Below are 72,089 nucleotides of genomic sequence, written 5' to 3'. Positions count from 1 at the left end.
TACATCTGGGTATTAAAACAGAGTTGTGTTACTAAGCAGATTTGGGTAGGTTTGAAGCCAGGACAGACATAGGCCTGCTACCTACAAAATCTACGGAAGATGCCGCAGCAGTAGGGGCATTTTACAGGTCACCCAGGGTGTTCCTCTGCCTTCAGGAGAATTTTAGTTTTACTAATGCTTACTGCATTCCTTCGGGTGCCAGGAACTTGATAAATGCTCTAGTTGAGAAGATACAAAACAGTGGACAAAGCATGGTCTCTGTTTTCAGGGAGCTTACAGTCCAGAACAGGAAAGCTATGGGGACACCAATGTGGGTCATTGTTTTACTAGAAGGAATAACTAACTGCTTGAGAGGCCCAGGGAAGATGAAATCAGCTCTGGGCAAGGCATGCATATTGAGGTGGGAATGTAGGGGTTGAAATCTTTGTGGCAGACAGGCATTTGACATTGTAAATCGAGAAGGAGAGAATGTGATTCTAGGTGGAAGAAACAGCCTATACTCAAACATAGCTTTGAAAAGTGCAAGTCTTTTACAGAGAGCCTGTTTGGCTGAATTTAAAAGATCATAGGGCAGGCAGAGAGCAGTCAAAATAAGACTGAAAATATTTGTGGTCAGATTATTGCCTCAATGGCAAGCTTGGACTTTATTTTGAAAGCAATGTGGTTTTGAACAGGAACACAGTCAGCTCTGTGCATTATAAACAGTAGCCTGGCACTCGAGTATTGGGATGCCCTTGGGAAAGTCAATATGGGGAAGAAGGAAGGTGGGGTTGAGGCACCACCTGGGAAGCCTCTGTAATTGTCCAGGTAAGAGGCATAGGGCAACTGATATTGGAAAATGTAGACAGGTGGGAAGTCACCACAATGGGTAAAGTCAGCAGAACTTGGCAGCGAATTTTATATGGAGAAATTTATCAAGGGAGAACAATTTATAAAGTTTTGAGGCCTCAGCAATGAATAGCTTAGTGTTGTTGCCAGCAGAAATAGAGAGATCAGGACAAGGAGTAAGTATGAGATGAGGGATACGCACTAATTTTGTTAGCATAGCTAGTCACTTCTCCAGTGCAGAAGCAAATGCTAGAGAAAGTTGGCATTACTGTCTGACTACTGATTTATGCTATATTGTCTGAATTGTCAAATAATGCTGTCAAGGCTCACAGGTAAATTTTCCACTAAAATTATGAATTATTTTATAATTCATTTCATTCCATACACACATGCACACACACACAAAATTTCTGACACACATAAAATAATATATACACATGATATTGCTAATTTTTTGTGTAGAACAATAACAAATATTTTTATATTTTAATTTTTTTTAAATTATTTTTGTAGAGACAGGATCTCACTATGTTGCCAGCTGGTCTCGAGCTCCTGACTCAATGGATCCTCTTGCCTCAGTCCCTCAGAGTGCTGGAATTATAAGCATGAGTCATTGTGCCCAACCTAGAACATACATGTTTTAACTTGAGACTTCATTTGTACTGTTTGTGCAAAGAATACATGCATTATATGATCACTTTTAAACTTCTTGAGAACAAGAATGTAGCTGTGTATTTTTGTACAGTGTCTGGCAGAAAAAAAGTACTCCATAAATGTTTTCTGGTAATGAAAATGTTTTCTCCAGTGATCATTACTCCAAGGTACTAATTATGTAGAAGATACATGCAGAATGTTCCAACATCTTCACTTCACATATGGAGAAACAGTTTTGACCTTATTAAGAACTAATTCAATGTTGTCTCATGAGTTAATGCTTTTTAAAAAATAGCAATCCTAGCCCACTATGGGTTTCTTTAGAAATGTCATGTTTTGGGTCATGTGCAATGGAAGCAAGCCTTTATATTGAGGTGTACCATGATCACGTTGGTTGGGAAATTTTCCATAAATTCCTCAAGAATAGTATCAGGAATTTTGTATGCTTAGAAAGTCACTGCCAAATAAATCAATGAATAAATTGAAAAAAAATGACTCTACATTGAAACCAGTTGTAAACTTGAAAATGTAGATAGCAATTTAAATGGATTATTTTAAGGTACCCAGACATTTAGTGCTAAGTACATTAGTTATTCTTTATAAATGATGCATTATAATTTATAAATGAATAATAGTTGGAATAATTATTCAATTACAACTGGAAAATGATGGTGCTTGGGACTGGAACCAAAGTCTGATTGATGCCAAAGCGTATCCTCCTAATCCCTGTGGAATATTTTTCCTGTGTTCAGATGACGTGTACTTTCTGTATCTTGTAAGAAATACATCCTTACCCTCAAATAAACTCTTGGGTATTTTAATGATTGCTTTGCCAGAAGCGAAAACATGCCGTTCCCTTCCTACAGAACCTCTGTAGTGGTACGTTGGCTGAAAATAGAACCAACTCAAAAAACCTTTTGGAAGCATTTTTATCCACTTAAAGAGTTTTTAATGTCCACGACGTGTATGGGTAGTGGGAAATAGGACAATTTGCCCAGCTGAACCAAGTTCAAAATAGAACTGTTTATCTTATGAACTTATGGAACAATGTAGAGAACAAATCTTTTGCTCTCTTTCTTTAGATAAAAATTTTAAAGTCTTGTTTCGCAAAGGAGATAGTTCTTTGCTGTCTCCTTCTTGTTTACTTAAATAAGCTATACAGGAAGCAGGCATTATTGTCTTTGTAAAAGCAATATAAAACTTGGTAATACCAGTGATCCCCACAGAGTGCACAGCTACAGGATGAGATCATGACGATTCTTCCATCAGGGCACATGAAAGGTCATCAAGTCCACTGGTCGGTACATCTGCCATTGATAATTTTGGATGACTTCCAATATGATGGATTCAGTAGTCCTATGGGAATCCCATTCTCCTTATTTATTTCTTGCTACTTATTTTTTATGTTAAACTTAGTTTGGAAAACTCTACAGCAACGATAGAACTTGATTGTTTTTTCCTAGGGCCACAGCGTAAGGTTTTGGACCACTTTAACAACAAAATTAACATTTCTGACTCTCTGCTCTTATTGTGCAATATAGTTATGAACTGAAAGTCAGGGAACTTGGGTTTAAATCTTCTTTCCTCTAGTGGCCTTGAACAACTTCCCCAACTTCTGAGAGTCACGTGTGTCTGATCTCAGGGTTTTATCTGTAGATACTTTATTATTATCTTAAAAAAAAATTCTGCAACATGCTGGGACCTCGTCTCTACAATTTAAAAAAAAAATCAGCCAGGCATGATGGTGCGTACCTATAGTTCTAGCTACTTGGAAGGCTGAGGTGGAAGGATTGCCTGAGCCCAGCAAGTCAAGGCTGCAGTGGTCATGAGCATGCCACTGCACTCCAGCTTGGGGGAGGGTGAGACTCCAACTCCAAAAAGAAAAAAAAAAGAAAGAAAAGAAAAAACATTTAAAAATATCCTATTTGGACTCAGACTATCAGAGAACTGAGACAAGACAATTTGGGGAAACAGCTAACACTACTACCCAAGCTACCAGAACAGCTGTAGCAAGCCTCTTTTATAAAAAAAAATTCCCTGGTGTAACATCTGTCAGCAAAGCCACTGACCTCTTACTGTGGATGTTCATCTATTTCCATGTGAAGAGATTCACAGGAGTCAAGCCCAGGCACTAACTGCAGCAAGAAAGTTTTCTTCAGTTCTGATCAGAATTCTAGGTTTGCATACAAATTTCCACTCTTGCTTTACAGAACCAGTGCAGTCAGTAGAATAAACTGCAAACTGATTTGAAAGTAAAGCAACAGGGCCAGAACTCACACTTGTGGAGCCTCACCCTGCTGTGACTAACATGACGTAAACCCAGACCTCAGTTCACAGTTTTATGTGACAGGACACTGGAGAAGCCAACTTGAGGGAAGACTGATAGGAAAAGCCCAAGGGTGAATCTCTCTGGGAACAGGAAGCAGTTACTGCTGGACCAACAAGGCTTTTGGACAGAGGACTTTGACAGGTTTTGTGGAAGCAATTGGGTTCCCCAGTGGCTGCCAAGAGGGTGTGCTCTGTCACATGGAGCATGCATTTCCTTAGAACTTCTCCCTCCCAGTTCACAGAATCCAGAAAAGAGCAGCTGTGCTGTACTGTGACTTATATCAATGTGTGGATTTCTTGATAAGCATCCAGTTCAGATTCTTATATTAGTGTAGGAAAATGATAACTCTATCCATTCCTCTTTTCCCCAAATTTTCTTATTTTCATTTTGGCCGAATTATGCTCTTACCACTGTCAAATATATCCTGTACACCACCGAGGAGTAGTTGGACGATTTGCATCAGAATCACACAGGGTACTTGTAAAAAATACAGGCTTCTGGGCTCCACCCCAGATCTTTTGTATTGTAGCATAAGGATATTGGGGGTGTGGGAGGGACTGTTGAAAGGTCAGGAACTTACATTTTTTATCTGCATCCCAGATAAAGTTTGAGGTCCTCTGCTTAACATTAACACAGCAAACTGTCAAGTTTGTGAACCTGACTATACCACTCTTCTGTTTAAAATCCATCTATAGTTCCCCTTCATCTAAGGTCCAGGACTTCAGCCTGACACACAAGTCTGCCTGTAAGCTGGCCTCTCTCTTCTTTGCCAGCCTTAGCTCCAGCTGGGATCAAATTACAATCACAAACAATACACCATTTCAAGTTCCTTAGGTTTGGTTGGTTCCTACTCTTGAATATTCAAAATGATGTCCACTCATCTTTTCATGACTACTTCAAACATCACCTGCTTCTAGAAGCCTTCCCTGTTAAGTCCTCCTCTGTCTTCAGATGAGGTAGCTTGAGTTCCCTTCCCCTCTGTTCCTATGATGCTTTATGCCAGTGTTTCTTCACCTAAGCACTTTTGACATTTGGGACTAGATGATTGTTTGTTGTGCAGGGCTATCTTGTTCTTTGAAGAATGTTAAGCAGCATCTCTGGCCTCTACCCATGACACGCCAGCAGCAACCCCTCCCCTCCTGACCACTTGTGACAACCAAAAATATATTCAGAAATTGCCAAGTTGCCACTGGGGGAAAAATGCCCCTGCTTGAGAATACTGCCCTCTGCTTGCAAATATCATAGTCCTCGCCAAATAGTGTAGAAAATAGTTGTTTGCTTATTTCTCTCTTTTAATTTAAATGACTGAGAGTGTCTCAAGAGCAGAGAGTATACAAAATTAATTCTTGTGTACCCTGTGCTAAAGCATAGCACCTGATGATTAGGTGCATTTCTTAAGCAAATCTTATTAAACTAGTGGGTGTCAGAAATCCTTGTCAATTTTGGTTGGCTCTACTGCGCAAAATATTGTGACTGTGAACAAATCAGCTAACATCTATGTGCCTCAGCTTTCCTCATTTGGAAAAAGAAGCCTTACTTCTTTGAGTTGTTACGTGGATAGAATAAAAGCAGGTCTGTGAAAGTGGAAGAATTTTGGTTAATGCAACATGATCTAAGGGTTGCTCCTCTCATTTTTGTATTCACTGGGCACAAAGTCAGGGTAACATTGAAAGTTCAGGGCCACCCCCAAAATATCATCCTTTATAGCAATATCTGGAGGATTTATTTAATGCAGAACATTATAAATATAAGAAATCTTATTGAAAATGATTGACCCTCCAATTTGGAATGAGACTGATCCAACTACTAAACTTTAAGCATAGTGCTGTATGACACACTGAGGCTATCCTAAAGAGCAAATGCTCTCATCCCCATCTGTTAACGGCTTCTAAAAAGTTTCAGCCAGGCCTTCTTTGCTCTAGGCCTGTCTGATTTTCTAGGTCTTCCAAGGGTTGTCAGTTCCATTTTTTGTACCCTGTTCTCTTCTGGTCCCTTTCTGCTCTGTGCTGGGACAGCTGGCTGCTTCCTTGTTTTTTGACCTTTAGTATCAGTAATAGGAAATTAGCATGTTTTGCATTGGCAGCCTCTCAGAATTCACAGTGGTTAGTAGGGAATCCCATCCACTCTTCATAAAGGAGCTTGTTTCTATACGTTTCTTCTGTTATTTTTTACCTCCCAGAAGGGTCTTTTCTCTCTCTCTTCCCTCACTCCCACTCCCAATTTTATGACTTCCTTTTACACCCTGGGCATTCTATCTCTGTTGCCTCCATTTTATCTTAGCACTGTGGTAGGTTGATTTATATATAGCATCTCCCTCTCTCCTTTTACAGAAAGAATTAGCTTCCAGATTGAGTTCAGCTGAGAAGGACCCCTGTTGCATGGAAATGTGGACTGTGCTTCCCCAGCTCACCAGCATCAACCTCCCTCCCCACTCCCACCAACCTAGCTGCAACTGGCCAGGGTTTTCTCATTAACCATTTAATGCTCCAATCTCATAGACTACAGAAACACACAGAAGGATCTGTAAAATTCTATACAAATGAGTTAAAAATCCCAGACACATATACTTAGGGCTGCAAAAGGGCTTAGAAGTCATGTAATCTAGCTCTTTTATTTTAAATTTGGGAATATTGAAGTTTGACGAGATTAAGTGACTCACTCATTTCTATTTTCTTTGCAATTTCTAACCATCTTCAAAAGTTAGTCTGAATCATTCTGTTGTGTGTGTGTGTGTGTGTGTGTGTGTGTGTGTGTGTGTGTGTCACAGCTAATCTTTGTTTTTCAACCTTTCCTATTTTTTATGATTCCCTCTTAAAGCTTAAAATAATAAGTTCCTTTCAGTTCAGGGTTTGGGAATGATTCATTTAAAAGAGGTGAGAGATATTGTTTTTAAAATACTGAGTTCTGTGCATCTATTTTTATAGCAGCACGAGGTTTAGAGTGTTAAACAGGTTTTTATTTTTTGTTCATTTGCTTATTCTGTTTTGATTTTACTCCAAAAAGACAATTAAATGCTTTTTATTCTGGTTAGCTTTCTCAGGCTGAAGACAACTAAATTTTTTAAAAATTGAAAATAGCTTTATTCTGTTCTAAATTTTTTCTTGCATTAGAAAAGTATTATGCAGATTACCTAGATTTTTTTGTAAAAAGACTTCCATTAAGAAAAGTTGCACCTCTCATTAACTACTAAATTTTTTCTATTTGAGGATTTGGAGAACTTACAACATGGACACACTTGCCTATTATTAGTCTGTATTGATATAGACAGATATGCAAATATATGTCTATATTAGTTTACTTGAAGAGTTCATGAAGAATTTTTAACATTGATTATCTAGGGTCTCTATTTTATTCTTTTTGCCTTCTTCTGTTTCACTTCAACTATGAAGTTATTAGGACAGAACTAAGTAAAACAAGTTTTTTGAGTATTTCTGAGACATCTGGAAATAAATTAAAGACTAGTTACCATAAATTTTTTATATATTTAGCTACAGAAGAATATATATTTATGTTTGGATTTACTATGCTACATCTATTTGTTTATGTTATAATTTTAATCTAAGAACAGTTAACATGAGCTCTACTTACACACTTTCAAGTGTATACTACATTATTATTGACTATAGGTATATCAGAATTGAGTCAATTTCTCTTAATATTCTGTAAAGTGTGTTCACTTGGAAAAGATTTTTCAACGTGTATTTTGCTCTGTTTTTCAGAGAGACATATAAACTCTTGTTTGAGCATTTCATTTTTATCTCATAAACTTTCATAAATCATTTGTCATCCTTAAAAGAAATCATCCTCAAGGCTGTGCTAATCTGTTTATAACATCCAATTAAACGTATCAAAATAAATTTTACATAGGAGACTACAGTATATAAAATATATGTCAGCTCCTGGCATAAAATAGGCACTCGATTATTTTTAGTTCCCTATACTCACTAAAAATATATGTTTTGACTCTTCCTATAACATAATGCCAAACATTTTAAAATGTGATAGTCAAACTTCAATTATGCTGCTATAATCTTTTAGAAATTTTATTGGATAAATGAGCCAAAGGAAATAAACATAACCCTTAAGTGTTATGAAACTTTTCAGTCCTGCTACCCACAAGCTTTTCTAGCTCACTTCTTCTGTCTCTCTCCTGCACCCTCTACTGACTGCAAGTCTGTATTGAATTAGCAAGTTTAACTGTTTTGAACTAAAAGATCACAGTTCTCTCCAACCTAACTTAAAATCATAAGACACAAGATGCCACTTTAAAGAATCATGATGTCTTCCTTTTTTTTCTTTTTAATGGCACTAGGAAAACCTAGTCATAGTGTAAAAAATGAGATAAAATGGATATACATGAGAGTTAAAAATTACATGTTGACTCCACCTTCAACAGAATTATCAGCTTTGCTGTATCTTTACTCTATTTTTTCTATATAATATGCATGTTATTTTTCTTACAAAAGTAGGATCATGTTGTACATAATTTTTTTTGTGAGCTTGCTGTTTTTACACTAACCATACAAAGCAAATTCTTTCCATATCAAGAAATGAATCACCACAAATGACTACATGGTGTTCCATTGCAAAGATGTTCCATAATTTCTTTATGAGTGCACATTAGGTCTGCTTCCAGATTTTTTCAGTGCTTTTAAAAAAATTATCCTCTCATGTCCCCTCTTTTTCATGAGTATATGTTAGGAACTAGAGTCAATGCTGGTAATAGTCAATAATTAATCTTGGGAGCTAAAAATGATATACCACTACTCAGATATCAATATACATATTGTATTGTCAAATTGTTCTTCTGTCCCCTTCTCTTTTTTGAACTGCTTTTTTTCCCTACTAAATTGCATTAAAATATACAGTATTTATCATAAATAGTGAATAATTTTTAACGATTTAGATTTTTTTCCCCTCAAGATTCAAGAAGATATTTTACCTCCAAAATGAGAGTTGACAGTTATGAAGAAGGAAAAATCTGAATACATAAAAATGAGAGAAAAAGATAAAAAATAAGGAATCCTAATCCAAGGGATTTAGTCTATGTAAAGTATGAATTTCAGAGAAGGAAATGGAACCAAGAGGACACAAACAAAATTGAAAGCAACAGAAGAAAATTTTGAGCTGAAGCACTTGTTTGAGTTTGATGCTTTAAAAGAATCCCTAAAAAGAAATTTTAAAAATTCCTAGGTATATCTAAGCAAAATTCTTGAATATAAAAGGCAAATAGAGCTTTCTATAAGAATGAAGTTTTTTGTTTTTTTTTTTAAAGAAAACAAATCATGTATTCTACAGGGAAACAGAAGTCAAGTCATTCTCCCCAAAGCTAAATGCCAAGCAGTTGATGTTTACAGAAGTTTGAGCATGAAACCAAATTAAGAACTCATGAATAGTGAAGACATACTTTTTTTGTTTGTTTTTCTGTTTTTAAAATTTTATTATTACGGTTTTTTTCATTTTGAAGATGTGCAGTACTATTCCAGTTTAGGTATGCAAATAGTCATTGTACAGATAAAGTGTGGGCCTGACTTTGGTCCCCGCTTCACCTGGTTGAGATCAGGTACCCTTATTGATGAAGTGTTCCCCTCTCTCCCCTGGCAGTTTTCCACTATTGCCAATTCCTTTCTTATAATATTATGATAATTGTTCAGGGTCCTCTTATCAGTGAAAACATGTGGTATTCAGTTATTTGTTTCTGTGATAGATCACTGAGTATTATAGACTCTAGATTCATCCAAGTTGCTGTGAAGTTCATAATTTTGTCCTTCTTTATGGCTGCATAGTGTTCCACCATGTACATATACCACATTTTAAAAATCCAGTCCACTTTTGATGGGCAGCAAGGTTGAGTCTATGTTTTTGCTACTGTGAATAATGCTGCAATAAACATGTGTGTGCAGGTATCTTTTTAATAGAGTGATTTGAGTTCTTTCAGGTATATTCTCAGAAGAGGGGTTGCTGGGTCATATGGAAGGTAGATTTTTAGATCTTTTAGGAATTGTCACACTGTTTTCTACAGAGTTTGTACTAGCTTACACTCCTACCACCAGTGTAGTAGTGGTCCCTTTCCCTGCATCCTCTTGAGCATCTGTTGTTTTTTGAGTTATTGATGATGACTCTCCTGACAGGAGTTAGATTATATCTCAGTGCAGTTTTGATTTGCATTTCTTTGATGATTAGTGAGACTGAGCATTTTTCCATGTATTTGTTGGCTGCTCATATGTCTTCTTTTGAGAAGTGTCTATTCATATCTTTTGCCCACTTTTTAACAGGGCTATTTGTCTTTTCTTTTTGGCATGTTTGAGTTCCTTATAGATCCTAGATGTTAGGCCTTTGTCTGATATACAGTTGGTAAATATTTTTCCCATTCAGTGGGCTGTCTTCCAGCTCTCTGGTTTATTTTGCTTTGCAGAAGCTTTTCAGTTTGATGAGGTCCCAATTGTGTATCTTATCTCTTATGTATAGACATTTGGGATTTTGACCAGAAATTGGTTGCCAGTTCCAAATTCCATAAGGGTGTCTCCTGTATTTTCTAAGGTTCTTATAGTCTGAGGTTCTACGTTTACGTCTTTGATCCATTTAGATCTGGTTTTTGTGTATGGTGATAGGTAGGAGTCTTGTTTTAATCTTCTTCATGTGGTCAGTCAGTTTTCCCTGTACCGTTTACTGAATAGGTTCTCCTTTCACCAGTGGTTGTTGGTGAAGGTTTTGTCGAAGAAGAATTGGTTGAGAAATTGAGGTTTTGCTTCCTGAGTCTCTATCCTGTTCTATTGGTCTATATGCCTGATTCTTTACCAATACCAGACTGTTCTGATTATTGTAGCCTTATAGTCAAGTTTAAAGTCTGGAAGTGTGATACCTCCTGCTTTGTTTCTTTTGCTGAGGATTGTTCTGACTATTCATGGTCATTTATGTTTTCATATCAATTACTGCATTGTTTCCAGGTCAGAGAAGACTGATACTAGTAATTTAATGGGTGTTGCATTAAATCTGTAGATTGCCTTGGGAAGGATGGACATCTTAACAATGCTGATTCTTCCAATCCACAAGCATGGAATATTCATTGTGTCATATTTGATTTGTTTGAGCAATGTTTTGTAGTTCTCATTGTAAAGGTTTTTCACTTCTCTGATTAGGAAGATGCCGAGGTATTTCATTTTTTTGTGGCTATTGTGAATGTGATTGTGCTTTTATTTGGTTCTCTGCCTGTTTGTTGTTGGTGTATAAGAATGCAACTGTCTTTTGCATGTTGATTTTGTATCCTGAGAGTTTGCCAAAGTCCTTTATCAGGGAAAGAAGATTTTTAGCAGATTCTCTTGGGTTTTCGAGATACAGAATCTTATCATCAGCAAAGAGGAATAACTTGACTTCCTCTTTTCCTATTTGTATACCCCGGTTTTCCTTCTCTTGTCTGATTTCTCTAGCTAGGACTTTCAACACTATGTTGAATAGGAGGGGTGAAAGTGGGCAGTCTTGTCTTGTTCTGGTTTTCAGGGGAAATGCTTCCAATTTCTGTCCATTTAGCAATATATTGGCTGTGGGTTGGTTTATTGTAGACGGCTCTTATTATTTTGCTTACATTCCTTCCATGCTAGATGTTCAAGGGTTTTTATCAAGAAGGGAGGCCAGATTTTATTGAAAGTGTTTTCTACATCTAATGAGATAATCATGTGATTCTTATTTTTACATCTTCATGTATTTCATTACATTTATGGTCTTGCAGATGTTGAACCAGCCCTGCTTCCTGGGAATAAAGCCTACTTGGTCATGCTGGATGATTTTTGAGATCTGTTGTTGGATCCAATTTGCTAAAATCTTATTGAGTATTTTTGCATCTATGTTTATCAGGGATATTGGCCAGTAGTTCTCTTTCTTTGTTGGATCTTTACTCAGTTTGGGTATCAGTGTGATGTTCACTTCATAAAATGATTTGGGAAGAGTTTTGTCTTTCTTGATTGCTTGGAATACTTTCAATAGGAGTGGCATCAGCTCTTTGTATGTTTTGTAGAACTTAGCTGGAAAGTCATCTGGTTCAGGACTATTTTTTTTTTTTTTTTTTGTGGGTAGTTGCCTTTGATGGAGCTGATTTCCTAGGTTGTTATTGGTCTATGTAATTTCTTCTTGTTTCAACCTTGGGAGGTTGTGTGATATCACAAAGTTCTTCATTTCATTTAGGTTTTTGAGTTTGTTTCTATATAGGTATGCATAGTCATCTCTGATAATTTTTTTGTATTGAACTTTTGCATTTCTGATTGTGTTTATTTGGGCTTTTTCTCTGTTTTTCTTGGTCAGTCTGGCTAGGGGTTCATCAATCTTGTTTATCCTTTCAAAGAAACAGCTTTTTGTTTTGTTGACTTTTGAATAACTTTGTCTTCTATGTCCTGTATTTGGGCTTTTACTTTGGTGATCTGGATTTTTCTGCTGAAGTTAGAGCTTTGGTTAGAGTCTTGTCTTTTCCAGGACATTTAGGTGATTTGTTAGGCTGTTAACTTGTGATCTTTCCATTTTCTTGATATATGTTTGTAAAGAAATGAATTCACCTCTTAGTACTGTTTTCATGGCATCCCAGAGGTTTTGGTAATATATGCCTTTATTTTCATTTGTTTCCAGAAATCTTTTAATTTCTGCTTTGATTTCCATGTTGACCAGGAGTTGTTCAGCATCATGCTATTTCATGTCCATGTCTTTGTTGGTTTTGGGTTAGCTTTGTTGGTGATGCTTTTTATTTTTATTCCACTGTGGTCTGAGAAGGTGCATGGCATATTTCAATCTTCTGAAATTTGTTTATGTTTGCTTTATGGCTGAGGATGTGGTTGATCTTGGTGTGCATTCCTTGTGGTGATGAGTAGAATGTATCTTCCATGGTTGTTGAGTGGAGTATTTTGTAGGTATTTATTAAGTCCATTTGGTCAAGTGTCAGCGTGAGGTTCTGGAGCTGCTTGTTGATTTTTTTGCCACAATAATTTATCTAGGATTGTTAGTGGGGTATTTACTTTCCCAGCTATGATAGTGTTAGAGTTAATATCTTTTTTCAGTTTACTTAGAAGTTGCTTTATAAAGGTTGATGTTTCTATGTTGGGTGCATATATGTTTAGGATAAATATTTCTTGTTGATGGTTTGAACCTTTTATTATTATGTAGTGACCTTCTATATCTTTTTAAATTTTTGATAGCTTAAAGGATATTTTGTATGATAATAAAATTGCAACTCCTGCTTTCTTTTGTGTTCTACTTGCCTGAAAATTTTTTTTCCATTCTCTTACTTTGAGCCTGTGAATGTCCATTCTGATAAGATGAGCTCCTGGAGATAGCATATTGCTGAGTCATGTTTTTTTATCCAGTTTGCCATTCTGTGTCTTTTTGGTGGTGCATTTAGTCCATTCACAGTCAGGCTAATTATTGAGATGTGAAAGTTTATCCTTGTCATGAGGGTCATATAGGATTTGTTGTGTGTTTGTTTATTTGTTTGCCGGTTTCCTTTTGATTTTTGGGTTGACATATGTGTGTGTGTTCAATCTTTTTCCTGCATTCCTGGGAAGACCATGGTAATTCATTTTTTTCTTTCTTCTATGTTTAATACTTTCTTAAGTGCTTCTTATAGAGCTGGTCTGAGGCAGCATAAACTCTTAGGGATTTAATTCTCCATCACTGATGAAGCTTGGCTTAGCTGGGTAGGAAATTCTTGATTTGAATTGTTTATCTTTGAGAACTTTGAAGATTGGACTCCAGGTTCTTCTAGCCTATAGTGTTTCTATAGATAAGTCTACTGTTATTCTAATTGATCTTCCCCAGTAAGTAGTCTGACCTTTCTCTCTTGCTGCTTTTAGGATTTTTTCTTTTATACCTACTTTATGTAAATGAATTACTATGTGTCTAGGCGTTGGTCTTCTCATTTGATGTCTTGCAGGAGTTCTCTGAATCTCTTGTGTTTGAATGGTCATGTCTCTGCTGAGATGATAGAAGTTTTCTTGGACAATTTCATGAATTGTTTGCTCCAGGGTAGTCTCTGTTTCTCTATCTGCCTCAGGTATGCCAATTAATCATAGGTTTGGCCTCTTGATATAGTGATATATCTCTTGGAGGCTGTGTTTTGTCTTTTTAAGCTTTTTTTTTAATGTTTTTAACAGTTGGGTTAGTTCCATATTTTGGTACTCAAGCTCTGAGATTCTTTCTTCTGCTTTGTTAATTCTGCTTTCCATGTGTGCCAGTTTGTTATTCATTTCATTTACTATATTCTTTATTGCCATCATCTCAGTTATCAACTCCTTCATTCTTTCCTTGTGTCTTTTCTCATTTCTATTGATTCTCTCTATTAATATCTTGATATCTGGGTTTGTGGTTTGAAACAATTTGTTTTAGGGGCTCTTCATTGTTTGAGCTCTGAAGTCTGTATTCTCAAGTGCTGTTTTCCCAGGACTCTGGGTGGGACTTGTATTTTTCCTTTGATGCTTCTTCATTGTGTTGGTTTTCCTCATTACTTCCCCATCCCTCCCTCTTTAATTCCGCTGCTCAGTGATGGAGGAATAGCTTTCACTTCTGTTTGTTCAATCCCCTATTCTTCTTTATGTAGATCCTCTGGATTTGTTCAAATGTGAAGTCAGATGGGGGAGGGGGAGCAGTGCTTTTTGCAGTTCTGAGATTTGATTAAGGTGTGATGGGAGAAGCTGTGATTCAGAGCCTGTCTGCAGATCACAATATTCGCTGACAGGTGTATGGGCCCCCTGGAACCCACTTCTCACCACCTTAAAATTTGTCTATGCAGTGGGGGCTTCAGTATGTACCTTAAAAGCAAAATTAAATCAGAAAATGGAAAAGAACAGAAAAAGAAAGGAGATGAAAAGATGATGAAGAGAGAAGAGAAGGAGAAGGAAGCAGGCATACTAAGGAATAAACAAAGAAATAAACAAAAACAAATAAAACTAAAACATACAAAAAAACCCTCATGATGTATTCATCCTTTAAGATACCCATCACAAACAGAGAAACTAGAAAACACCAAAAAATAACAAAAACAAAACAGGTACTGAAACATTAACAAAAAACAGACCAAAAAAGAGATCCCTCTGTGGTGTTTCTGGAACTTCACGTTCCTTTTCCAAACACCAACACCATTTCTGGCCGCTGCTATAGTTGGGAACAGGCTCTAGTCTCTAACCCCTCCCATCTGCTCTCAGTGCAGACCAATTTGGTTGCTCTTAGCTAGGTCAGACACCCCATGGATGACTGTGGGAGGTGGGTGAATCAGATCCAGACTCATCCAATTCATCAGCTGCTGTTGCTGCCCAAGTCCTCCACTCAGATCAGATGTGTCCATGCCTGATCCAGCATGGGGGTGGGATGTCTGTCTCTCTGTGTGTGCTACTGAAGTTTCCTCTTTGGGTCAGTGATGATCGATCTCAGAGGGGTGCAGAAATCACCTCTGTGTCCCAGGTTGGAGGTTGAACAGAGCCAGATGGGTCAATGCAGGTCTCTGCCCAGTTCTGGGACAGAGAAAATGGCAGTGGTCAGTCGCTGTCTCCTGGTCTGTGGCAGAGCTCAGTTCCAGATTTCCAATCCACTCCCTCTCCATGGTTCCTTCTGCCAGCCTCCAGCCTGCTGCCGCAGGTGGTGGCATGGGCCAGGTGCCATGTGCTGAGGAGGAGCTGACCTCTGCTGCCTCCTCCCAAGAGACCCCTGAGAATGACTGATGATCCTCCATGCTGGGGGCTCTAATCTCAGGGCAGTGGTGTAAAGTAGTCACTTCTGGAGGGGAGCCCTAGGTGCTTGATCCTGAGTTTCCCCTCAGACGGACTTTCATTCATCCAGATGCACTAACCCACTCATGCAGATTGTCTTTATGGACAGTCGCCTTTGTAGAGACTTTCACACTCCCACCAGTTCCGTCATCATCTTGCCTTCTCAAGACATAGTTTAAAAGTACTTAACGTGAACCATAAAATCATTCTTGAACATTTTACAAAATGTAAAAATATACTTCTTTAAAGAAAAGATGCATGGTTGGTTTTTTTTTTTTTGAGTTGGAGTCTCACTCTGTCGCCCAGACTGGAGTGCAGTGGCCGCTCCCGGCCACCGCAGCCTCAACCTGCTGGGCTCCGGCGATCCTTCCGCCTCAGCCTCCCGAGTAGACGGAATTATGGGCACGTGCTACCATGCCCGGCTGATTTTTCGATTTATTGTAGAGATGAGGTCTCGCCTGCCCAGGCGGGTCTCGAGCCCGCGGGCTCAGGCAATCCACTCACCTCAGCCTCCCAAAGGCGCAGGATTACAGGCTGAGCCACCGAGCCCGGCTGAAGATGCATGTTTTAAACCACAATAATAATAATCCAGGTTTTTATTCTAAAATAATATAAGCAAATCTAATAAATAGCAGAAGTTGATGAGAGGAAGTATAAACTTACTATATTTTACACAGGAAAAGTAAATAATAATTTTAAAATAATTTATCTTCTACATTTCTACCTTTCCTTCTTTTGGAAGATAGGCACATAGGATGCATGCCTTCTATTTTAGCAATCTATTACTGTGTAATAAACCACTCTGAATCTTCGTGACTTAAAAGAGCAATCATTATTTATTTTGCTCAAGAATTTGTAATTTAGCCTAGGCTCAGTGGGGACAACTCATCTCTGCTCTAGACAATATTAGCTGGGGCAGCTCAACAGGATATGCAGGAGGTAGGTCAGAGGATTCACTTTCAGAATGACTCCCTTACATGACTGACAAGTTGGCGCTAACTGACGCTGGAGAGCTCAGCTGGGGCTGAGGGCCAGGAGCCTTAGACATTCTCTTCATAGGCTGCTTGGGCTTCCTCCTGTCATGGTGCTTAGTTCTGAGACAGAGTTCCAAGAGACTGTATCGTCTTTTATGAACTGGTCTGGGAATCATAGAACATCACTTCTGATATAGTCAGAAGCCCAACCCAATTCATGGTGAGGAGAGACAGATTCTGCGTCTTGGTGAGAGGATTGTCAAAGTCATGTCATAAGAGATTATGGGGGATGAGAACTATTGCTGTTGCCCTTCTTGGAAAATACAAGTCAACCTTCATATTACTAAAGGAAAAGAGTATTTTTAAGACCCCCAGATATATGCCCTTATTTTCTTAGTAGTCATGAGAAATGACTTAGATTTCAAAGATCTGGATTTGAATCCTACTTGTAATATTTGCTTTCTGTATATCCATAGACATGTAAATTAGGCTTTTTAATCCACCTGTAAAATGAAAATATTGATACATAACTCATAGGGTTTGTAGTGAGACAATGTACTTTTAGTACTGAGCATAGTCTCTGACACATATTACACAATTAAGAAATTGTAGTTTTTAAGAAGACAAGGATGACTATGATACCACTGTTTACATTGTTCCAGAAGTTCCAGCTCAGGGAATTTTAAAGTTTATTTTATCAATAGAATGCTCTACCCCTTATAAGCTTTTTTGTAGAGCCTGAACATAGAAAACCAACAAAAACCTGGCTCTCATTTTGAAGCAAAGATGGGGAGCCTGGAGCTCTACCTGCTAGTTTCCCCTTCTTCCCATGATCGCACCAGGGATATCTACTCAGACATTTTGGAAACAACTGTTTCCAGCCCATATAATGCTATGAGAAAGAAAAATAATTGGCACAGCTATTGGAAAAGCTATGGTAAATTATCTCTTTTTTTCCCCTGACAATATGACTATCTACCTGGAAAACTGAGGAAATCAACTTAAAACCTAATTGAACTAGCAAAAGAATTCAGGTGGCCAGTTCATTTACATATGTATATTACACACACACACACACACACACACACACACACACACACACACACACAGTCTATATCTATATTGACCTAGATCTAGATTTTTCTCTATCTCTGTGTACGTGTGTGTGTGTGTGTGTGTGTGTGTGTGTGTATCAACAAAATTCTTACGTGAATTCACCCAATAGGCAATGTTAGTGTCAGGAGTGTGCTAGCAAATGGGGAGGCAGTGGTTAGTGGGACAGCAGAACCCCCTGCTGTGGAACCTATGTTCTGATAAAAAAGACAGATGCTCAACTAATTACAGACCTAGGTCAGTGCTGAAAAGTGTTTAGCATTTACGAAGGGGGACCCAAAAAACTGGAATTATTTTTTGGAGGGCTGATCCCTTGTAGTACAGGCTTCCCCCACTAGGTAAGTGTTCTAGGAATGCACCATCATCAGTGTACTAGCTAGCATTGTTGTGAGAGGCTTCGTTCAGCTTCAATTATTATTATTATTTTTAGAAATTATTTTAAGGTGTTTGCCTATTTCACGACAGGTGAGTTACAAATGCTACTGCCCACACTGTGCTGGGTAGTCAGCAGTTTTTAACCCAAAACAGCAAGACCCTCGTTCTCCACTCTTCCTACTCACCAGATCTTGTCTGAGCAACTTTTGTTTGTTTGTTTCCCCAGATGAAAAAAGTATTCAAAGGGAAACATTTTGCTGATGCTGATGTGGAAGAGGTGAAATAAAAAATGGCAAAAGCACTAAAAGGCATAAAAATGGGCAAGTTCAAAAAATGTTTTGAGCAGTGGAAAAAGTGTCTCAATAGATGTATGCAACAAACAGAGAGTACTTTGAAGTTGACTGCAGTTTAAACATGTAAGACTTTTTTTTTTACACGATTTTCACTAAATAAATTCCATTTTGGAAGAATCTCCCCTCATATTTATTTACTTTTTATTATTTTTCTCCCATCCCTGCTGGGCAAAAATGGTAAAAATGGCGATCGATTTTATACAGGAAGAAAAAAGATTGAAATATCAAAAAAGAGGGAGGCTGGAGGAGGAGAGTCTATGGAAGGAGCTTCAAGCTGATACCCGAAGGGGGGGAGACGGGTGGAGGAAGTGCTGAGGAGGACAGGTGAGGCAGATATAACAGCCTGGAGAGGGGAGGGGTAGGAATGAGGACACAGGCCTTTGTAGGCCAGTTCTAAGAGTTTGAATTGAATTTAATGCACTATGAAACCATGGGAGGATCTTAGGAAGCATTTTAATGCAGCTCTCTCTGTCTCTGTGGAGTAGACTCCAGCAGGGAGATGTCAGAAGGTCACTGAGTCATTAGGGGAGCAGTAATGATGGTTTCAGCTGTGGTGGGCGGCCTGGATAGAAAAAAGTAAACAAATCCAAGCTATATGGGAAGGAAAAATAGAAAAAATTATTGATGAATCAGATATGGAGTGTGAAGAAAGAGGAGAATTATAGTTACAAAGTTTCCAAACATCCAGACAAGTTTGATATGTCCTCATAGACACAAAACCCTAGCGCAGTAGCAATAGAGGGGACCCACATGAATTATTCTCCCAGGTGGAAGTGGCCTATATTAATTCTGCTGAAGTCACCCAGAGCATAGTCAACTTTCCCAGAGGAAGACAGTCAGGCTTCTGACCAAAACTTGAGACTGCTACTATAAAGAGAGGATTCCAAGTGTTCAGGAAAAAAGGCACTGATATTTACACTAATTAACATGAAGTGCAGTTCTGCAGTCTGAAGATCACAGCCCATGTGAAACTCTAGACTTTTGGGCTGAGATGTTCCTGGTACTGTACTTGGAGCTCTCTCCCATGGTAATAAGTCAGGGAAGCAGAAGGGACTTCGTAATGCAGTACATCCAGCTTGTCTCTGGAATCCCATTACTGGAAGGAAATTGGATGATGACTTTATTTTCTGATCTATTCCAGGATTCAAACCAACCTAGTGTCCTAACTTTATTTAATATGTTTTACATACATTATTTGTCTGAACAGGCAAAACTGTAAACTCACCTTTCCTCACATTTGATTTGCGTGTTCTTATTTTATTTATATTAGCAGGCTGATTTACTGTGGACACTCAATCTTTATGGATTCATGACAGCATGGCTTGACTAACTGACATGAAGTTATTATCCAGGATATCCTTGTGCCTCAGTTTTCTCTTCTGTAAAATGAAGATGGTAGACTAGATAACACATAACATGTCCACGAAATAATTTGGCTAATTTTTTGTGTTTATGTGTTTCCATGGACTACTGGTTAAGAATAAGAATTTACATCTGATACTTTTTTGTACTCTAAAATAGCTGTGATGCCCATAAAACCATACAATTTTATGTTAAAAGAACATTCAGATATTGTCTTTAATATATTCTTTTAATATTAATGTACTCACTTATTTGACAAATAATAATAAAGTGTTAGTCAAATGAATGAGTATATAAATAAATAAGAGAATAAATGAAAGGTGATCTATAAATTCTTTTTCATTTTGAATTTTTATAATTTTATGGCTATAATTGTTCATAAAAAGTTTTTCAGGGATGAAAACCTTTATAAATATAATGGAGTCAGAAGCTATATTCACTGCTTCATGTCTGTAGAGCCTACATCCATAATAGGTGATCTAACATGAGTGAGTGAGCACTAGAGTCCCACAGAAATGACTTCAAACCCCAGATCTGCCTTTAACCCTCCTGTGAGACTTGGGACAAGTTACCAGATTTCCCTAAACTTCCGTTTCTTTATGTAAAATCAGGAGATAATAATAGAACTGACTTCACACTGGCATTGTAGGGATTAAATAAAAACACTTAGCATGGTTTCTGGTTTATAGTGAGTACTAGGCAGGCTTAAACAATTATTAACTAACTGTTTGCAAGTTATTTGTTAAGTTTTAAAGACCAGTAACAGCATCCTCACCCTCTATTGCTTCTTCGTTGCCCTAAGATGATAAAATGAGTGAATTTTAAATAGAAGTAGACATTCAATAGTACAGGTTGAATACTGGAACTAAATCAATTTGGATGGCAACTGAAACGTTAAAATCAGCTCTGCTACAGAAGTTGGAAATACCTATTAAGCATTCACTTTCACTTTTCAGAGGGCTTTTGTTTGTATTATTTGCTTAAGTGACCCAGCAAATCCTTGAGATAGGTATTATTATTTTTATATCACTATCATATAAAGGTTTAAGAAATTAAAGTGACTTGTCTAGTTCTTAAAGTGTAGGAATCAGATCTCTTGTTTATGAGGCCATCATGGTAATGCACATGTCCAATTAGTTCTGTATTGTGAACAACATCCCTAGGTAAAGTGGGAAGTGCTGATCTTCACCAGGTGTGTTCTCTGCGATGCCATATATCTCATTCACTTCTTAGCTGCTCGGTGCATAGTAGCTTTTACTAGTAAATTAGAACAGATACTGCAGTCCCACCAGTCTGCAATTTTGCTTTTTGTAGTTTCAGTTACTCATAGTCAACTGCAGTCTGAAAATATTCAATGGGAAATTCCAGAAATAAAAAAATAATAAGTTTAACATCGTTACTGTTCTGAGTAGCATGATGAAATCTCATACCATCTTGCTCTGTCTGGGCAGGGACATGAAGTATCTCTTTGTCCAGCATATCCAGGTTGTATCATCTTCCCACACTTTAGTCACTCAGGAGCTGCCTGGGTTGGCAGACTGTAGTGATGGTATTGCAGTGCTTGTGGTCAAGTAGCCCCTATTTTGCTTACTTGTTCCGTTTTATATAGTTGTTGTTAGTCTTACTGTGCCTAATTTGTAAGTTAAACTTTATCATAGGTATGTATGTATGGGAAAACCATAGTATATATAGGGTTCAGTACTATCTGTGGTTTCGGGCATCCACTGGAGGTCTTGGAATGTATCCCCTGTGAATAAGGGATGACTGCTGTAGCCTTTTAGTCTTTCAATTAAAAACAGAACGAAACAAAACAAAAAAACACTGATCAACAGGTAATCCATATGTTTTCTTTGTGAAAAATTAGGGATTTGTGAACATTCATTCATTTTTTCATAACATTCTGGAATGGTGTTTTTCTTTTTCTTCTGCTGTTGTTAATGACAAGCATTGTCATTGTATACCTTCATTATAATTTTTTTATTTGTTTAAATTATGCATGCTTCAAATATACTGAAAAGGGCAGAGGATAGTAAAACATTCACAAACCCACCTTCCTTCCAGCATATGCTTAATATTATGCTTTATTTATTTCGTGATTTTTAAAGAGATAAAATATCATAGCTATTCTTTAAAGAAACATGAGTCCTTCCCATTTTAATTTTATTAGTTTTGAGTTATATCAACAGTGCATAAAACTATAAAGTATCTGACTACATCCTTCTGCGACTTGTCTTTTTAATTCAAGAGTGTTTTCAAGTTTTATACATAATAGATAAGTAAATTTTTTACATTGCAAAGCTATGAGATTAACATATTGCAATTTGTTTATTTTGTAGTTGGTGGATATCTATGTTGTTACCAAGTTTTTGTCACTAAACAATGTCCATTCTTATGCAATTTTTTCAGTTCTCTCAGGAATACAGAGAAGCAGAACTGCTGAGTATTACAGTATGTATATAGATCTTATCAAATTGTTTTTCCAGCTACTATGTATATTTTAAACTGAAATGTTTTATGTCAGAGCTTTCTGAAAATTTACTAACACCTAAATCCAGATTTTTAAGTTTTTTGCTGATTTTATATTAGTGAAAGGGTATAATTTATGTTGCATTTTTCCAACTACTATGTAACTAGAAAAACTTTTCATTGTTTATATACTTTTTTAGTTTTTTCACTGTTCACATTTTCAATTCCATTATCGATTTTTTTTTACTAGTTTCTAAAATTTTTTGTTGGCTGTGTCAGTAACAACTACCAATCTATGTGCTGGATTTTAATTTATTTATGGAGTATAGAGTTGAACAGGGGCTCTTGCTTTTTAATGTAAGCAATAATTAATCTTTTATCATTTGTGCTGTTTTATGTCTCTAAGAAATCTTTACTTAAAAATTCTTAGGTCATAAAGGTTTACTCCTATTTTATTATCTAAAAGTTTCAACGTCTTGCCTTACACAGTTCTTTTATACATCTGGAATTTACATTTGTATATGATATGATATAGGAATCTAATTTTTAAATTATGGGTGGCCAATTGTTCCAACATCATTTTTTCAGATTGTCTATCATCCCTCACAAGCTGTGCTTCAATATGTATATGGATCTGATTCTGAATAGAAAGTTGTTTCATTGTTCTATTTTTTCCTAGCCCTAGGTCAATATCTCAACGTTTCTAAAATAATAAATCCTAATATCCTAAGGGGCAGATTTTCTTTCTTACCTCCCACTTAAAAAAATGCTCTTCTATGTTTTCAAATTGCTTGACCTTTAACTCTTTCCTATGAATATTAGATTGATGTGTCAAGTTCTTTAAACACCCTTTATGGATTTTTATTTAAATCTCATTGAATTCATAGCCTGGATAGATAGGAATAGTCTTTAAAATATTGAATACCTTAATCCATGAATATAGTATTAGTCAGAGGTCACTGCAGAAAACCAAAACTCTCTACATATCTAAGCAGAAAGGAATTTGATACAGGGAATTAATTGCTGTCTAGGCTCCTGGAATAAGTGTGTATTTGTTGTGTTTTCAAATATATGTGGGGCAGGGACTGGCTATTTTTGTTTGTTTCTTTTGTTGTTGTTGTTGCACTGTAATAAGAGAATGATATAAACTCTTTGGTATTTGTTGAAAGCATCTTTCATGACTTACATAATTTTAATGAACATTTTATAAATATTTATAAATAATATGTGCGTTCTATTTATTGGGTATGGGTTTCTATATATGCCCTTTAGATCAAATATATGAATTATATGCTTGATCCATATATTTGCCAATTTTTTTGTCTGCTTAGTTCATTTTCTAGAAAAGAGCTTTAAAATATTTCACTGTGCCTGTGAATTTGATGATTTATCCTTATATTAATGATAATTTTTGCCTTACATATTTGAGATTAAGTTGTAAAATGAATGAATACAATTTAAGCATTCAAAATATTTGCCAGCTGTATATCTGACAAAGGCCTAACATCTAGGATCTACAAGGAACTCAAACATGCCGAAAAGTAAAAAAACAAACAGCCCTATTAAAAAAAGGGCAAAATATATGAATAGACACTTCTCAAAAGAAGACGTATGGGCAACCAACAGATACAGGAAAAAATTCTCAGCCTCACTAATCATCAAAGAAATGCAAATAAAACCATACTGAGATACCACCTAACTCCAATCAGGATGACCATCATCAATAACTCAAAAAACAACAGATGCTGGAGAGGATGCAGGGAAAAGGGAACACTTGTACATTGTTGGTGGGAGTATAAGCTAGTACAACCTCTGTGAAAAACAGTGTGGCGATTCCTAAAAGATCTAAAAAACCGATCTTCCATATGACCCAGCAATCCTTCTGAGAATATACCCAGGAATTCAAATCACTCTTTGAAAAAAATACCTGCATATGCGTGTTTATTGCAGCATTATTCACAATAGAAAAAACATGAAATGAACCATGCTGCCCATCAAAAAGTGGACCTGATTTTTTAAAATGTGGTAACAAATACATGATGGAATATTACACAGCCATAAAGAAGGACAAAATTATGGTGGATTTAGAATCTATAATACTCAATGATCACAGAAACGAAGAACTGAATACCACATGTTCTCACTCACAAGTGAACCTTGAACAATTATCACAATACTATAAGGAAAGGGTTTGCAGTAAAGGGGAAACTGCTAGGGGAGAGAGGATGGAGCACACTTCATCAATAAGGGTACCTGATCTCAAACCGGGTGAAGTGGGTACCAAAGTGAGGTCCAAACTTTACCTGTACTATGACCATTTGTATACCTAATCCTGAATTGTACCCATCTTTAAAATTAAAATTTTAAAAAATAGTTAAATGCTTATAAGTAAATAAAACTTCTGTGACTATTTGTGTACAAGTGTATGTATGAACAATGCCTTATTTTTTTCCCTTGGTGAATACCTAAGAGTAGAGTGGCTGGATTGTACAGTAAATGTATGTTTAACCTTTTCAAAAATTGTCAGTTTTTCAAACTGTTTGTACCATCTATATTCCTACCAGCAATGTGTGAGAACTCTAGCTCCTTAGAATCCTTGCTAACACTTGCTTTGATTAATCTTTTTAATTTTAGCCATTCTAAAATACCATAGTGTAACCTCACTATGACTTCAATTTACATTATCCTTATGACTCACAATGTTGAGTGTCTTTTTATGTTCTTATTTGCCACAAGTATATAATACTTGGTGAAGTGTCTGTTTACATTTTTTGCCCATTTTTATTTATTGGTTAGGTTGCTTTCTTATGATTGAATTCTAAGAGTTTATATCCTTAAATTTTAATATGTACACTTACCAAACTACACTAAACAACACTAAAATTAATCACTATCTCTTAACTATCTTTTAAGCACAATTTGGACTTTGCCCTTCCCTGTTTTAGGTGTCTGCCATTTAGAATTTTACTTCCATTTTGTTTTTATATGTCCCTTTGTTTCCCCACCAATTCACCCCCATCTCTAATCGCTCTATTCCCCCCTTTTAGAACTCCAGTCAGAAATGTGTGGCCTTTTCAATGTGTCCTTCATATCTTTTAATTACTCATTTCTTTATATCTCTGTTCTGTTTTCTGGGGCACTTCCTTACATCTACTTTTTTATTCCCTGATCTTTCTTAAATTGTGGTAGGGAAACTATTTTACTTTCCTTTTAAGTTTTTAATATTAATGACTATATTTTTTATTTGTAGAAAATTTTTTGTCTATTTTTATTTATTTGTCTCTTCCTTAGTGTTCTGTTCTTTTATTATGTTTTCTAGATTTTATTTTACTTATTTGATTTACATACATATTAAATAATCACTTTTGTATTTGTAATTCTTTGGTTCAGATTTTCCTGTTTGTACATCTGCTAATTTTCTCACATAGAGAGTTATTTACCACAGTCTTTATAACTCATTTTTTTGCACACACATCTTCCGTGGCTGTTGCTTTCTCTGTGGTAATTCTATGTGTCTTGGTTGTAAAGATGTCTCTGGTTTTGATTCTGGCAGAGTCCCACGAGTCTTGGTGGTCCTGAGCCACCAGATTTGTGTTAGGATTTGGTTTCTCTCAGTTGCCCTTTTCCCTTTTTCCACCTAAAGACTTATAAAAATCATGAGTGTCTTTGAGGGTCTCATGGTCTATGGACTGGGGATATATTTTTTTAAAAAATTTATTTGAATGGAAGAAATAGCTCTTGGAGGATTCAGGTAAAAGAGTTTCTAGTGCAGCTTCCTCACCAGATATTGCTCAATGCCATGTTTTTAGCCCTTGTGGGAGTATTAGAGCCTCAATCCCAGCCCTCAGAACTTCTGTCAATTGGGATTTTAGGAAGTCCTAAATGAAATACTTTTCTTATCTTCACCTGTATCCTGAGTCAAATCAGAGATAGATACTAAAGTCAGACAATGGATCAGCACTTCACCTTATTATAATAGAGCTGTTGAGTTTTTGACAATAATAGGAATTACCACTTTGCCTATAACCAAATGCCCTCTGGGCACACAGACCATTAAAAAACTTATATTCTGATAGCAGAGCCTGTCCTCTTGAGTTTACCATATAAACTAGGGCAGATGAGAATGCATATTTTCTACAAGGAGACAGACACTAAAAAGGAAGAGCCTGAAGGGGTTGATCCAGACATGTCCAGTAGTCCTTTCTCCTAAACTTATAAACTACAGTCATGTGCCATATAATGACATTTTGGTCAATGATAGCCTATATATATGATGGTGGTACCATATGATTATAAACTTTATTTTTGCTATAACTTTTCTCTGTTTAATTTTTTTCCCCCCAAACAAGGTCTTACTCTGTCACTGAGGCTAGAGTGCACTGGACTCACTGCAGCCTTGACCTTTTGGGCTCAAGCGATCCCCCCACCTTAGCCTCCTGAGTAGCTGGGACTACAGGAATTACAGGCATGTGCCACCATGCACAGCTAATTTTTTTTTTTTTTTTTTAGAGATGAGGTCTTACTATGTTGCCCAGGCTCAAGTAATTCGCCCACGTTGGCCAAAGTGCTGGGATTACAAGTGTGAGCCACCATGCCTAACCTGTTTAGTAGGTTTCTTAAATTCTCACTCTTGTGCTACAGTTACCTACAGTGTTCAGAACAGTATAACCCAGTGTGTAGTTGTGTAGTAGGCTATACCATATAAGTTTGTGTAAGTGCACTACTTGATGTTTGCATTTAAAAAAACTGCCTTTAACAACACATTTTTCAGAACACATCACCATTATTAAGTGACACATGACTGTATATAAATCACCCTTTTACTTCCAAAAAGTTGAATGAATGAATGAGGTCAAAAGTATGAAGCTAATGGAAGTTCTTTCCACAGAGAAACATGGGGTGGGGAGGTGGGGATGAAGTTAGTCACCCATTCTAAGAATATCCAGGAACTTGTGTTGCTGACTTTCATTCTCTTCCCATTCTGAAATCTGGAGGTAACTTTAAAAAAAATTCTGCTAAGATATGCATTTAAAACTAATTTTGGTATGATTCATTCAGTAATTCCATGTTTGAGGCCAGGGACTTCAGCTGCCATTTTGCTGTCAGTTCCTCCAGAGAATGGTTTTCACAAAGGAAATAGGCTGTCCCATTAAGGTCAAAGCTCAAGGAGAATAGGCCATCCCAATCCCCTTTCCAAGCATTTTCTAGACCTTTGAGATTGCACAGGATAAAATATTTCCTAACATGTTTCTGTCCTTCATTAACTGTAATAAAATAAACATGAGTGTAAATCTCAACATATTTAAGTGTATATGTATTTTCTTTCTAAAGTTTAGTAGGGAACATACTCTTAAACACATATGAGATTGTCTTCCTTCTTGGAAATTGGCATGCGTGTATAATTTGTCATCGACTTTCTTTCAAGTGCAGAAAGAAAACAAACATTTCAATATAGTAATGAAGAGCAAGTGGAAATTTGTATTGAACATTTGCTTTGATAGGCATACAAAATTATTCTATGTCCAATCACCTCCTGAATGCTAAATGCTCGCGCAATTCTTGACCCATCTTATACGGGTTTCCAGAATGTACTGGCACCCATGTTAGATCATTTTGATGTTTATACGACCTGTTTTATTCAAAACCAGGTACAGTATGCTGGTTGGGAAATATAGTAATACCCAAGGGACTCCAAAGGAACAAAAAGACACTTGAGTTGTCTAAAGATCTAAATTATGCTAGCTGCAGAATTACTAGGTGAATCTTATAATTTTCAGTAGACTTTCTACCCTCCAGGGTGGCAAACAACCTTGTAGATCCATTCTGGATTTGGTGTCATAGATCCCTTTGGGTCTCTGGTGCATCCAATGTACCTCTTCACAGAATAACGTTTTTAAATGGACAACAGAAAAAAAGAGAAATTATACTCAAATAAAGTTCCAGCATCTGACCCCTAGGGCTTTCAAGCCTTTCTACTCTGCCTACCTCTCCTCCTAAGTATGTATACCAAGAAGACTTTCTCTGCCTTCTTCAGAAAGGAAAAGGAGGGACACCCAAGCAGGTCGTAGGTTATAGGGATGGGGAGGAGAAGGGGATGGGCTATTGAGCAGGTGTGTCTCTGAGCTGGCACGTCTTCCTCTTCCTTTCCCCTTCCTTCTAGAAGTCTCCTCACTCCTCTAGCACCTTCTTTCCCCAAATCATGTTACATCTTTCTCCTTTAGCCCTTTTCCATTCTCGCAACCTTTGTTCAGCCCCGCCCACCTACCTAGACCCGCCCCCGGGCCCCGCCTCCCCTCAGGCCCCGCCTCCTGCCTAAGTCCCGCCTTCTCCTCAGTTCCCCGCCAGTCAGGCCGGGGCCACTCTGTTTCCCCGCCCCCGGGCCCCAGCGCCAAGCCTGTCCGCGGCCAGCCCTCCAGGCTGAGGAACCCGGTCGGCGGAAGGATGGAGCCGGCTGCGGGCTGCTTCTCGGAGGATCGGTTCCGGGAGGCCTGCGCCGAGCTCCGGCAGCCCGCGCTGGCCGGGGCCGACTGGCAGCTGCTGGTGGAGACTTTGGGCATCAGCATCTACCGGCTGCTGGACCAGGTAGCGGCCGGCCCGTTGGAGGACCGCGGGGGCTGCAGCGCGCCGAGCCAGTGTCCCCGCGGGGAGTGCGCGGCGGCAGCCGGAGGGGACCGGGGCAGGTCTTTCCGAGTGTAGGGAAGAGCTCCGCCCCAGCCAGGCCCGGGCGCCCGAGCGGGCGCTGGGGCGGTGCCTGCGAGTGACTTTGACTCCTGCAGACCTTAGGGAGTTTGGGAGATCGTCTGAGTTCGGCCTCCGGGCAGGCCCGACGGGGGAAGTCGTGGGTTAGAAGTTCACGACAGAGTTAAAACGTGGGTCGGCTGAGTTCTAGGCCGGTGCACATGCCTGCAAGGGACCTGGATCTCCTTTTCCTAGTGGGTGTCAATGGCGAAGAGGTGGGGAGGGGCAGTATCCCAGGGCTTGGACATAGGTGGAAAAGAAACAGGACTTTTCAGGGGCTGGATGTGCGGGGTGGTGAGTGGTTGGGGGTTGCCGGGACGGGACCTGCTATTTTCGTGACTTCCTTCTTTTGGCCGCTGCCCCTTTCCTTCTGACTGCACTTGACCTGAGTCTGAAACTCCAGGCAGAGAGATTAATGGTGAAGGAGGAAGGGAGTTGGTATGAAGCAATTCTCAGGATCTTGCTGGAGGCCTTTGGAACCCCATAACCATCCACGTAGGTGGAAGGCATTGCCCTTGAGGGCCGTCCTCAAAGGCTTGTCATCAGTGGCTTTGCCCGGTAGTGGCAGCAGGGCAAGAAGGTTAAAAGTCACCTACAGGTAATGTAGGTGAAATGAAAGTTTCCTGGCATAGGAGCAGAGTATTACAGCGTTGGAGCTGAGAGGAACCTTAATGTTCACCTGGTTCAACCCCAGGTAAGACACAGGCCTGGAGAGTGAAGCAGTGCTCCAAGAGGCCTAACCCAGAATGGCAGAGGTGGCGTCAGAAGGGTCATGATCTTGTAAATGTCAAACATGTAATTGCCTGTTTAAGCAATTATATTTTAGTTTACATCAGATGCAGTATTCTTATATTTTAAAACAGAAAACAAACATTTGTAATAGAATTTGCTCATCTTTTAAACAGGAACAAAAACCCTGCCCTACTTCGTTACAGGGTTGTTAGGAGGGTCAAATAAAATCTCTCAGATGTGTATGAAAATTTCAGGCCTCAAGGAAGAATTATGCAGCCCCAAATTACAATATTTTCAAGGTTGAAAACCCTCACTCAAAATAAATGGAGAATATTGGTATTATGAGGAAATTTCTTCTCTAAATACATATATATTTGCTCTGGAAACAGTTTACTTTTCCTCCAGTTACTATGGAACATGCTGCTTTGAACACTTACAAATTAGTAGGGCAGGACTTTTTATAATCCAAACAAAGCAGACACTGGAAGGGGATGAGCTGCCATATTTCCTTTTTTTCTGTAAAAAGTTGTTACATGTTAGTAAGCAATTATCCATTCAACAAACTCTGAATGTCTGCTGTGTTTCAGGACCATTGGGTATAACAAGATGACCGAGAGGCTCACAATCTAGAACTGACAGAATGAATTTTCTAGGGTAACTTTAATAGACGTTTTGGTTCGAAAACTAATGTGTTTTTAGATGAAATCCTTTGATCTCTCTGCCGTTCTACTTTCCTTACCAGCCACATCGAAGAACTGACTGAGTTTTGTTAATTTGACTGCTCAGATCTGTCTGGCACCTGGCTGGCCCTTTTCCGTCTCCTTTCTTTCTTTTACTTTTGCCACTTTGGGTGCTCAGCACCTCTGACCTAGCATTGCGGTGACCTTTTAACCAGTTTATTGGCCTTCCACCTCTCTGGCCCTCTCTATCCTACACATCACAAGCCCATCAAGCATCTGAAAGTGAGGCTGTGATCTTATCTCTACCCTTTCCTGGCACTTTGGATTGCAGAACTAGTAATAATCATTGAAATAGCTAACACTTATTGCATACTTTCTTTTAATCCAGGCACTAAGTGCTTTGCAGGTGTTGACTTAAGCTTCATTAACTCTATACTATAAGATACTATGATTATCACCTTTCTACCTATTTGGAAATGAATGCATGGGTAGGTTAAGTTGGTTGCTCAAGGTTTGAACTGGGATCAGAGCCCAACTGTCTGGCTCTAGATCTGAGCTTTAAACATACTCCTGCACTGCTTCTCTGAACAAAAGGCAAATGCTGTCTGGTGGATATGCTGCACTGGTTTTGTCTCAATTCACAATTCTGTCTTTATCTCCCATGACTTGTCCATATATCTCACTTTTTCTCCTTCAACCCAACCCAGACCACTCTATCTCCTCCAAGGACCTGTGCCATCTTCCCTTTATACAGACAAGGAAATTGAAGCCCAGGGAAAGTCAGTGGCACATCCAAGGCATATGACTAAGAAGTGGTGAAACAGGGATTTAGAACCAAGTCCATCTCCTGGTGAAGCTCCTCCTCTTCTCCTATACGACATATTTCTTTTTCTAATAAAGCTTCCCAAATGTCAAATGGGTTATCTTAGGAAGGATGAAGTCCTCATTAATGGAGGTACGGTACTGTGTTGGAGAAAATACTCAAACTGTGTTTTTAAAATTTTCTCACTCAACAACACCAACAACAATGAACACAGAAGAGTTTTGTGATGAGACGTGTTATTCTTCACACACCAGTCAAGCAATCAGTTCTGCAACAGACATCAGCTGGGTGCCCTCTGAATCAATTTTGACACTGTCTACATGGACATTGCATCAGTTCCATAGGTTGAGAGCTCAGTCTCACAAGACTGCCCCCTACCTCTCACTTCCAATGCCAATAGAATGCCCCAGGTTGTTTTACTTGTACTTTGGGTTTGATTAATTTGTTGCAGTGGCTCACAAAACTCAGGGAAACATGTTTACTGATTTATTATAAAGGATATTGTAAAGGATACAGGTGAAGAGATGCAAAGGGAGAGGTATGGATGAAAGGGTGCGGAGCTCCCATGCCCTTTGTGGGCACCCCACCTTCCAAGAACTGCCATATGTTCAGCTGTTCAGAAGCTCTCCAAACCCTGTCCTCTTGAGTCTTTTATGGAGACTTCATTGGATAGGCATAACTGAAGCATGCACAACTGTGTTGAAATGTGATTGGACAAAAAGGCAGGTGAAGTTCAGAGAGAGAAATTCTGTTTCCTGAGGACTAATGCATCCCAGTGTTATAGCAAAAGACTGTAACAAGGGTCCTGAGAATTACAAGCTAGGAACCATAAATGAAAATATATATATGAGGGTCTGCAGTGAGTCAGATGCAATGCTGTAGATGTAAGATACAGCTGCTCCCTGAAGATTCTAGTGGTTTAGTTTTGAAGAAGTTAGAAGCACTGTGGTTTGGATTGGTGACCCTTTGAGGACCTAGTTGTACATGTCACACACACCAGTGTTGGTTGTTGATGATGCCTTGCTTTGCCTCCCACACTCGGCATCTGAAGCCAAAGTCATGCCAGCCGCTCCATGGAGCTCATCTAACAGTTTTTGAAAAAGGATAGGGGGAAAAACAAAATTGTGATCATGAACTAAATGGTGTTGTAGCAAAGTTACTATTACAAGTTTTGAAAAGACTGCAACAACTATACAGGTGCTTGAAAGAGTTTTCAGTGTAACAAATTTGTATTTTAAAATAAAAATATAAAATTGTGGAGTGTTTAAGAGACACAAATGGTTCTGAATCCTGTTCTTGGGCAAATGGGCACTTTTGATGCACAACATTTTGATATATTTTTGTTTTTTCTTATATCACAAAATTTTGGACTTATAAAGTTTCTTTTAAGCCCTTCTGTCCACCACCATTGTCTTTTTCCGCTACTTCTTCCTTCTTTTTTTCTTCTTCTTTTTTACCTTTTTGCTATTCCGTTTCCTTCATCTCTTTTTTCCTTTCCATGTTGTAATGATGATAACTTTATGTGATACTGCAATCTATAAATACTATCCCATGTAAGTTCTTATTTATCCCTCAGAACAAATCAGGAAGATAGGCAGGGTTGGGCTTTTTTCTTATTTTACAGATGGAAATAAGATCTAGAGTTGTTAAGTGAGCTGCCTAAGACCTCCTAACCAGTAATCAGCATGAGCAGTAAACTTTGATAAGCTCAGTACCAAATATGTAGTTTGCACCAAGGCAAAAACTTCTTCTATTCTGTAGGCTAAGCAAAATTAGACCAGGGTTTCCATGTGGCGTTATGGGAAGGGAATGGATTTTGAAGTCAGATAGTCCTGGGTTAAAATCTGAGCTCTGCTCCACTATCATCCATTTACAAAGGGAGACCCCAAAAAACTAGAATTTATTTCTACAAAACTGTGTATTTATGGTATCTTACATATTTAAGCTTCAGTCATCTTTAAAGTACTCTTTGTTTGATGCAATATACCTATTGAGACACTTTTACCACTGCTCAAAACAGCTTTTAATCCCGTTAATTTTGATGCCTTTTAGTGCTTCTGTTATTTTTTGGTTTCATCTCTTACACATCAGCAAAACATTTCCCTTTGAGGACTTTTTTTCATCTGGTGAAGCAAACAAACAAAAAGTTGCTCAAGTGAGATCAAGTGAACAGGGAAGGTAGGTAATGGGGTCTTGCTGTTTTGCGTCAAAAACTGCAGAACACTCAGTGTGGTGTGGGCAGGTGTGGTCTTAAATCACTCATCATGAAATGGGCAAATGTGTTGAATCTCCAAAAAAAAAAAATCGCTGAAGCTGAACACAGCCTCTCACAACAACGCTAGCTGGTACATTGATGGTGATGGCTTCCTACACACTTACCTAACTGGGGAAGCCTGTGCTACAGGGGGCCCACCTTCTGGTTTTCTTTTTTTTCCCCCTGGGGAGTGGTGTCCCTCCCCTTATTCATTCAGAATGTATTTCTCTATTGCTTTCTATGTGTTATTGCCTTCACAAACACCGGAGATATGTGGTGAACAAGGAAGCTGGAGCTGCTGCTTTAATTAATTTATTGAACGTGAATTGTATTTATTGATGTGAATAAGCCCCTAGTATATGATGAAATGTTGGGTGAAAAAAACTGTGAGGATAACAAAGTGGGATAAAGTGATAGAGAGGAGGAATGGCAGGAGTAGCCAGGGGTGATGTGATGTGTTCTAGATAAGGAAGTCTGAAAAGTCACTCCAGGGAAGTAACATTTGTGTGGAGAAGTAAGTCAAGTGAGATAACGATCTTGCAAATATCTGGAGGAGAAATGTGCCAGGGAGTGTTTCTTAGCACTCAAGCACATTAGCGTCATCTCTGGAATTTTTATAAACAACACCGAGCCCCAGGGTCAATTATAATTACATTGGCCTGGATTGGGGCTTAGGTGGTCCTTTTGAAAATCTCCCCCTTCACATAGAAGTTGGTTATTCTGTTCTCTCTACTTTGGTGTACATTTGAAATTCTTCAACATGAAATGATTTTATATATTGATTATTTATATATAATAGTAGGTATATTAAAATTTCCCAGTAGAGTCACATGAACATGCTGACTTTTAAGCCACTGAAGTAGAGGAAACACTGAGTGCTAGTCCCTGAGCTGCGCTGAGCTAGCCTTGTTTTCTAGGAAGAGCCAGAAGGCCCACAGTACTGGAGTGGAACTGAGGTTGGGGAGTAGCCAGGGGCCAGGCCCCTCTTACTGGCCGGGTAATGTTGGTCAGTTACTTTTTCATTTTGAAATCTCAGCTTTCTCATTTGCATAACCAGGATAACACTATTCAGTATAGTCGAGAAATGTGGCAGAATGCTTCTCAAACACGAGCATGTTTTAGAATCTCAGACTTATTTATTTATTTTTAGAGGCAGGATGTTGCTCTGTCATCTAGACTGGTGCAGTGTACAATGGTGCAATCCTAGCTCACTGTAACCTTGAACTTATGAACTCAAATGATTCTCCCACTTTAGCTTCCAGAGTTGCTGGGTCTACAGGAGTGTACTTCCACAGTCGGCTAAATCTGTCTGTCTATGTATGTATGTATGTATGTCTTATATATATGTATAACGTGTGTGTGTGTGTGTGTGTGTGTGTGTGTGTGTGTGTGTGTGTGTGTGTGTGTGTATGAAGATGGGGTCTCACTGTGTTGTCCAGGCTGGTCTTGAACTGATCCAGTGATCCTCCTGCCTTGGCCTTTCAAAGAGCTGGGATTACAGTTACAGGCATGGGCTGCTGCCTGGTCCAGAATCTCAAACCTGAGTATGTATGGAATGCATATTAGAATATATATATTTCTTTTTATTTTTCTCTCTTAAAAAACAAAACAAAACATGTTTTTAAGCAATTGTTGAGTGGTGCTGAAGCTACTTGTCCAGGGACTATTCTTTAAGGACCACTAGTCGGTGGGGAACATCTAACATGGTGCTCAGGGTGTTCTGACATGAACAGTCAACATCAGAGGCAGCAGAGTCCCCTAGAGATAGAAGCAATGGAAAGGTGAGAGTGAGACGAAAGTATATCTTAAGACAAAAGCAACATGCATTTTAAGACTCATTCTCCCTAATTTAGTGGACACTTGGGAGTAGATGTGGTCCCCTGAGCAGTTCTGAGAAGTTCTCCAGGGAGAAGGACCACGGGTCACTTAGAAAAGTTTTCCTGATGATGTGCAGTTGGGCCTTGCAGGGGTTTTGGGCTGTTACCATGACACTGACCACCACATGTGCCTATAGATTCTGTGAAACCATCATGCAAAGGTTCATAGCTCCAAATTAGACAAATTAAGTGTTGGACTGAAAAGCGCTGACTGATAGCTTGACTTACTAAGTTTTAAAATCTAAATGCCTGGCACTGTGAGAAGGAACTGCCTAAGTTGTGTTTTTGTCCTTGAATAGGTCTTTAAACAAAGGGTTTGGAAAAAAAGCAGACCATACTTTCCCAGGGACTATTCTCTCCTGTGCTGTTGACCTACTAAAATACTCAAAGCCTGGTGCAACTGGAAAAACTGTGTTTAGGTGGGTTGGGCTGAAAATTTGGCCTTTAGAGAGAAGTACAGATTCAGCTCTTAGGAGAGCACATTTCTCTCCCCAGATGTGAAGCTCCCACTACTGTTCCCCCCAAGGTGGTATCATAATCTAATTTGCATCATGGGCTTCTTTTAATTCTGGATTATAGAACTATTCTGTCCCTTTCTCCTACCCTTCTGGTGACCATGACAATTATTGAACCCTGGTCACTAATGGAGCTGAATCTTACTAGTGGGCAGGGCCACTGTGTCTTAAGCAGGAGGACACCCATGTTTTCTTTTTTCCCCCATGGACCGAGGTCCACTCCCTCTTCTCTTCTGTCTCCCCTGAGCTCACAACTGGATAGATGTGTTAGAGCCTTGATTCTTCCCTTCCTCAGTTCTCTCTCAGAATGAACCTCTGGATATGAGGTGATATAGAATGCTGGTCCCAAGGGTTAGATCTAGTGGGGGGGGGGGAAGGACACACCTTCTATCTTCAGGTATAAGCCAAGCTTTTGCCCTGTCTTTCACCAGATCCCTGCCTGGGGATTTCAGAGGGTGGCTATTAATAAAGTGAAACTCTGATGTTTTATTAAGCCCCAGGGCCCTTTGAGAGGAGAGGTGACTTGTAGAGAAGAGTTTGGACATTCTGGATCCTTGGATATAACACCACGCCTACACGTTGAGTGAACCAGGGTGTGAATCAGGGGTAACGCCTAACAGAGGTCCCTGTCTCTATAAATATATCTTTTCTGGACATTTCTTGGAGCATCTTTAAGCCTCAATTTCCTTGTCTGAAAAATGAACTTACTGATGATCCATACCACGTCTTATCATTGTGTGGATTAATCCGTATAAAGCATTTAGTTCAGTGTCTGGTATTCAGTAAATACTCAATAAGTATTTACCATCATGATTATTTTACCCAGCTATCTACAATACTTAGGGATTAAACCTATCACATTTTCTTAGAGAGATCTCAGATAGTAAATCAGATTTAATCAACTGCCTTTCCTCATACAGTCTTGGTACATACTTTCTGGTGGTAGCTGCAGCCTTAACTTCTACCTTGAGAATGCTTTTACTTTGATGAAAAATGCTTACTTTTCATACCATCTGAGTCTATTACTTGCCACAAAGTGACTGGACTTGGACAGCTTTCAGAGATGTAGATTGAGGAGGCTTCCTGTCTCCCTGAGGAATGGCAATGAGCTCTTCTGTAAGAGGCAAAGAAAGCTCAGTGCACATTCAAGGGTGCATTCACAGCATTTGAGACGTGATTCATCAAGGCTGCCTAGTAGTTAGTGATGTAAATTCAAATAAACATTATAAATTGAAGGCGATGAGTGGTGCCTTTCTCTAGGTCTGGTGGGGGATGGGGCACCAACAGGAGATTGCAAATGTCAGTGGCAAACAGTATGACATTTTGACTTTTCTCATATATAAATACACATCAGAGCTTTCAGAATTTATTCTGCTTAGGACTAATAAATGTACTATCGACCATAACATGTCTCAAAATACTTTAACCCTATGAATACAATTGAAAGTAAGTTACACAGCTTACTTTTTATGCATTCCCCACAATGTCTCCTTATTTAGCTCTACTCTTTCTGCATGCTTTCTCCAAATCATTGTTCCAAATCACAAGCTAACCATCACACAGACTCACCATTGCTAAGAAAAATAACAGCTTGATGTTTAGACAAGTTGCCAGAACATCTAAAAAATTGGTGATATCAGTAGCAAATTTCCTAGCCATGCATTCCCTCCTCCCCAGCCTCCTTCTTCATTTATAAAGTGGAGCTAATGAAGCTTACTTCACAGGATTATTATAAGTTTTCATCACCGAGTACAGTGCCCAGCAAAGAGAATGTACTTCATAGAGGTTGGTTTTCCTAAAATTGTGCATTATGTTACAATTCTGAATCCTCAGTTCTTTAATCTGGAAAAAGAAGATCATTATACCTACCTTATTGATGGGAATGATAACTAATATTTAGCTAAGTATTTATTATATGCACCACTCAATATAATTTTAGATAGAATATCTAACTTAATTTTTATAATCTTTCCATGAAGTCAAACTCTTATCAGACCCTTTTTGCAGGTTTGTAGGTAGAAGAGCTTAGACCCTACCCAGATTGTGACTCCAAGCCCATGCTGTAACAACCATGCTATCTTTTCTATCTACCTTTCCTGAATTATGAGACAACTTTTTGCAATAATCTGTAGTAAAACCTGGCACAGTGTCTAGTCTGTTGAAAGTGATGATATTCATCTTTTTTTCTATCCTTGCCTTTCCTCTAGTTCTTGTCTGAACCCTTCGGAAACAACGTAAAAAAAATACCTCTTCTGTCCTTTGGAAGCCTGTTGGGCAAATACACCAGGCTCAGGGACACAGGGAAGTGCCTCTGTGGGAGGTCCATCCTGGGTGGTCTGGAGCCAGGAGCAATGGCTTAGGGAAGCAGTGGATGCCCATCCAGAGTTTCCCACCAACAGCGTCATTGGCTGACTCTTGGCAAGTCACTGACATCTTTAACACAAGTGCTCTAAATTCCCTTTTTGCACTGAGATCCTGTGTGATGGTTTGCTTGTGATTTGGAACAATGATTTGGAGAAGCAAGCAGAGAGAGTAGAACTAAATAAGGAGACACTGTGGGAAACAGAAGGGGTCAGTGTCAGAAGACACACCATCTCTTCCGGTCTGTCTCATTACTAGCTGTGTGACCTGAGCAAATAAGTTAGCCTCTCTGAGATGCATTTTCTCCTAAAAAGATAGAGATAATGCCAGCTTCCCTATCTACATTACAGGGCTATGCTATCATACAAGATGATGAATAGAAAACTTGGAAACCAGACTATGCTTAGAAAATTACTAGTATTATGGAAAGAATTTATAGCAGGTCAAAGTGATTAGAAAACTCCTTAAAGTACAAAATGCATGATCATTGCCATGATTACTAATACATCGCCTAGGGAATATAGTCTAAGCTGCAAAGTCAAGTAGAAGGCCTCTGTCTGATTTTTTTCTCAGGGTCAAGAATGCAGTAGATCCCAGTAGGCTTATATATTTTTTTCTGAGGTGCTTAGTGGAAGGAGACAGTCCTTTTTATAATATGGTATGTGGAATTTTATATGTCTCTGTGCAAAATTAAATGTTATACCTCAATTTAATGTCTATTAAAGTATCCTTTATCTCTTCCTTCACAATGCATTTTAGCAACATTATGTCAGACTACTTTTTAACTTTAGAGTAATTTCAAAATAAATAAATAAATAAATCTGGCCTTGGGAAGAAGACTTTTATTCAGAAGGATTACTTCAAAGAGTAGGGGAAGGCAGTATTGCAGTAGGGAAAGTGCTTTGCCCATATGTTCTCCAAGAATCTTGAGAGAGAGATAGATAAAAGAGTTGTTCTTTTATAAGGGGAGTAATGGACATTAGAATGAGCCATATGTAAGGAAGTGGAATGAAAGGGATGAAAGTGGATCAGAGAATGTTTTATCCTGAGGCCTGCTGGTGGATCAAAGTACAGGGGCCTAGAAAAAGGTGAAAAGTTCAACCAGTTTGAGTAATATTTTGTTCTGATTGATCAGTGGGGGAGAGGCAGCTTAGTTAATCATTTATGAGGCAAAGAAAGGGAATTTGGAGGTCTGCATCTGACTTTTTCATCAGTAAACAAGGGTAAGAACCTGTCATATGGAGAAGAATGGTGGATCTTTGCAATAAGCTGTTTTATGAAACACAGGGTGGCGGGGAGGAGTCTCTTAATCTTCATTGTATTCCAGGATAACAGAGTTCCAGTAAAATTATTTTATCAGTAAGATCCATTTATTTTAGTTTTGTTTTTAGCTTCAAGTAATAGGAAGCTGGACAATCAGTGACTTACACAGAGAGGTTTGTTTTTCTCACCTAATAAATAGTTGAGAGCTCTACAGTTGCTGTCATTGGTTTAGCTGATCAAAATGATGCCAGCAACCCTTTGAAGCTTTCTACACTGCCTTCTCATATTGGTTACCTGTTGATCACAGAATAGACACTGTGGGTCCAAACATTATGTCCATTCAAATCAGGGAAAGGTAATGTGGCTACATCTTTCTGCCAAAGGAGACCAGGAAAGTTATTAGCTGTGTCCATTGCCACAAGGTTGCTTTTAGTAAGGAAGAAAGGTGGTGTATACTACACCAAATCTTATGTTTCTTTTGGCAGTTGTATTCTATACATGATATTGACATTCTCTGTTGCCAACATAATTCTTCTACCATTTGAATTGTAGGAAACTAAATGTCTTATAAATGGAACATTAGGAAAATAACCAGTGTTTTTCAGTCTAGATAAAGAAATTCAGCCACTGGTTTTCTGGAGGAGCTTCAGGAAAAGCCAAGAATCTCTTGAGTAAACTTACTTGAAGTCATCTATTCAAATGTTAGTAATCTTGGAAAAATAAAACAAATATTGCAAAGGATTTATATCTCTGATTTTGAAGACATCTCGCACACCAGTAATAAAAACTTTGCCAGTAAAACTAAGAATTGTGCTTTTTTTAAATCTCAAATTGTTTGTGTAAGCAATGGTACCCAATCCTAGTGAGATGCTCCTTTGCCACCTTTGTACATGTTTTCTGAAAGGTTTATAAAAATTATAAAAAACCTTAAGATATCAATGCACTTAATTTTGAAGAAAGCTTTCCTGATGCAAAAATATAAAATTATGGACCAAATGTTCTAACAATCATGATTATTCTGGAAATATTTATTCTCATACAAATATTTGGAAATAGAGACATATTTTCTAATAACTAAGTTGAGTGTGAACTCTCCATAGCTTCAATGTAATACTAAGTTAAAAAGTAAAAATACAGCAGGGCTCGGTGTCTCAGCCTGTAATCCCACGCCTTTGGGAGGCTGAGGTGAGTGAATTGCCTGAGCCCGCGGGTTCGAGACCCGCCTGGGCAGAGAGACCTCATCTCTACAATAAATCAAAAAATCAGCTGGACATGGTAGCGTATACCTGTAATTCTGGCTACTTGAAAGGCTGAGGAGAAAGGATCGCCGGAGCTAAGCGGGTCCCGGCTGCGGTGGCCGGAAGCGGCCACTACACTCCAGTCTGGGCGACAGTGAGACTCCAACTCAAAAAAAAAAAAAAGTAAAAATACAAGCTGTTTATACCATATTATTCCTATTTTATAACATATAAAAGTACTTATTTACTTAAAGGAAATATGTCAAATATTTATCAGTATACAGCTGTAGATTGTATGTCACTTTTTCTTTATTCTTGGCATTTTCAAGTTTTTCCCTAATGAATATGAATTATTGTTTAATTATAAAATTTCACTTTATTTGTTAAAAGATGAAATAAAATGGATATGTTTGCTGAGATCTTTTTTAAAAAGAAATAATGAGTGAGAAAATATTTTCATCCAAGAATTTGGGCTGGGCTGTTCAGCACTTGAAAAGAATGCTGTATTGACAGAGTAGGAAAGGTGTTACCAAGCATTCTATTCCTCTGGAGTTCTGGCGTTTCTCAGTTCTGCCATAAAGGGAGTGTTTAAAGGAAGTTGTCACAATAGTTCATTCTTCTGTGTTCACGCAAATCGTGGTCGTTCTATTTTTCTTTTCCTAGGGAACTTTCTGTTCTTTTTTCTATGATGTATAACAGAATGGAAGTCATAAGGGTTTTAATCAAGTTCAGGAGAAGAAAGGAACCAGTTTAAGGGAACAGTGTGTCTTAATTTAAACAGATATTCAAAGCTAAATCATGTAAGGTTGGAAAGGTTATTATCTTAACACATTAGTATCCCTTTTCCTCAGGGTATATAGAAAATGGGACCCTTATATTCTTGAACAAATTGCTAACTGTCCCTCTTGATTAAAATGTGTGTATGGGTGTAGATGTGAGAGCATGTATAAACCCTCGCTAAGTTTTCTTTTGTGTGTCTGTGAGGAAGGGGCAAGAAAATTCTTGATGTCTCTCATTAGAGTCTGAGGCCTACCTTCTATTGGGCTCTCCATGGCATGGCACATAACATGTTCAGATATAGTAGCTTGCCATTTGCTGGTTGGAAATTCTTGGTATAAAGTCAAATGCCTTTAGAGCTAGAAGATCCTTACGGATTCAATTTCAGTTTTACTGTTCATATCTTGCCAGGTACTTTCACATACACCTGAGATTTCTAAACTGGATTGTACTTATGTCCTGGGTTATGCCACCTGAGCCAGAAGATCCTTAAAGCTTCAGTGGGTCTAAAAAGATTCACCATGTTTACCGCTTGCATGGCATTTAAGGAAATGGCTTCATTCATGAATGATTAACCAATAGCACAGAAGCAAGAATTCATCTAAAAGTTTCATTATTGTTCATTTGTCTGTTTGCTTTTGCATTGGAAAAGTCAGGAATTGTAAGCTGCTGTTGTACAAAGAATGACAGATGTAGTGAAGCCAATTCTAGCTCAGAACCCTCACGTACAAGGATATGGCTTACCATGAAAAGAAGCAAACTCTCTTGGACTTTGGAATCTAGAAAGTTCTTTTTCTGAACAAAAGGAATTAATGTGATTTGAAGCAGATGGTTCTTCTGCTTTTCAATCCTTTATACACCATAAAAAATAAAGAATCATTGAAAAAGTCTGCCTCGGAATTGATAAAACAATGTGTTAGGTTTCATTATGCCATGGATATTTGAAATATAACTTCTCGCCAGAACTCTGTCTACATGACATCCCTACTCGGATATTTAATAAGCATCTCAAACTTAACTTGTCCCCAAATAGAACTCCTGATTATCCCTAGAGCCCACAAATCACCTCTTCTCCAAGTTTATTCTGTCTTAGAAAATGGGGTGCCCATATACCCAGATGTTCAAGCAAAGGTTCTAAAAGTTGTCCTTGATTCTTTGCTTTTTTTCTGCTACAGCCAATCTGTCAGCAATTCCTGTTGACTTTACCCCCCAAATATATCCCCAAATCACTGACTTCTCCCCATGATTGTTGTTACCTCTGTGTTCAACACACCATCATCTCTTATTGAGACTACTGCGATGGTCTTCTAACCAGTCTCCTGTTCCCTTATGATCTATTTTCTAAATAGTAGCAAGAATCATCTTAAATTAATCATATCTGGTCATTCCTAAACTGAATTCTCAATTAGATCTGGTCATTCCCTTTCTTAAAGTACTCCATTAGTTTTCTATATCAATGAGAATAAATTCTTTATCCCTTATCCTGATTGGCAAAGCCATTTGGAGTCTGTCCCTCACAGCCTCTCTAACCTCAGCTCCTACCACTCTTTTTCTTATTCCAGAGTTCTCTAGACCTCAATTTCTTTAAGCATGTCAACCCATCAATCTGAGGTTATTTTACCAGGAATAAACTTTCCTTCCCATGACTGGCTTCTTCTAACAATAAACTTTCCTTCCCATAACCTGTTGTAACATTTAGAACAAGATATTCTGATAAATGAACCATAGAAGCCCTTTCTGACCACCTGATTACATAGCCATGCCCCTGGCAACATTTATTATATAACCCTTCTTATGTCATGTCTAAATTACTTGGATGGCAATTACAGCTACCCCACCATCAACACATGTCTGAATTTAAGATCACTGACAGGAGGGGCCACATCTGCCTTTTTACATTGTGTCACCACGACCATGGAGGAGGTCAGTGTTTGGCGTGGCATGAACCCCATCCATAGCTACTTATCATATGATGTGGAATCCAATTTTCTCTCAACTTGAGAACCAATTGATTGTCCCTCCCTGTTCTGTCTTTATAGCAGTCAGGACTTTATGAGTATAAAGTCTTTGGTGTTCTGGAGGATTGCCCACCAGCTCTACTTGCAGATGTCTATATGGACTTAGACTACAGAAAACAATGGGACCAGTATGTTAAAGGTGAGTGATGCCTACTTTTTTTTAACCATTAGAAAGTAGAATCTATTCTTATTTATTCTGACTAGTAAAAAGAGACAGATTTAATTTCAACTATATTGTGCTTTCTATTAAATTTTGGCACAAAACTTTTAAAATATGAGACTGAGCTGGGCATAGTGGCTCATGCCTGTAATCCCAGCAATTTGAAAGGCCAAGACATGAGGATTGCTTGAGCCCAGAAGTTCGAGACCAGTTGGGCAATATAATGAAACCTAATCTCTACAAAAAGTAATACAAAAAATTAGCAAGGCATGATGGCATGTGCTTGTAGTCCCAGCCACATGGGAGGCCGAGGCAGAAGGATTGCCTAAGCCCAGGAGGTCCAGGCTGTGGTGAGCTGTGATCATGCCACTGTACTCCAGCTTGGGTGGACAGAGTGAGATCCTGACCCAAGAAAAAAATGTGAGACTGAAATGTACTTTTGCTATTCCTAGAATATGCTCCTTGCATACTCTTAGATCCTCTCTAAAATTTGCTCCTAAGGCTACTTTGCTCTCACTGTTAAGTTGTGTTATCATCCCATGTACCTGCGTGGCCGTGGAAGGCTTCTTGGAGGAGGTGGTGTCCAAGATTTGTTTTTAAAGTTGAATCAAAGTTTTCTAAACAGACAAGAATACATATACGTGTGGAGATGATAAAAGGTGAGAGGATAAGGAAATGAGTGGTTAAGGACATTCCTGACCCAGAGACCAGCATGAATAACATCGTGAAAATGGAGAGCAACATGCTCAACAATGACCAGGAATTTGGTGTTGCTGGGTTGGTTGGGGTCGCAGAACCTACCCTAGTTCAACTACCATTGCTAATAGTAGTTTTAATACTACTAGTAGAACTAGGGTGGGAGTTGGACCCAAATCCCCGAGAGCCTAGCATGGCCCCCAAGCTACAGGTCTTAAAGTTTACCCTACAGGTGATGCAACATTATGAAGAAAAAGAAATAAGGTTAAATAGGGGATGTTCCTCACTTAGAACTGAGAGTGGCCTCTGCCAACTCAGTCATGGTAGAAGAGAACTACGGAATTTGCTGAAGGCACACAGAGTCTATACTTGGGACTTCTGGTTGAAAGTAACAAAAAGGCAACTAAAGACAGTGTAAGAAAAGAAAAAAAGAGTGCATTAGTTCATGGCATCGGAAAGTACAGGGGTTTCTGGCTTCTAAGACAGCTGCATTCAGGAACTTAAGTAATTTCATGAGGAATGTTTCTTTTTCCATCCCTAGTTTCATTTTCTTCTGTGTTGACCTAATTCCCAGGCAGATTTGTATGTCATGGCAAATATATCCACCAGGAGATACAGGCTTATGTTCTAATCATATAAATAAACCCAGAGTGAAGAGAATTTCACTTTTTAGGGGTGGCAACCAGATGCCAGAACTGGCTTTCATCAACTCAGCTTGGACATTGGCCATTCATCGTGGTCATCATGGTGACTGAGTGTTTTCAAATATCCTTCTTATTGAGGGGCATTGTGATGCTCACCTATTCAAGTGAGCAGCCAGACACTCTCTGTCCAGGTCTCCCTAGCAGCTGTGCCACCATCATGTGATATAAACTCTGCAAATAAGACCTACATGTGGCTTCAGTTTATAAAGGAGCTATGTGAAGAAGCAGGCAGCATGCAAAATCCATTTTTTTGGTGACAGCTAAGGCATCTGACTTTAGGGAGAACAATTGCAGAGCCTCTGATGTTTGCTCCCCAGCATCAACAGCTTTCAGTCTGGGTTTTGATTCAGGGAAAGCAGCAGCCTGGCTTTGTTGGAGCAATCCTGGGGTTCTAAACCTCACTCTGATCCTTGTGGATATTATGTGAGTATCTGAGAGCCTTTACTAAACCACTTTTTGGCTTAAACTTGCTAGAGTGGCAAACTAAGACCCTGGTCAGATGCACCATCCCTGAACTAATCACTGTGACTGAGTCTTGCTCATTTTCTCAGCCCTGAAAGGCAGAATCAATCTTGCTTCCACCATATAGCTGAGAAGTAGGGGAAGGGTGATGTCCTGAAGGGAAATTGAGATGCTGGTATGAGAAGGGGGAATCACTGCTGAGTGTGCAGAAGCAAAAACATCTACTCCTCCCCTTCCTTGAAGGACTGTCATCAGCCTCTTGGGGCCCAATATGCTGGTACGCTCCTTCATTTATGGTCTGCTTCTAATAAATTTTCTTTCAAAAGCTGAATTAACCCTTTTCAGCATCTCCTCATGGGACTTATGGCTCCTTCTCTAACTGGTTAGGCAGAAGCTTACTGTGCAACCTGGAGTCAGGGGATGTGCATTGCCATTAAGTTCCTTTGCTATCTCCCTTCGAGAGTTGGCTGCTATCTTTACATAACAGATAGAATGAATATTAAGGAAATTTGATCACTTTAGCTGTGGCATAATGTGAAGAAACATAGATGAGAAGCAAGAAACTTAGGGTTCACCATATTTCTGCCACTCTCTAGCTGTTTAGGAAAGACATTGCTCTCCCTGGAGCCTTCATTTTTCCACCAGAATGTGCTAGACTGTGTGAGTCCTCAGCTGTAATGTGTAAAGAAATCTTAAAGGGGAAGAAAAGTTCTCAAAAGCAAAACTATTGCTACTCTAGTGACATCTGGTGGTTATCCTGATTCTAAAACCTCTGGCAATTTATTCCTTGGTGGCTGATCTCGAGTCATTGCTTTGTATACAAGAATCTTGTTTGTGCTAAACAACAGACACATTTTGTTAGGTTCCTTTGATTTTTGCTGTGTTTTTATATCCGCTAGCCTCTGTTCCTGGGCAACAAGCTTTCTGTGGTAATTAACCTTTCAGACTTTTTCTAAAATTCTACATCTTATGAGTTAGTGGTTTATCATACCCTAAAAAGTCATCTTATTAACTGGAGCCAGGGAGATTTTCAGATGCATTAACTTCTTTTGCTCTCTTTTAGAACTCTATGAACAAGAATGCGATGGAGAGACTGTAGTCTACTGGGAAGTGAAGTACCCTTTTCCCATGTCCAACAGAGATGTATCCTTCCCACAAGACACTCCATTCCTTAACCTCTTTTGTGTGTCCCTTGGTCATTGCCTGATGCCAGGAGGAAGAGCTGGTCTTCTAGCAGGTGTGGACAACATTGTCTCTGGTTCCTGCTGTGGCGTTTGCTAAAGCTGTTGCTTCTTGTGTGGTTTCTGGGATCTCAGAGTGTGATTTTTGGACCTGACCACCACATGAAGTATCTGTAACTGTGGTCACTGGAGGGCAGCTCATACTTTCCTAAGAAGTTTCCTAGGCCTTGAAATTGTCAAGCCACAGAACTGGGGACCTGGGAGGAACTTTTTATAAAAAATGCTTAGTACACCTGCCTCAGTTTGAAGAGGAGGGGGCACCCAGAGAGGTGAGCTGACAGAGGCATGCAGGTGGCTAGTGGCAGGACGCACACTGGAACTCAGGGTCCTGCATTCCCAACTCTCCCCACTCCCTCCTGTCTCAGCTGACCTCACAACAATCCCTCCTTGACTGTCGACTCTGAGTACTGAGTGTAAGCTTCTTCCCCTCAATTTCTTTGTTTATGAAATAAAACAGTTGAATGAAATGTTGGGAAGTTTGGCTGGTGTTCCAAGGTTCTAAGAAGCCCCCTTAGGATTAGCCTGACAGGGGTGGGGTGGAAGATTATTTTCTGGGCATGATGGGAGAGGGATGACTCCTAGTAAGATTTTGACTCCTTCATCATCTTCTTCAATCTCAGAAGCTGAGTGCTTTGCATACTGAATTTCCATATAAGATCCTTTAGCAAAAGTTCTCATGGAGTAAAAAAAAAGTTTGGAAGTCTCTGAATTAGATGATCACTGGGGCCTTTTCTAGCCCTGACGTTGTATATGTCTGTAAGTTCCTAAATAGTTATTCTGTAGACAGAGAGAGAGAATGTGTGTGCATTTGTGTGGATGTTTTTGTGTCTCAGTGGGTGTATACCCTGGACCTTAACTAGATTATTAGAGTTATTTCTTGGCACAATATCTCCATACTGCTAGTTTGTATACACATGGTTTATATTTCAACAAACTGTTGATTACTTAATCCCTTAGATTTTATGTGTTTTTAAAAAACTCCTGCTGATAACTATGCAAAGTAGATATCATCATCCCCATTTCACAGTTAAGGAAAGTAAAAAAAAGCTGTCAGGTAATACTCCAAATGGTTAGTTTTGCTTCAAAGATATTGCTCATTACCACTGTACCACTGCGTTATTCCTGGTTCTCAAAAATTTCACAACTTTACTGGGGAGACATAACAAGGCTTAGAATCTCATGAAAGGATTGTGTGGCTTTGGAAAGTTATTGAAATAGAACCTCAAAGAGCCCCAAGTGTCCATTCCTGAGAATATCCATCCAGGTATGCAGTCAAAGATGTGGGATCATGCCCCAGTCAAGATTACGATCTCTAGAGACAGCTGGGCCCAAATCTAGCTCTGCCACCACTAGTTGTATGAACCTAAGCAAAGATCTGAACTTCTCTGCTGACCCTGTAGATCCCAGGTCTGAGCACATTCCCTGGTTTCCCTGGTTCCCTGGTTTGCTTGGACAAGGCCCTTGACTTCTTGAGGCCTTTGGGAACTGGTGGTTCTCCATTCGTAGGCTTTATGGCGCACTGGAACTGCCAACCCTTCAAAGGCACGTAGCCAAATTTTAATCAATATGTCGAGGTAGAATTTCCCTCAGTGGAGTGTCAGGTGATGTCAATCACATGAGCTGAGTAAGTTGGAGGAGAGAATGGGACAATTATTTGCTGTGAGGAAAAAGTAAAAGAATTGAGAGAGAGAGAGAAAAGCCAGAACCAAAGCAACATTGTCTCTTTTCTGAAACATTCAAGAACTTTGCTCATCAGTACATAAGAGCATGGATCAATAGACTGTCCGGTGTGAGGGGTGAGCAATGGTAGGTGCTGTCAGGACTGAGGTGTATGGAGCTAAAGTGATTGTTATGTTATAGTAAGTGTAATTGTGTTGCACACAATTGATTGCAATTGCTTGCTTTAGGCTTTTAATGCCTTCTAGTTCTGGGTTCACATTCAGATTTCATCACTTCAGCAGGACTGTGGGATTTGGGGCAAATTCATTTACCTCTCTGAGCCTCACTTTTGTCCTCTATAAGATAGAAATACTTATACTGAACATACAGCGTCTTTGTAAGGATCAAAATTGATACTATATGAACATGATGTTACGTGACAAAGGCTCAGTAAGTAGTGATTTCTCTTGTTTCATTGAATTTAATTATCTTTCCTAGAATAGTGCCATAGATCTAGGGGTCATTCTGTGAAGGTTTATGGAAAGGAAATGGTTTTGCTATTCTTGATGAACCAGTGGTAACCTGGAGAGGACATCTGCCTACTAAATATCCAGGCATTTATGTGACTTCCTATGGTCACCAGTTGTAACATTGCTTGGCTGACTATCTTAGAGGTCAGTAATTGGAGATTTGGGTGAAGACAGGGCAAAGAAGAATAACACCATGGTCTATCAATAAGTGTTTATTTTGTCCAGGTCTTTCTCTGATACTCTCACCAAGCCTGCCAAGTGGGCGGTGTTACTCCCCTTTTTTTTTCACATAGGGAAACTGAAACTGAGTCTCAGAAAAACTGAGTAACTTACCCAGGATCCCACAGCTGATAAATGACCAATCCTCTGCCATCTCTAAGAGCCTTCATGGAGAAAGGAAAAGTGGTTTCCTCACATAATGATAAGCATCAAGGAGTCATTCACAGGTAGATAATGCATACTCTCCAATAAGAATACTAGGGGATGTGCGGGTAGGGAGACGGGGCAGGTGAGTGAAGCCACAGCAGAAAGGCTCAGGTGCCCAGTGGGAGGCACAGAGTCACCTCCCTTCGGCTCCAGCGTGTGGAGCTTTCCTTCTGCCCATCTGAAATGCTGCTGTGGATGTCTTGCCTTGACTGGTGCTGCAGTATGTTTATGTCCGACAGCAGCGAGAGCTGGACGTGGAAGGGCGGAAGATCCACGTTGTCTTGGCCCAGAGCACCTCTGTACCTCAGCTTGGCGAGAGACCCGGGGTGATCCGGGTGAAGCGGTACAAGCAGAGCCTGGCGATTGAGAGTGATGGCAAGAAGGGGAGCAAAGGTGAAGTCCAGAGCGAGCATGTTCCACTCAGCCAGGGAGCCACATGGGAAGGCCAGTCTGATGGAGAGGCATGTCAGGTGCACGAAGCTTATCCCTGGAGGTCAGATGATGGGCACAGATGCAAAGCAGACGAGAGAGCAACACCTGGGGAGAGACTTGATCCTCCTCTACAAACTCAGCTAGAGTATGACCCAGTCTGTTCCTTAAGGACTTTTGCATGGTCCAGATGAAATCAGAACATTAAAATTAAACCAGAGGGCTTAGAAATTCACTTCCAGCTGGTCCTGTGGATAAATATGCTGGACCTGGGGGAGTTCAGAGGGCTGGCAGGTCTGTCTGAGAGAATGTAGCCCCCACTTAGCACAAACCCAGAAACTTAGGAACTGCCCAGCTTAGAGTTCTAGCCCCCAAGAAAGAAATTTGTGGATAGAGTGGAGCACGAGACCACCTGCTCTTACCAGAGTGTGTGTAGCCTTGTGTCTCAGGCAAAATCTGAATGCTAAGTAGATCAATCACCTTGGATAATTCAACTAACTTTTATGAGTCTCTATTGCTTCATTTATAAACTAAGGTGAGTTTGACCAGTTTCTTAGGGTTGCTAGGATAATTAAATAAGAGACTGTGTCCAAGTGTCTTGCACTTGCCAGGTGTTTAATAAATGGCAGCAAAATGTGCCTGTGGCTATGTTTCAAAAATGCTTATCTATAAAATACACTATAATGCCAGTCAGCAGAGAGAAGTCCATTTGACTAATGTTTCCTCCCTCTGCACTTTCTGGGCCTGATTGTAAAGATATAAAGTTTGCATGGTTTTGTTGCTATGTTTTCCAGTATTTTTTTTTCTCCCTTTTTCTGAATTGTCCTTTCTTTCCCCTTCTAGTTTTCATGTATTACTTCGATAACCCGGGTGGCCAAATTCCGTCCTGGCTCATTAACTGGGCCGCCAAGGTGAGATCCCAGGAGGTGGGGGGAGGGTGGAGTGTGTTTTATCAAATGTTGACTTAGCCCTTGGGGCTGTCAGGCTGAAGAGACACATTGTCTCAGACGTAATGAGGCTCTTTGATGAAGAGCTTGGTTGAGTGACTTTGGTTAGGGCTGGGGTTGCCAACACCCAGGATGGAGACTGGGACAAAAGACAAAGAATTGTCAGCTTGGAATGCCAACTTCTCCCTGCTAGTGCCCCAAGACCCCCTCAGGATCACTCTCTGGAACCTCCAGACAATAATCTATTCTGGGTAGGAACAATAGTGCCTTTGGATTCTGTATTCCTCTGCTTATGGAGGAATAAGACAGACTGACCTGGCTAGGAGACAACCAGACGTGTCCAAGCCTGAGGGAAGCCTCCAGCTTTGTTGTTGCTTTCTTTTTCTGTTAGGAAAGAGAACTGTGGTGGCAATCTGGATCACTACAGACTGCCTAGGAGTCTGGCGTCATGGAGACCATCAGTCCACTTTGTAAAAGTCTTATCTATTAAAGAGCTCAACAGATTCTTTGGGAGAGTGAAAATGACAAAAAGCTTTGGTGTCAAACACATGCAATGTTGAATCCTGGCTTTACTAATGACTGTCTTGTTTTTACTTAGGGAAGCCATATGCTTCTTCCTTTTAAAAATGGAGATGAATATTATCTACCTCATAGAGGAAGAGTAAATAAGACAATGTTTGGGAAAAGTCTTGCACAATGCTCAACATTAACTAAATATTAATATATCCTGCCCCCTGATCCTGAATCCTTACCATTTTCTAATTCTGTAAATTAAGTCCTTTCATTGCTTTGGAAGAATCCAACAACCCAGTCCCGTCCCGTTTCCCATGCTTTCTCTTGATTGTCAAGAAATGGTGTCTCAGAAATGTCTTCACTTTTTATTAGCAAAAGCCAAAATACAAAGCAGTGCCTCACAATAATGGTTCTTGTCAGCTAGTCTTACGCACGCTCTTGAGTCTTACCTTTTGCCATCATCTGTGACAACATACTGTTGAAATCTGAGCAGAGACTATATTCTTTTTTTCTGACTCCCAAATCCATCTTTGTTTACCTTTTGTCACAAACCCCCAAATCAGTAGTGATCATTATGAAGGCATGGAAATGACAATCTTTTTCTTTGCAGAATGGAGTTCCTAACTTCTTGAAAGACATGGCAAAAGCCTGTCAGAACTACCTCAAGAAAACCTGAAAAAGAGAATTGGGAATGTTGCATCTATGGGATGATACCTCTGGAAGTGCCACTGATGTTCAGCCTTCCTCTCATATTTCTGTCTTCAGAGGCTGGCGCACCCTAGAACATCGTCTCTAAGCATGTTCGCCTAGCACCCAGCTCCCTCTCCCGATTCCTTTCCCACTCTCCCCACCCTGGAGCTGGCTGCCTTATTCCATGATTTAATATGGGGCAGATGAGGGAAACCTTTGCTTGTTTACTTTTAAGAAGGGAAATCTTCAATAAGGAACAGAATCACTCTATTGTGCCATTTTGGGAGGATGGGTGGGTGGAAGGACACAACAGAATGTAAAATGACCATTCCAGCAAGCTGTCTTCTTCTCAGAACGCGATTTTCTCCAACCCAGGAGGGACTGCTGGAAGTGGCAATGTTGACTTTCAAGGCACCCAAACTGGAAGATGTGCCAATGGTCATTTGCTTTATGTTCTCTCTAGTTGATGTGGTTGGAATTTGAGGTGATAATCCAGTGAGTCTTTCCTCATTCCTGAATGTAGAGGATCAGTAGCTATTATCATGCCAGACTATTTTGAGAAGCATCACAACCCTGATGGAGCACATAATGTGATGACCATTTTTTTCCTCATCATCCTTGTCTGATTTTTTCCCCTCTTTTCATATGTTACTGGGGCAAAGGCTTTCCATACCTCCTTAACTCTATATTTTACTGGAAACAGAGGCATCAAGATGGCTGTGGCAGCTCACAAATGCAAAGATGCTCTGTGTATAGCATTGTGATAAAGTGTCTTTCTATGCAATAAGATAAATTGCCCTTCTAGAATGTTTGGAGACATAGAAGGGATAATAGTTCACAACCCGGTAACATTTAATTAGTGGTTTGGTTAACTTTGCACCTTTTTCTCAGGAATTTTACCTAAGCTGTCTGTCCTTTCCACCACCCAAAGGACTCTCCGTTTTTTTGTTTTCTTCTGAATTTTGGTAGGTTAAGATGTCCTGCAGCCAAAGGCACAGCCTTATGATCTCAGGGAAAAATTTTATTTACAGCGTGTAGTGGTATTGAACCTTAATTAATGAACACAGAAATTCAAGATACAAAGCCAGAAGCAGAAATTTATTAAAATGGGATACCTCAAACTGTACATTTTCTTGCTGGGAAGAAAAGTGTATTCCATAATGAGTAAATATAGAGTGACCTTTATTTGTCCTGAGTACAGGCTCCTTCATGCCTTCTACCATTTGCATAAACAAATTAGTCCCTTTGGTTTGCAAGTGATATCCAACCTAACCTGTGAACTTGAACATTAAAAAAAGAATTTTGGACTCACTTACATGCAAAGCAAGGTGTATGTGGCTTCAGGTAGAGATTGATACAGGTGTTCAAATTGAGGTTAGAATTCAGATCTTTTCTTCAAGTTATCTTTGATATTGGTCTACATTTGCTAGTAAGTTTGTTGACAACAGCAGTAGGTAGGCCTGCATCTTCCCAGGCTCACACTAAGCAGCAATAACAACAAAAATAGCATGTCTTTCCAGTAAGCCTTCACTATTCCTTAATTTATAGTTCTTGTAAACCATGTGTTTATCTGTATCCCAGTTATTGTAGTCAAATGGATGGAATTATGCAAATAAGAGACTGCCTCATAAATTTATCTTTAAAATATCATCAGTAATGTAGCTGGAATTTAATTCTAGATATGCTAAATATAAATACCCCCTATTATAGAGGTCAAGTTGAAATCTTTTGTATTCTCTGAAATACAAGCACTGAGATTATAGTTGAACACCAAATCAACATGAGATGATTTACCTGACACATAATGGTGGTATTACATAAACCATCTCTTTAAACAGCATTCAATAATTTGCTTAGAACTCTGAGAACACTAAGAATACTGAGTTTCTAGGTAAGGCACCTATTTAAAAATGTCACAACATTTGCTATAATTAGTGGAGTTATGACTTCTTGGCATTTGTGCTTGCTGATTTGGAGTTCAGAACAGTCCTAACCAACTTAGAAATGTGAGGTTATGTGGGAAACTAAGAATTCTTGAGCTACAGTAGTTAATAAAAGGCAAAAATAAAAGTACAACTGGTGCTTTAGCGTTTTATTGCAGGGCTTGCACCTGGTTTTTTAGTGTATACCTTTCTATAGCGACTGGATGTATCATTCGGAATTTGAAGGTTATACTTTCATTTCTCTAGCACTTTGTTTTGCTTATTTTTCCTAGGTCTTTGATAAGTTGTTTTTGTGTAGATAGAAAAAACTTTTTGTGGATAGCTTCTATTGATTACTAGGCACTCAAATGTCAACTAAATGAGTGAATAAGTGATTTAGAGAAGATTGACCACATAAACAAACCTAGAAGACTAAACCCATCCAGATATAGAGACACGTATTCCATTGATTCAAGCCAAATTATTCCCCCAAGTCAGTATCTTTGAGGGTTCTAGATTTCATAGATTCTCACTGGCCCTTCCTTGAAAGTACCAAGGTCTTCTCTCTGTTAAGAGGTGGCTTTGCTGGTATGGCTACAGGTTATATTTTAATGTTACAGAAATGGCATAGTCTGGACTGAGTCTGGCTGAGATGAGTCAGGTTTCTAGTTGAAATTTAGTGACAAAAGTAGCATTCCTGTTAGTGCTAATTTTTTTCCACAGGCAAATTATTCGCACTGCACAACAATTCAAAGTTAATGACCACCTTGGAACCGAGGTGTTCCAGCAAAGGGTCACTTCCCTTGAAAACGTTCCTACTTCACAGCATGAGTCCTGGCCTGGATCCCTGGCTGAGAGTTCTCACTCAGACTGCCTGTGCTTCCAACCTCCTGCTCCCCAGATGGATTTACAAGAGACAAGGCAGTAATTGTCATCTTTTTTTTTTTTTGAGTGGAAGTCTCACTCTGTCACCCAGACTGGAGTGCAGTGGCCGCTTCCGGCCACCGCAGCCTCGACCTGCTGGGCTCCGGCGATCCTTCCGCCTCAGCCTTCCAAGTGTCATCTTTTTTTAAAAAAATTTTTTGTAGAGACAAATTATTGCTGTTGCCCAGGGTGGTCTCAAACTCCTAGCCTCAAATGATCTTTCTGCCTCAGCCTCAATAATTATCTTTAAAAGCACTGAGACATTTATTCCCTTAACAGATATTTCTCAGGGACTTGGTATCCTTTGGCATGGGGATAGCCATGTCAGTTTCTAGAATGAGTGAGAGAGATGTGGTGTGTTGAAGAGAAGACCTGTTTTTCATTAGACCATAAGCTCCTTGACTACAAGGTCCTCATATTGGAGTTGTCTAGGTAAAGGTTAGGGAAGAAAGCGGTGCATGAAAGAAGAACAATTTGTATAAAACCCTAAAGAGGAAGGTCTCAGCAGGAGAGTTGGTCACATCTGAAGAATGACAGGCCAGTATGACTGGAGCAATGACACGAAGGAGAGGCAGCTCATACATGACTGAAGAAGTGGGCTGTCAGGCCACGGAACCTCCTGAGAACCTTTGCAAGGATTTTGAACTTTATACCAAGAGCACCTAAAATCTTTGAAAGATTTTAGGTTGAGGAATGACCTTATTAATATTTATTCATTCTTGTCACCACTCATTTTTCTCCATGGTTCCCCAGCATCTCCATAGTCCTGCCATTATGGACATGGGGGGCTTTCCAAGGTGCATTAAACCTTGATGTTTTGAATCCTCTCCATTTCACGCAGCAGACAGAGTAGCCCATACTTAACTGAGTTCCCAAACTGGAGCATCAGCTTCTGGAGTTTTAACTGGGGGGAAAAAAGGCAGAGGGGACATCCATGCACATCTCTTCTGCCTCTTTTGGCCCATGCTGGTGCACAGCGTACTCTCTCACATGACTGCATCACCCAACCTGTTAGAGCACAACTATTTCAGGAGCAAGCAGTGAGAGAGAAGGAACAACGCTATTAAAATTGTAAGCAGGCTCGCTTTTTCCAAAGTTTCTTTTTCTTTACTCATCCCCAACTATAAGAAAACATTTTTTTCTTGAGACAACAGAAAAATATTGTTTAAGTTGCAGAGTTTAGAACCAACAAAACAGGAGAACTTCAGAAAAAATATTTATATTGATAATCTATTTACATATGTACGGACATGTGTCTATTTGTTTATATATAATGGGTGCTGCATTTCATAAATAATAACAGAACAACTAAGCAGTATGCTATGTGAGTGATTTTTCAAGCTCTTTACATGATATGCCAGGTCTGGGAGTGAAGTACATAAAGGTGGCATGTAGTCTTCCATTTGGGATTTAGCAGTCTAGATGTGCACGAGTGCTTATAATAATGACAGTGTGATCGCTATCATATGGAAGAGAAGCATAATGCATCAGGAGCTTGTAGTGAGCTTCTAGTCCCATAGGATCTGTTGTCTACTCATTCCAAAGTTGTTGCATTTTAGCAGAGCGCATGGCCTCCCAACCTTCCCTGCAGTGCAATATGACCATGGGACTAAATTCTGGCCAGTGTCATATAAGCATAAATGAAACATGCCACTTCTTGCTCAGGATCTTAAAAAGAAAAAGTGCAAACTCACCTGGTTTTTTCCCCTTCACTGTGTCTGGGAAATGGTGAGAATTGAAACAAAAACCTTTGATTCAAAAATGAAAGTTTACGATTAAGGAGGTCAAAACAGTCCTACTACCCCTGGACTTCTAAAAGAGAGAGGAATGGGCTTATTTAAGCATAGCATTAAAGGGAAAGATACAGTAGCTTTGCCTACAGCAACTAATAAATAGCTCAAAGGAGAGTGTCCCTTTGGACCAGGAGATCAGGAACCAGTTCAAGTGCCTCTCTGCTAGATCTTGAATCTGCTGGTCTATGTCCAGAATTTAATAAGTAGTCAATGAACCTCTGATTTATCCCAAATCTGTTTAATAAGTGGACAATAAATGTTAGCTATTATTAGCTATTGCTCCAATTGTACAGATCTATCTGCTGCACTCTCTTCTGTCTCCATTCTTTGCCTCAGGCTATACCTTTCGCCTGTGAAGGAACTATTTTCCAAGTTTTGTCAAATTTCCATTAAAAGTCAGGGCTCGCTAAAACCTATTCTCTCTATGATATTCAACCTAACCTATGACAGCAAAATAATGAATCCTAGCACCTTTAGATTGGAGACTTTGATTAGACTTGCAGCATTAGTCTAGGTTCTCCAGATAAACAAAACCAACAGGATACACACACACACACACACACACACACACACACACACACACACACACAGTTGTGAGGTGCATAATAATGTTTTGTTCAACAATGAACTGCATGTATGACAGTGGTTCCATAAGATCATAATCCCATATTTCTATTGTGTCTTTCCTATGTTTAGGTATATTTAGAAACATAAATACCATTGTACTGCAATTGTCTGCAGTATCTAGTACTGTAACATGCAGTCAGTTTTGTGACATGGGAGCAGCATGCTATGCCATATAGCTTGGATGTACAGTAGGGTCTACCATCTAGGTTTATTGAGTACACTCTATGATGTTCACACAATGACGAAATCATCTAAGGACATATTTCTCTAATGTATTTCCACTGTTAAGCAATGCATAACTCTGTGTGTGTGTGTGTGTGTGTGTGTGTGTGTGTGTGTGTGTGTGTGTGTGTGTGTGTGTGTGTGTGTGTGTAAAGTAAGGAATTGGCTCACATGATTATGAAGGCTGGGAAGTTTCAAGGTCTGCAATCAGCAAGTTGGAGACATAGGAGAGCCTGTGGTGTTGTTCCTGTCCAAAAGCAGCAAGCTAAAGACTCAAGAAGAAGCGATGTTTCCATTCATGTCTGATGACCAGAAAACACCAATGTCTCAGCTAAAAGCAGCCAAGCAGGAGGCGTACCTCATTACTCAGAAGACGGCCAGACTTTCTGTTCTATTCATGCTTTTAGCTGACTGCGTGAAAACTTCCCACATTAAAGAAGGCTATCTGCTACTCAGTCTATCAATTAAAATGGTAATTTCATCCCTAGACACCTTTACAGACAACTCAGAATAATATTTGGCCAAACATCTGGGCCCCCCTAGTCAAGTTGACACATAAACAGTTCCTGCTGTGTGCTAGGCACTAGATTGGATGCTTTTCTTACAAATTAGTATTTGGTGATGTAGGAAATACTATCTCCAACTTACTGATGAGGGATATATAACTCAAAGTGCCTAAATAAGGAGCCTAAGGTAGCTCGGCCAGTTAAGTAGACTGGGAACACAAAGCTAGGCTTCTTTGATCTTAGATCCCACACTTTATCCTACATCTCAAGCTTCCACCTTCCTCCTTACATTCCAACCCTTTTCATCTTCCTTCAGTTTCATCAATGTGCCAAGCTTGTTCCTGCATCAGTCATTGTTATCAGCTGTCCACTCTGCCTGGAATGCCCTACTTCCTGACCCACACAAGCCTGCACTCTTCAAGTTATGCAAGTTGTTAAGTGTCACATCCTCTGACAGATTTTGTGGTAAAAGTAACCAGGGAATAGGGAAGTTATCTTTCCCTATTTCATTCACCTGTCTGCATACATGTGATAGTTTCCATTAAGTATATTTCTTGTTTGCTCACTTTTATAGGCACCAAGAGAGTAATGGAACTTTGCCTTATTCCCAAATTATATACTTAATATATAAACCACCAAATATATTCTAAACTATCTGCTGAAAGAACAAATGAATCAATGATGGAACAATAATTCTAAAACCCCATGATCTCAATTTGACCAATAAAGCCTGAAAGATGCATCCAAAAGAAAATTTACTCATCTTGTGTTTTTCCTAATTCTTACCAAAGAGTGGCCATTGAAACAAAAAATGAATCTTTAGAATTTTAAAAGCTAAGATTGCTTTGGGTTTTGTGTGTGTGTGTGTGTGTGTGTGTGTGTGTGTGTGTGTGTATTTTAAAATTACTATTATTATTACTTTTATTTTTATTTTCTTTTCACTCTGCTTCAACACCTTTGGAAGATTAGATCAGTCTTCTAAAAATCTACACAGCAGAATAGTATTATTGATTTAACTGGGAGAAGGGAGAGAAGCTGGAGGTACAACAGGGCTAGAAAAGAAGACTTCTTCATTTGCAGAACAGGATCCTGAAAGTTAAGAAAACCTGTAGTCCCCCAGGGACAGATATGGAAGAGTGTGGAGAAAGGGTCAATACACTGAATCCATTTCTCTTATCTGTTTTACCCAATTCCTCTCTAGTGGTTCGTAAACTGAGGAAATGTCAATGGAAACCAAGCAGGACAAAAAAGTACTTAGAGCTCCATGCGGGACATACAGCAACTTTTGTTTTATGTCAAGCAGCTTATGAGGGGCTGGATCTGTTTTTAAGTGGTCATGGATTCCGCTTACCTATGAATGTGGCGTTTCATTTTCCAAGGGAGAGTAAATAATATTCTTCATTAGAACCCTACACTTCAGGCCTGGTATTGAATAATTACTGGACTGTTGAAAGTGCTCAAGCAGGAGTTCACCTTCCACTACACAGTTTGGCTCAGGATCCCATTCTGACTACTTTGAGCTCTTGTAAACAGCATTCGTTTTCCATTACAAGTTAGGAAATGTGACTGTGCAGTGACTGCGCCGGGTCCCTGGAGAGCGCCTGCCAGGGAGACTGTTTCCTCACCTCTCATTTTAGTATGTAACTTGGTGGTGAGGTTGAGTAATCACTGAAGCTCCGTGTCTTCCCATCCTATTCTGTTCCACTAACTTATAAAACAGCCAGTGACCCATCTGAGGACTAGCGGATCAACCAGATGTTTCCTGAGCAAAGACAGCGTGCATTTCCCCTTGCACATCATCTTGTGAAAGGGGAGGGCTGGCGGGGCACTCACCCCATCTGACATCATTGGGCGAGGTGGTGTGGGGGAGAATTTCAAAGCAGAGCAGCCTGGCCAGAGAAGAGCTCAGCTGGCAGTTGTATGCTGGGATTAATTGACCCAGATAACTAAGGAGAAGGAATTGGCAATTTAAGTATTTGTTCTCCAGCAGGAAGTAGACTGCCGCCCTTCCATCACCTAAATATCCTTGGGCAGTAAGATACCTTTCCCAATGACTCCCCATACACAGTTAAGATCATGTCCACCATATTGCTTTCCATTCCAACTCCTTGTTTTCCCTGACTTTTGCCTGAGGTTGAAGGGGGACAAACCCAATTGATTGCAATTTAAAAAAAAAAAAAATCTTTGATTTCAAATCATCTCCTTATAGGTCAACAGCTTGTCAGATTTGGGGTGTTAAGAACCAGTTAAAAAAAATTTTTTTTTTAAATATAGAGAACATCTGACATGGAATTGCTAGCTTCTCTACATAAAGGTTATTAAAAATAAAAACAAATAAATTAGCAAATAGAATGTACCATTTATCATCACTAGGATTTCATAAATGAAAAGTTAGTCTAACCTCTTCTGCTCCAACAATCCATGGTATTTTCTTTATACTCATAATCAAGTCCAAACTATTGAGACCTAAAAGTTTCATGTGACCTAGGATCTGGCCTCTTACTGATCTTCAAGCTCCATCTCCTTCTTGTCTTATTCCTCTTCAGCCTTCTCGCTGTTCCTCAAACACACCATAATCTCTATATTTGCTGTCCATAACATCTGGAATGCTTTTCTCTTATCTGTATACAGTGGTGCCTATGGTGGGCAGCTTTGCGACTCTGCTTCCAAAGATCCCCAGCTCCTAATATTCACTCTGTTGTAGAATTCCCTTCTCTGCATGTGAAGTGGACCTAGTGAGTTGCTTCTTAAGAATAGAAAAGAGCAAAAAGGGATGGGATGCCACATCCAAGATTAGGTTGCATCAACAACTACTCAACAGTCAGTCAGGAGCTGATATCCTCAGTGCAACAGCCTGGAAGAAACCGAATCCCGCCAACAAACTTCTGAGTGAGATTAGAGCGGAATCTTCTTGGCAGAGCTTGGCAAAGACGACAGCCTCAAAGAACATCTTGATTGCTGCCTCATGAGAGATGTTGAGCCAGAGAACACAGCTAAGCCAAGCTGCGAGACAATCAGTGTTGTCGCTTTAAGTCAATAAGGTCTATACAACAATAGATTACTATAATGCCTCACTTTATTATAGATTTCAAATCAAATATCTTCCACTTGAAAGTTGTCTCTCTCCTGAAACAAAGCAAACCAAACAAAAATGATTGCACATTGTTCTCTATTACCTTACCCATCTTTATTTTTCTTTACAGAAATATGACTTCCTACATTTGTATCCTAGTTATTTATTAGTTGTCTTCTCTACTAAAATAAAAATTCAATAAATAACATGTTTTTCCTTTTGCTGGTGAAGAAGATGGACATGTATTTGCTCAATGATGCTTAAGTTTATTTAACAAATATTGACCCCAGGGCTTCTATATGCCAGACTAAGTGATTATAGGTTATTTGTTCCTGGCTTTCTGGTATCCAGACAAATTAATTTTTGTCTGTTAGTTAAGCTGTGTGTGTGTGTGTGTGTGTGTGTGTGTGTGTGTTAGCTAAGCTGCTTTGTTTTGATAGTGCACCTCTGTATATGTTTACAAGTATTTGATTAAAATACCATATAGGATAGAGTCAAGACTAGAGCTTGCACATACTTGATTGAAGTCCATTGTCGAATGAACATAATTATTTGACAAGTTCTTACTTTATATTGTGCTGAAGTCTACCTTCCTGCTACTTTTATCCATTGGCCTTAGCTTTACTCTCAGAAATAATACAGAAATGTCTATTTTTTCCCCCCAAGTCCTGTTAACAGCAATTTATTGCCTCTATCTCTTTGGGCATAAGCTGTTTATTGAACTTATTGTCTCTTTTTTATACTGTAGACTTTTCTTGGATATTTGGTGTTTCTTCATTGTGCATTTATTTTGTAGTTAAGATTGCATGTTTAGCTTTCTGTAACTCTCTCTCTCTCCATTGGTTCCAAAGGAACAGTAGGGCTCATGGTGCCATCAATCATGCCTCTAGGGACAGGTTCCTGCATCACCAGTACCTAGAAATTGTACTGTCTCAAGCTCCTAAATTCACTATTCTCACCACAAGGCAGATTCCTCTATTTCTGGTGTAGATGTGTGCATGTGTTTGTTCATGTGCCTGTGTGTACATGTGTGTGTGTGGTAGAAAGTGATTAGGGGACCTGGCTACCCTACTGCTCTCACCAGAGGCACCAGGGATGTACAACCTCTGAACATGGATCATCCCTATTTTTCTTCCCATCTTTGACAGTTGCACTTTCCATAAGTGTCCTGACCTACAGCTTTCTCTGTATTTTATCTCATCTATTTTTTATTGGTTCCTGGGCCACAAAGTGTGACAACTCTTATGTTTCTATCCTTGAGTTTTTTGGGGGTTTTTTTTGAGTTGGAGTCTCACTCTGCTACCCAGACTGGAGTGCAGTGGCCGTTCCCAGCCATTGCAGCCTCAACCTGCTGGGCTCTGGCGATCCTTCCACCTCAGCCTTCCAAGTAGCTGGAACTACATGTGCGCTCTACCATGCCCGGCTCATTTTGATTTATTGTAGAGATGAGGTCTGTCTCGCCAAGTTGTCCAGGTGGGTCTCGAACCCGCGGGCTCAGGCAATTCACTCACCTCAGCCTCCCAAAGGCGCGGGATTACAGGCTGAGCCACCGAGCCCGGCTTATTCTTGAATTTTAATGCTTATGTATGCATTTGCACATGTAATATAACATGCATGCATATTAATAGCTTATATTTTAAATATGTAAACTATAAATCTATATTTATATTTTGTATGTATATGTAGGTCAGTTTATATACCGTCTTGAAACTATTATCTCTACTTCCTTTTCTATTTGTTAGACCTTCAAATATTGCAAGATGATTATTGCATTCTCCCTTGTTCTTTCCTCTTTAGTCTAAGCATTCTCAGTTCCTTTAACGATTTTAAGCTACAATAACTTTCTGACCTCTTATCACCTAAAATTCTCTCCTTTATCCCTCTAGACACCCAGTGTTTATTCAATAGCACTGTTGTATAATATGGCCTCCAGAGTTGAGAGGAATACTCAGGGAACAATGGGACTATTACTGCTTGTAATCCCTATATCTTTCTCTAAGTTGGTTTATCTTTTTTAACCACAAATTTTTACTACTAACTTGCAATAACCAATTTCCTTTTCACCTCTCTTCCAAGTTTTAAATACATAAACACCACCAAGCAGCAGCTCCCCCATTCTCTATGTGTATAATTGATCACTAACTAAAATGAAGGCCTTCACACGAATCTTTGGTGAGTTTTACCATGCTAGTTTTAACCTCTTCACATTCTTTTGTAGTGTGTGTCTGGATATATAGAAAGACTAGCTTCAGTTTATTCTTGTCTTTAGCAAACTGACAACCCTCTGAGACATTGATCCCTAATGAATTGTGGCTCCTTCCATCTCTGAAACACTTTCTCCTCTATTGTTAACTTATCAGAGTGTGTACTATACTAGCTTTTTTAGCTATTCCAGGAACCAAGTTGGGTATTGGCTATACAGAGATAAACAAACAAACATCATCCTTGACTTTATGGAGCTTATGGTCTAATGTTTACATTTTTATAACTACATGTAGCATTATTATGCTTAAAATTGCTAGTGATTATAAGGTAAGAATTTTGCTTTTTTAAAAAAGTGTCAATCTTAATAACCCACATACAGCAAAATATTCATTGTAGAATCTAGATGGTGGGGTATGTGGGTGTTCGCTGTACAGTTTTGTCAACTTTTCTATATATTTAAAATATCATTAAGTGTTGGGGAAATTGGTCTATCCTTCATAAGCTATATTTATTTTATAGTCCCCAGTTATGGAATTATACATATTCCTTTTTTAAGCACTTTGGATTGTTTTATTCACTTTTCTTGAACATCAGAATATCCACAGCCTCTTTCTTGCAAGGTTCCTGGAAGAAATTGTCATATAATAGAATGAACACTGATATTGGAGATTGACTAAGATTCAGACTCTGAGCCTTGCACTTAGTGGCTTTGCGCATCTGAAGAAGTCACTTAAAGTCTTTGAGTCTAAATTTTTCTCATCCCTAAGATGGAAGTAATCACATGTATGCCTAGGTTGTTGTGAAAATTAAGTTAAATTATGTACATAATCCACTCAGTATATTTTTACAAAATGTATCCTACCCCACTTCCACCACTTCATCTACCTACCTGCCTTATACATAACCATCATTTCTTTCTTTCCACATTTGAATTAAGTGGCTAATTCCTATTCATGCTTTTTTCTTTCTTTACCCTTTGAAAAATAAAATTCTTAGAAACTCAGACCCCTAATGTGTTATAAAATATTTCTGTTTAGCAAATATGGTGTCAGAAGGTACAAATTTATCCATCAACTTCAGGTTTCCTTTTTGTTCAGGTATGAGATCGATGTTAGGGAAGCACCATTCATATACTGACCAGGTAGTCTGTAATTGCTGCTAACTTACAAATTCTTTACTGCCCATTTCTGTCTTTAGTATGTTTATTGTTTGTGTGTCCTGATTACTTTGTCTGCAGTGTCATCTTCTCTCTTTTTCTGTAAATCCCATGCATCCTATGAGAATAAGTTCAATGCCATGTCCTCCTGTGAAGACTTCCTGAATCCCTTCCTTCTGCTTTTACTCTTAATGTTTCCACTGTATTGTGTCATATCTCAGAACATCACATGACTTACCACTAGATGGTAAGAATTGTGTAGCCAGAGAAAAGAAATTTTCCATCTTTCTGTTCCTAGTGTTTTATCCCTGGGTCTCAGTTTCTTCCTCCAGCAAAAGTCAGCAGATAACTTCAAAAACCTATGTATGCACTGAAAGTCTATGATGTTCAGACTTTTTTTTCTCAGTCACTTAAAGTTTATTGAGCCAGAGCTTGAGGACATGTCCAGGAACAAACACACATCACAGAAACATCTCGATTTTCAGGCTTTGTATTATATTACTCAGTCACATGAAGTATGCCTTTTTAAAAATTTCAAGGATTTGTCTTAATGCGAAAGCCTCTGTAGGGGTCCAAAAGTTCTTTTTTTTTTTTTTTTTTCAGTTGGAGTCTCACTCTCTCACCCAGACTGGAGTGCAATGGCCGCTCTCGGCCACCGCAACCTCGACCTGCTGGGCTCCGGCGATCCTTCCGCCTCAGCCTTCCGAGTAGCCGGAATTACAGGCGCGCGCTACCACGCCCGGCTGATTTTTTGATTTATTGTAGAGATGAGGTCTCGCTGCCCAGGCGGGTCACGAACCCGCGGGATCAGGTAATCCGCTCACCTCAGCCTCCCAAAGGTGCGGGATTACAGGCTGAGCAGTTCTTCATTTTTAAGCAACTGGGATGGTGCTTATATATTCTTTCTCTGACCCTTTTTTCTTATTTTGTCAATGGCTTTGCACCAAGACTATGGCTCCAGTTCCCCAACATATCCCCTAGTCCAAATAAAAATGCGTCTCCTCATCCCCTTTCACAGTCCTCCCCCATCCTCTGGCTGCCATTCCTGCCCTCTTCCAGATTGCCTAGTTTAGAACATTTCTACTGTGCTGTGTCTTAACTCTCTGAAGCAGGCCAGGTAGATTCATATATCCTGGTGTCTGCTGAGTCTCTGGGTAACTATTAAGATGATGCTGGCTCTCTGAATCTTAGACTCTTTTAATCATTCAGCATCTGCTGAGTTGGAATTGGTGAAAAATATTTAAATTCTAAATTTCTATGATATTGGACCCCCACTGAATATTCTGGAGAGTCAGTAATACTTGGGGAGGATGAAGAGTCATGATGGGAATTTGCGCGACCTCATAGTTCACCTCTCTCCTTGCCCTTTAAGTTTCAACAGTGTTGAAAATATTTAATGTTCTAAATTCTCTACACTCGCACTCATTTGTTTTCTCTATACTTGACATACTCTTCAAATCCTCTCAACCTTCTTTACCTGATAAAGTTTATTTATCCTCCGAGGCTCAGTTGAAAATCACTTCCTAAAGAAAATGTTCCCTGATTCTCCTATTATAACTCTTACCACACTGTTAGGCAGTTGTCTAATTATTTGTGTGATTTATTCCCTTAATTTATGTCATCTTTCTTGTTCATTATTGTAGCCCTAGAGTTTAACACAGTGCCTGACGCATAACAAGTTGCTCAAATGTCTCTATAGAATAAATTAAGGAAGGTGGTAGTCCTTGGTCACATGGGAATTAAAATGCTATCAGGTGCACAAGATAAGCACACAAATAACCAAGATGTTAATGCATTTCATCCTACATCTCCCAAAGATCCTATGGCAATAGCATAAAGGAAAACGTAGCCTTAGATATTATATTATTTCTCAAGTTATTCTACAGCTAGAGAGTGGCAGAATTGAATTTGAATGCTAGCCTACTCAGTATAGATTAAGCGTTCTCTCCATAATCTTGTTGGAGATTATACAATAATTATGCAACAATATACAGCAACTATTACAAAATTTGTACAAAAATTTTCTGTATTGAAGAAATGGAAGAGTTCACTCCAAGATAAGATGACATTTGAGCTTGAAAGATAATAACTTATTTAAAAATTATTTTAATTACCCAAACAAAACCAAACAAAAATCATATATTATAATAAATTAAACCAATATAGCCATATTTAATGTAAGAAGTGAAGGCTCACCTCCCCTTGTTCTAATTATATTTCCAAGATGTAACCATCATAAATTATATCTATATATACATATGCATAATATAGTGATTTTGTTTTATTTTAAATGGAATCATACTCTAAATATTTTCCTGCCATCTCTTTTTTAAAAATTTTAAGCTCAATATAACTTGGACAACCTTTTATCTAGTATATTTATATCTGCTTCCTAATTTTTGTGACAGACAAAAAACTTTTATTCATAAATGGGACAAGATTATAAAGAGGGAACAAATAGCAGGGCATAGACTAAGATCAAACATTTTGTAAGCAGGTTATAACAGAAAACTTCTTTTCATCTTATTTATTTCATGAATATAAGAATGACAAAATACACGAAATGTCATCGAGTTACATTATTGAAAAATGTTTCAGCCAGGCTCAGTGGGTCAGTCTGTAATTCCAGCGCTTTGGGAGGCTGAGGTGAGTGGATTGCCTGAGCCCGTGGGTTCGAGACCCACCTGGGCAATTTGGTGAGACCTCATCTCTGCAATAAATCAAAAATTAGCCCGGCATGGTAGCACGCGCCTGTTGTTCCAGCTACTTGGAAGGTTGAGGAAGAAGGATCGCCGGAGCCCAGCAGGTCGAGGCCGTGGTGGCCGGGAGCGGCCACTGCACTCCAGTCCGGGTGACAGAGTGAGACTTCAACTCAAAAAAAAAAAAAAAGTTTCACTATGACACCTTATCATTTGAGATATAATCCTTGTGTCACAAGTCTTTTTTAAGTTAGATCCCCATGTTGTGTTAGTCGTCCCTCCTTTCTTTCTCTCTTTCGACAGGAACCACTCAGACTACATTCTCTCCCTCTTGCTCTTCCAGAGGAAAAGAAGAACCATCATCAGTGGCAAATGGCTGTGGCAGTGAAGCAATACCAAATGGCTGTGGCAGCGAAGCAATACCAAGAGCCAGCTTCATGCTGAGTTCACTCAGAAACCTTCTCATGGTTTCTGGTGCTGTACAGGATTAGAGAAATTTCTCTAGTGATAAACTATAGAAATGATCCCTGAAAGCATAGTCTTTAGCCTTCTTTTGAGTCCTATATTCCTTGAATATTTCTTTGCCATGGGTTTACCATGTGTTTATTTCTCTATAATCCTGTCAGTTTGTACTAGGTTAAAAGAAAGGCCTTGGCTTATTTACTTTTGTATTTTCTTTTATGTCTACTATATCATAGATACTAAATTAAAGAAAGTATTTTAAAAAGTCAGTCCTTTGCTTTTCTAATGTATAAAAAGGCAGACTTACATGTCTAGTATCATTTACTGATTCAGAAAATAGAATCATTTATGGTACCTCCCAATTTTTAACTACTGCATTTTAATCCTTTGTAGAAATGCTTCATAAATTGTTTAATCAGTTTCCTCTTATGGACATTTAGGTAGTTTTTCATTTTCTCCTTTATAAATAATTCTGTAATAATTCTCTTTGTATCTATGTCTTTGAATCCTCGTTAAAGATTTTCTGTCCCTCGGTTTCTAAAAATAGGATTTCTTATGTCATGGGTAATATGCAATTTAAATTGCAAAATAAGCTGACAGAAATGTGCAGAATGTGAAACATTGAAATCAGAGGGCAAAAAACATTCAAGGTGGGGCAAGTCACATAAATAAAGGCACCTAAAAGCATAAGTCACATTCCTTTATTTTTCCCAAGAAGTTTCAGCGTTTTGACCCTTTGTGTGAGCTCTAAGGACAAATTCCAGTTCCTGCCAAGAAACCACAAGCTATTTGTCAGTTTGTCTTTTTATTCTCCCTCTTCTCCCTTCAGTGATGAAGTCCCCAGAGGTTAAACACTCTCATTATTAATCTTACCACAAGAATCCCAGAAAACCAATGTTTGCTGCCCTTTAGTTCTTTATTTTAATGACTCCTCACCACACACAGACCCCTTATTGTACTATTCACAACTTTCCTGATGAAACCAAAGGCTTGATTCAACTGCAGTCAAAGAAAATGAATTCTCCACAATTCCACACACATACACACACTAACCCTCCTCTCTCCACCGGCGACTAAAACTTAAAGTTGAATGGACATGACACGAGTAAAGAGCTATCTCCCTGCCATCAACTTTATTAAAGGCACAAATGTGCAGTGGTGTTTAATGGTGTTTATTTTGAAACATGCAATGTTTACCCTTGAAAGCCTATTATGCATCTCTCACCTTTCAGTGAACAAAAGGGCATTGTAACTTCATGTAGTCTGACTGCTTGCTTAAATTTAGGTCTGCACTCAAATGAGAAAAATACTTGAGTATCAGTCATCTTGGGATCCAAGGGACTTATTCATAGAGCATGTGGGGCTCTATTCATAAATGATTTATGTCTTTGCATAAAGGGGAGTGGGGGTTGTGTGTGTTGCTCAGAAAACCATCGTCCGACTTTCCTGAGTAATTTATACAAGATCAATATTTATCAAAGTGAGCCAAGAATTGTGCCATAACTCTCCAAGAGCCAAATACTTCATTTACAGTTCCTTCACCCATGGAAGGGTGCATGACAGATTGAAATGTTTGCATAAAAGCTACTCAACGAGGTTCTCACTTGGCTCTTGTTGCTTTAGATATAGCGTGATACATTGCAAGGAATTGCAGACTTCTGTCATAGATGCTAACCCAAGGCTAGCAATGACTAAAACACAGTAGATACTCAGAATATGTATTTGTTGAATTAATGACTGGAGAAAAATAAGCAACTATTCCTGTTACTGTCCCCGAAAAGGAAGGAAGTTTTTCTGTTTTCTTATTAAGTGAACACCTGCTAGTCGTTGTGCATAAAATAATGCACAATGTTCTTCCAGACAAATGTGTAAACATTTAAAAACATATTAATGAAAAGTAACACACTCTATTAATGGTTCAAAAAAGTGTTATGGTGATCTAGAGGAAGGATCAACTAATTCTGCCCAGAGGAGTCTGGGAAAGGTAGAGAGGATAGAGAGGAAATGACAAGTGGATTTAAAATTTTAGATCAACTCTGGTAGCATCTTAATGGAGTGCTGTTTTGAGAAGCATTTAAAAACTGCATATAAAAGTGTCACGACACTCCCTTATAATAAAGAAGTGATGCCTGTCATGAGTGTAAGAAGGAAAAAAAGGAAATTGGCAACAGGCATAAGCTAAGCACTTGCTATCCTTGAGTTAGTAGGATGTTGCGAAGGTCTAGGTAAGAAATCATTAGTCTTAAATTAGGGCAAGCTTAATGTATGAATGGGAGATGACAGAAGCAGGTTTATGTATGAATTTATAACAAAATATCTATTATAAACATGTATTTACCAAATACATTAGATATAGATATATCTCCTGCACATATATAACATGATAAATTATGTGAGGTTTAAGACACAAAAATTTTTTAATGATGTTTTTAAGCTTGCAGTTTAGAATAGAATCCAAGGAAAATAAACCATAATTAATTAAAACAGGAAAAAAGGGCAGAAAAGTAAATCGATAGTGATAAAGGAAAAGAAGAAGATGATTTCTGTATTGGGTATGCTAGATTATAGGAGCACAGAGGATATCTAGATAGGTGTTCTACAAAGTGTTTGAAGTATGGATTTGAAGCCCAGAGGAATGTTCTGAGTTGAAGACATTCATCAGAAGCTTGAGATTCTCAGAATATAGGCAACATGCCATGCAATGCGGGGATACTATTGCTCAAGGAACACAAGCTGGTGAGAAGCACCAGTATTCAAACAATAGGAGAAAAGGAAGATCCGTGGGGACGATTTAAAATATCCACAAATAATCTTTCCAATTTGAGAAAAATGTGAAATTGACCCTCTCCCTTTTATTGTCTCATGCACAGAGAAACAACAGAGATTTTCACTTCTGGCTATGATAGACTAGCATTCAAGCAACCGTCCTGCAAAGAATAACTGAAAACAGAACATTAAATTTAAAAAAATCTTTTTGAAAGCATGCAAGAGTTACAAAGAAAATGATGACTTAAGGGGTTAAAAAAATCCAAGAAGAAGTGCAGAGGGATGAACCTAATGTTTAAGCTGTATATTTCCTCTTGAGGTTTTTGCCAATTTATAAAAGAAGGCAAAGAAGCTCAGAGAAGTGGAGATTATGCAGTTTATTATGGGGTTGTGAAGCAAAATATGGAATTTAGAATCTTCCAAGAAAAGATGCCTGGTAAATACCACAGGCTTTCAGTTGGTACTATGTCCAGGAATAGCATGAGACAAATGAGGCATACATGGAAGAAAATTTAGGAGGCATTCGCTCATTAAATTCTGTGCCCTAGGTAGCTCAATTGACTTACTTTTGTCCTGATTCTTATTGGGACACTTGGAAGGCTGTCTACAAGTAGTAAAGAAAAACTGAAAATAGATCACTCTTCAAAAAGAACAGATCTGAAATAGATGAACCCAAAATTGTACTGAGACCTGCCTCTATTCTACCTGCCTGAAAGAAGCAAAATTGAGTCTACTCTGGTGGAAGAGAATATCATCCAGAAACTCAAATAATTGTAACATTTTTTTTTTCTGACACAATACCTTTAAATAAAAATTTACCAAGTATGCAAGAATATGAGATCTAAAAATTTAAAAACAAGAATAAAAGTAGAAAAGAGTACCGGACTGGTAAAAGATCCAGATATTAAATTTATAAGGCACACACTTTTCAAAAACTAGCATTTGTATATCCAAGATATTGAATAAAAAGATGGAAAATTTTAGCTGAGAGCCAGACTCTATTAAAAAAAAATCAAATAAAATCATGGAACTGAAAAAATAAAACTGCAGGTAAGAATTCAATATATAAACATAAGAGATTAAAATCAGGTGAAGTGAGAATTAATGAGTGTCAAATTGTCAGTTGGAAATATAGAAAAAGAATCATGAAGAGAAAAGAAGAATAAAAAATACATAAAAGAGTCTGAGAGATATATGAAACAAGATAAAAAAGTGCAACCTATGTGTAACCGTGATTCCATAAGAATAACATGGGATAATGCAGCAGAAGTAATATTTGAAGAAATTGCGGCTGAAAAACATACAGCTCCTGAAGGATATCTAGCTACAGATTTAAGAAGTGTTATAAACACCAAGCAAAAACAAAACAAAGAAACTCACATTTAAATTTGCCACAGTAACAACTGACAGAATGGAAGAAAATACTAAAAGCAATCAAAAGAAAGTTAAAAAGTTACTTTAACTTTAAAGAAGAAACCCTAATATCTATAGCCAATTTCTCATAAGGAATTATGGGTGCAAATGAATCACATTTTCAAAATATTAAAAGAATAAAAAACTACAAGCTTAGGGTTCTATATCCAGATAGATGTTCTTCAAAAATGTTGGCATAATAGAAACATTTTTCAAAAACACAAACTAAGGAAATTCATCACCAGCAAAGTCATAGTAGATAAAATACTAAAAGGACATCTCTGAGTAGAAGAAAATGATTTCAGATTTTCAAAATGCAGAAAAATATTAAGTACAACAGAAAGATTAAATTTGTGTTGAAATATGAATGAATACTGACTGTATAAAACAGCAACA

General features: G+C 38.8%; 1 protein-coding gene across 2 annotated transcripts; it reads left to right on the top strand.

The window, feature by feature from the left end:
* Positions 1 to 28,547: 28,547 nt before the first annotated feature.
* PCTP (phosphatidylcholine transfer protein) lies at positions 28,548 to 51,961 on the top strand. Of its 2 annotated transcripts, none has more exons than XM_008074466.1 (6): positions 28,548 to 28,774; positions 43,490 to 43,607; positions 46,554 to 46,633; positions 49,568 to 49,739; positions 50,619 to 50,686; positions 51,846 to 51,961. In XM_008074466.1, exons 1-6 carry the CDS (start codon positions 28,634 to 28,636, stop codon positions 51,909 to 51,911), a joined length of 645 nt encoding a protein of 214 aa, XP_008072657.1. In that variant the 5' UTR covers positions 28,548 to 28,633; the 3' UTR covers positions 51,912 to 51,961. The 2 variants fall into 2 exon arrangements, with proteins under 2 accessions (XP_008072657.1, XP_021562914.1); XM_021707239.1 differs by lacking the exon at positions 51,846 to 51,961 and adding an exon at positions 51,119 to 51,231 and having other exon boundaries at positions 50,619 to 50,701.
* The last annotated feature ends 20,128 nt before the right edge of the window (positions 51,962 to 72,089 follow it).

The sequence above is a fragment of the Carlito syrichta genome, unplaced genomic scaffold, assembly GCF_000164805.1.
Source record: "Carlito syrichta isolate Samal-C Ts95f unplaced genomic scaffold, Tarsius_syrichta-2.0.1 Scaffold316465, whole genome shotgun sequence".
NCBI classification, from domain to species: domain Eukaryota; kingdom Metazoa; phylum Chordata; class Mammalia; order Primates; family Tarsiidae; genus Carlito; species Carlito syrichta.
Note: the sequence above shows the minus strand (reverse complement) of the source record. Positions and strands in the feature narration are given on the sequence as shown.

What these genes read in the sequence shown, in the direction of transcription:
- PCTP (XM_021707239.1), top strand. Translation starts at nt 28,634, where the DNA reads ATGGAGCCGGCTGCGGGCTGCTTCTCGGAGGATCGGTTCCGGGAGGCC. An exon ending in TCTACCGGCTGCTGGACCAG is followed by an intron (nt 28,775 to 43,489) that starts GTAGCGGCCGGC and finishes CTGTCTTTATAG; the next exon opens with CAGTCAGGACTTTATGAGTA. An exon ending in ATGGGACCAGTATGTTAAAG is followed by an intron (nt 43,608 to 46,553) that starts GTGAGTGATGCC and finishes GCTCTCTTTTAG; the next exon opens with AACTCTATGAACAAGAATGC.